The following is a 72,089-nucleotide window of genomic DNA, read 5'->3' on the forward strand; positions in this document are numbered from 1 at the left end:
TGTGGTATCGTCAGTATTCCAGATCCAGACCTGAGTTCCTGATTTTATTCAGTGAATCTAAATTTCAACAAAATGCTGATCCTCCAGTTGCTGGAGTGTCTGCAAGTATAAATGATAAGCAAAACTGTGTGAATCTCTTGATCTCCTCTGCTGCAGTATCAGACTCTGCACTCTACTACTGTGCCCTGCAGCCCACAGTGACAGGAAACCCAGCTACATGGTACAAAAATGTATTGGCAGTTAGAAGTGAGTACCACTACCTTAGATTTCTGCCTTATTTAACCCTCTGGGGTCCATGAACTTGCCTGCACATCAAAATCATTGTTTTTATATACACTGCTCAAAAAAATAAAGGGAACACTCAAATGACACATCCTAGATCCGAATGAATGAAATATTCTCATTGAATACTTTGTTCTGTACAAAGTTGAACGTGCTGACAACAAAATCACACAAAAATCATCAATGGAAATAAAATTTATTAACCATTGGAGGCCTGGATTTGGAGTCACACACAAAATTAAAGTGGAAAAACACACTACAGGCTGATCCGACTTTGATGTGATGTCCTTAAAACAAGTCAAAATGAGGCTCAGTATTGTGTGTGGCCTCCATGTGCCTGTATGACCTCCCTACAACGCCTGGGCATGCTCCTGATGAGGTGACAGATGGTCTCTTGAGGGATCTCCTCCCAGACCTGGACTAAAGCATCCGCCAACTCCTGGATAGTTTGTGGTGCAACGTGGCGTTGGTGGATGGAGTGAGACATGATGGTCCAGATGTGCTCAATCGGATTCAGGTCTGGGGAACGGGCGGGCCAGTCCATAGCTTCAATGCCTTCATCTTGCAGAAACTGCTGACACACTCCAGCCACATGAGGTCCAGCATTGTCCTGCATTAGGAGGAACCCAGGGCCAAACGCACCAGCATATGGTCTCACAAGGGGTCTGAGGAGCTCACCTCGGTACCTAATGGCAGTCAGGCTACCTCTGGCGAGCACATGGAGTGCGGCCCTCCAAAGAAATGCCACCCCACACCATTACTGACCCACTGCCAAACCGGTCATGCTGAAGGCAGCAGATCGCTCTTCACAGCGTCTCCAGACTCTGTCACGTCTGTCACATGTGCTCAGTGTGAACCTGCTTTCATCTGTGCCAATCCTGGTGTTCTCTGGCAAATGCCAAGCATCCTGCACGGTGTTGGGCTGTGAGCACAACCCCCATCTGTGGACATCAAGTCTGTCTCATGCTACCATGAGTGTGAAAGCACCACCAACATTCAAAAGTGACCAAAACATCAGCCAGAAAGCAGAAAGGTACTGAGAAGTGGTCTGTGGTCCCCACCTGCAGAACCACTCCTTTATTGAGTGTGTCTTGCTAATTGCCAATGATTTCCACCTGTTGTCTATTCCATTTGCACAACAGCTGTGAAATTGATTGTCAATCAGTGTCAAATCTTCCTAAGTGGACAGTCTGATTTCACAGAAGTTTGATTTACTTGGAGTTATATTGTGTTGTTTAAGTGTTCCCTTTATTTTTTTGAGCAGTGTAGTTCCTTGATTTTATAGAGATGCTTCTACTATATAGCACAAATGTAAAGCATGTCACAAATAAAATGTATTGTTATTATTATTGTTATTATTTGAAAAGCGCAAGCATAAATGTGCCATGTCTTGACATCTCAGCCTGTTGTCTATTTTCAATGAAATACGGGTTTTAAATGGTTTTCACATCATTGCATTTTGTTTTTACATTTTGCACTGCGTCCCAACTTTTGGAAATGGTGTATTATTATTATTATTATTATTATTAATATTATTATTGTTACTATTACTATTATTATTATTACTTAGCCATTATCTAGCCCTTGTAACCAGTCAGATCCTTTACACGGATGTCTGATTTAAACTGCAGTTTTATGTATTACTGGTTCTGCTTCTATGTTGGACAAATACAGTCTTTTATACAACAAAGATTATTTTGGGCCTGTACATGTGACTTACATTTGACTACACCACTGATTTAGCCCATTTGTTGCTGCACAATTGATCTGGCAAAAATGTGTTGGGTGTTTCGTCTGGTCAGAGGAAAGAAGACAAGGAAAGTTGGTAGTGGAATGAGGAAGTCCAGGAGAGTATTCAGAAGAAGAAGGCAGCTAAGAAAAAGTGGGATAACCAGAGAGATGAAGGAAGTAGGCAGGAATACTGTGAGGCTAGTCACATAGCGAAAAGAACGGTGGCAAAGGCAAAGGCTCAGGCCTATGATGAGCTGTATGAGAGGCTGGACAGTAAAGAAGGAGTAAATTACTTGTATCGTTTGACTAAACAGAGAGATAGAGCTGGAAAGGATGTACAGCAGGTTAGGCTGATAAAGGATAGAGAGGGAAATGTACTAGTGAGTGAAGAGAGAGTGTTGAGTAGATGGAAGGAGTACTTTGAAGAACTAATGAATGAGGAAAACGAGAGAGAGGGGAGGACAACGGGGGGAGAGATAGTGGATCAGGAAGTGCAGAGAATTGGTAAGGTGGAAGTGAGGGCAGCTTTAAAACGGATGAAGAATGGAAAGGCAGTTGGTCCAGATCCTGGAGAGTGAGAGGATGCCTGATGAGTGGAGAAGCAGTGTACTGGTCCCCATTTTTAAGAACAAGGGTGATGTGCAGAGCTGCAGTAACTACAGAGGTATAAAAATAAAAAAATATACAGAATTCTGTTTGAAAATAAGTATTTGGGGACTATATTGACTTAAACTTCATTTTAACTAAAATGTGCTTCAGTGTATCACTTACATTATAACTAGCCTACATTTGAACCTAGGCTACTTGATACCATGTATGATCAGAGCCTGAGGGATACGATTTTTATTAAATTATTTAAGTCACACTTTAAGTTGGCTTTGAATAGTCACCAGTGAAGAATATGACACAAACAATTTCAATCACATCCTAACAGTGTACCATGGATGTATTATGGAGGAACTCACTGGATGACCTCTTGGGCGACCTCTGGGATGTGGTGCTGGGTGATCCATATGGCAGTGGTGAAACTCTACCATCAATCCCAAGTCCAGAATGTCCCTGGCAGGAACCCAGATCCTCTCCTCAGGTCCATAGCCCTCTGAGTTGACCAGGTACTCTGAGAACACCTCCTCTTCTCCATGAATCCAGCAGTCTGCACACAGTGTGGACCGGGGAGCCCTTGATCTCAACTGGAGGGAGCAACTGAACATCGGACAAAGCCTCATCAAGCGGACCAGGGATCACTGGCTTCAGAAGGGATACATGGAATGAATTACAAACTTGACATGGTAACTCAAGCTGATAGGTAACATTAATTTGTTTAATAATGCATTTAGGAAACAAATATTTTCTTTCCTCTGAGAACCTGAAATCCATGGTTTGAAAGCCAAACTTGATCTCCTGTAGAGTAGATGGGAGTGTCCCCACAGTGACAATCTACCTGGTGTTCCTGACGATGTAGCATTCTCTCGATCCACTGATGTGTCTGTTCCCAAACCTGTTCACTATGTCACATCCAATTGTCAACCGCAGACACATCAGAGGGGAGAGCTGACCAAGGTGACAAGGGAGGCTGATAACCATAAATGTACTGAAAATAAGTGAAACCTGTAGAAGAACTGATGAGAGAATTGTGTGCAATTTCAGCCCAAAGGAAATAACAAGTAACAAGCCCAGTCTGATTGGTTACCATGGCTATACAGTCCTAAAACGTCTCACACTGTCTTTTGGACTAACCAGATGTCAGACTGACCGTCACACCCAAACTACGCATGCAAACTGGGGTCCACGGTCTAACAATATCTTCAGGGATGCTGAAAAAACAAAAAACATGTTGAAACAAAGCCTCAGCTGTTTGAAAAACATTAGGTATACCAAGAAATGGAATAAAGCTCCTCTGGAAAAACGGTCAAAATCTATTAGGAACTTTGCACTGAGACATGACGAAATGAACCCAGGAATACTGCTTAGTATATATAGTAGCTCTTACCAGTACCAGTTAGATATGAGTTGTTGTGTTTTCTAGTATGATAGACATTAGATTCTCCTCTTGAAAAGCCCTGGATAAAGTGTCTGCCTTGGTATTACGAGTACCAGGCCTATATGTGAGTGAATTTGAATCGAGTGAAAAATAGGGACCAACGTGCTTGATGGGGATTGAGTCTTTTAGCTGACTGAAGATATTCTAAGTTCTTGTGGAATCACACTGCATCGGCTCAGCCTGAACTGGATGCTAGCTGGAGACACTGGAAGGTGAGGCATGCATGGTGGAACTCCTGTAGTGTGCGTGATGTAATTATTGAGGCTTTAAGCTGATCTAAACGAATAGCCAAAGTTATTAGTCCTTCTAATGAAAGATCATCGTCTTTGTAGGCCATTTCTGATAAAATATCTGAGTTAAGTCCATTATGAAATGTGATAATAAGCACTGATTCATTCCATCAACTGCCAGCGGCTAACGTATGAAATTCTAATCCATAATCAGCTACAGAGCAGTGATGTTCACCCAGTTTCACTAGTAATTCCACCTGAGAGCATCATTCATGAGGCTGGTCAAAAACGGATTTGAATTTCTTAACAAATTGTTCGTACGTGTCTGAATGAACTTGTGGCCAAATTGCAGTGTCCCATTCTAATACTCAACCAGTAACAGGTGAAATGAAAGAATGAGAATGTGAGCAATGTCTAAACTAGAAGCCGAGTAAAAAAAAAAAAAAAACAAACAAACACTGAAGCAAAAATCTGTGACACTGGTCTGGTGAACTGTCAAACGTATCAGGCTTACTAACAAGGAAAACACTAGGCAGGGCAACAACTGGGCTAGGGTTAGTTTCACTAGATTCACTAGCACTCATGTTCTGCAGCTGAGAGGTGACCTCCTTTAAGCTATTCACTATCCAATCTAACTGCCACTGTTGCTCACTCTGTTGTTGTGTGAGGGAGCCAACGGAGTGAGTAATAGACTCAGATAGCTGAGTGTGTTGATTTAAAATAGCACCCTGGTTACTTACACCCGAGATGATCTCCTTAATATCTGTAATTCTGTAATGCTGGGTTTATGATTCAGACACATGAGGATAAAAAAATAAACCATCAGGTTTATTCAAAGGGAGATGAGCAGGGTTAACACCAGACCAGGTGAATAACCAGAATAACCAAACGCAGTACATTCTATACATTTTTCTATATGTGAATTGAGTGATTTCATCACCCCAGCTGTGTAGTGCGTGAAGTTCTGTTCCTCTGGACAACCACTTTGTTAAAGTCATTACTGTAGGTACAGTACCTATCTTTGTCCTGCCTCTTCCCTGGAGTCAGTACAGTATATCTGTAAGGAATAAAAAATGTTTCTAAATTTAAAGTATATTATTTTTAATCTTTCTTCTTCCTGGTTTGTTTAGTGCACAGGCTTACCTGGATTTAATGTGATCATCTTTTCTCAACATATTTATTCTTACTCACATAATTATTTAGAAGATTACTTTTACTTCTTTTCGAGTGAGGCAGGTCAGGATTACCCAGAGTTTCCTCTTCATACACAGAGTCATCATTACAGAAATCTTTCACTAGAGGGCAGATTTCTCCTAGAAATGGATTAAGAACTGACATGTCGTGTCACTGGGCTGTTCTAAAGTAAAGTTTCAGACACTATACAGTAAAAGTGGAACTACAAGAGAGGCGGTTTAGTCATGGCATGTCTTGGTGGTTTGTGTCTTCTTTTCCTCATTTTAGGTAAGATATGATATGTACAATTAAAGCAAATTAAAATATATATATTTTTCATGACCTGAACATGGCATAACGGAATGATTCAGTTTGGTAAACAAAGTCTTAAACTTTTTACATTTTTAACAATTTTACTTGTAACTTTACTTGTAAAACTAATTTTCAGCAGGTGACACGTCTGGTGAGGGAATAGAACCAAGCTCTTCCACTGTTAATGTCCTACAGGAAGATTCTGTCACTCTGTCCTGCAAATACAATAGATCTGCTGGAAGTGATTCTCTGCTGTGGTATCGTCAGTATTCCAGATCCAGACCTGAGTTCCTGATCTTGGTCAGTGAAGCTAACTTTACACAGAATGCTGATCCTCCAGTTGCTGGAGTGTCTGCAAAAGTAAATAAACAGAAAGACTGTGTGGATCTGTTGATCTCCTCTGCTGAAGTATCAGACTCTGCACTCTACTACTGCGCTCTGAGGCCCACAGTGACAGGAAACCCAGCTACACTGTACAAAAACACCTTGTTATACCACTTACAACACACAACTTTAAACATTAGGTTCTGCACAAATTCTGTGAATTTGAAGAAAAGTTCTTTTTCTCAGGATGTATCTACAGAATGAAGATTTGTAACTTTATAACTGAAAGTTGTAAAATTATAACTGAATTTAATTTTACACGACGTGTCATACTGAAGAAATCTTACATGCAAACTGATGATATTACATTTCTCTGGAGTACTGATAATGAATACAACCCCATTTCCAAAAAAGTTGGGACACTGTGCAAAATGTAAATAATAACAAAATGCAATGATCAGTTAAACCTTATAGTTTGTTGGAAATACTTCAAAGACAACATGTCAAATGCTCAAACTGCAAAATTTTATTATTATTATTATTATTATTATTATTATTATTATTATTATTATTACTGTTCTTATTTTAAATATATGCCCATTTTGATTTTGATGTCAACAACATGTTCCAAAAAGTTGGGATAGGGGCAACAAAAGCCCGGTAAAGTTGATGGTTAAAAGCCTTTTAAACCACCTGGCAGTTAATTGGCAACAGGTCCGTCTCACTGGGCTGCTCATTTTATACCCAACCAAGTTCACCACTCTGTCAAAGACTGCATGATCAAATAGTGCAACAATTCAAGAATAACTTTTCCCAGCCTAAAATGGCAAAAAACGTTTGTTTTTCATCATAATAATGACATTAAAAGATTCAGAGAATATGGGGAAATCTCTGTAGGAAGGGACAAAGCCAATAACCAGCATTTGCTGGCCATGATCTTTGGACCCTCAGGCATCACTGGATTAAAAACAGACATGATCCTATAGAAGAAATAATTCTGAAAAACACTGGATATGAAAATAGTTGCATCCACAAATGCAAGTTAAAACTATATTAAAATATTAAACACAAAGAAGAAACCATATTTAAACAGGATCAAGGAATGCTGCCACCTTCTCTGGGCCTGAGCTCATTTAAATTGGACTGAGAGGAAGTGGAAAAGTGTTCTGTGGTCCGACGAAACATTTGAATTTCTTTTTATAAGTCATGGACTTCCAACACTAAAGACCACCCAGCTTCTTATCAGTGCACAGTTCAAAAGCCGGTATACATGATTGTATAGGTGTGCATTAGGTTCACATCTGTGAAGGCACCATTAATGCTGAACAACATGTGCTGCATGTATTGCAACAGCATTGCTCTGTATTAAGAGTCCAGGTGCTAAACTGACCTACATGCAGTCCAGACGTGTCATCATTGACACCATTTGGCACATTATAAAATAAAAAATACATAGGAGACCCCAAACTGTTGAGCAGCTGAAATCTTATATTAAGCAAAAAATGGGAAAACATTTCATTTTCAAAACTACAGCAGTGCCTCTTCAGTTCCCAAACACTTACAAGATGTTGTTAAACCAAGAGGTGATGAAACAGAGATACACAGGCCCCTGTCCCAACTGTTTTGTCCCAACTTTTTTAGAATGTGTTGTTGGCATCAAATTCAAAATGGGCATATATTTTTCAAAAAACAATAAAATTTCTTAGTTTCAACATTTGATTTGTTGTCTTTGTACTTTTTCAATTACATACATGGTTTAAATGATTTGCACATCACTGAAATTATGTACATTTTGCACAGCATGATGCACAATGTGTGAGTCCTGAGAGCCATTTTAACATCAACACATTCAACTATCATATATAAACATGTAGTTTAAAAAAATGTATTCAACTCCAAACACAAAGAACTAGCCAAGAATTAACTGACATATTCTTGTTTTAATACTTTAATAAATTCTCTTTTGTGATGATAAAGCTCATGTACCATTTAATGCCACTGTTAAATATTCAACTTTTTCACAATAGATTTCATGTTTCAATCAGAAAAATTCTGTTTTAGTCGTCTTTGTTAAAGTGAATATTGTGTTGACTATAGTGGGTCAAAGTTCCAGTGACTGGATGTAAAAACACCAGGAAATACTAATGTGAAATTCCTCAAACCAGAAGAGTATTTTGTCAAAGTATTTTTTCTTGGCTACAAATCGCTGTTCTATGTTCATCACCTGTTATTTAGTAGTGAAACATTTGAGACTTTCATAGCAGTTTATTTTAATTGTCCTGCATTTGTTCTTCTACAAAGACAGAAAGCTCAGTGGAGCAGCTCCTCAGAGCAGGACTTTCCTGTTGTAGCTTCTCATAACTGCACTCACTTCAGAGAGACTCACACTAACACACAGATCAGCATTAGAGCACTGAGAGCTTAAACACACTACTGACTCCATCTGATCATATTCACAATGAAGAGAAACCTCCTCATCATCCTCATCATCGCATCAGGTACTTACTGTGAAGATGAGCTTAGAAATATTAAAAATATCTGAATTTCATTAGAGTTATTCATATTTTTTTCAATGTTATGTTTTATTCAGGTGTGTTCGGTGCTGATCAAGTTGGACCAAATGATCAAGGGACTGATGTTTTTGGAAAAGAGGGAGAATCTGTTACACTGAAATGCTCTTATGACTCAAGCAGTGATTTTGTTTGGCTCTATTGGTACAGACAGTATCCTAACAGAGCTCTCCAATATTTACTGTATAGAGGGGCCCGATCAAAGAGTGGTTATGATGACACCGCAGACAGTAGATTTGAGTCTACTGCATTGAGATTATCCACTGAGCTCAGTCTGAAAGAAGTAAGACTGGCAGATACAGCTCTCTACTACTGTGTTCTCAGTGTTGAAGTTCAGAAGCCCAGTGATACAAAGTCTCTGAGATGCTTTACAAAAACTCTCACACCTTCTGTTTCCTTTGAACACCAGGAGATTAAAGTAACATCCAAACCATAACATATTATCTCATATTATGCTGTCTCTGAAATGCCTTTTGTGGTAACACACATACACAAAAAAAAAAAGAAGGAAGGAAAAAAATGTTGAAAATCAAGCTGCTCTTTCAGTGAAACAAAGGCCTGAATAAGTTTCCTCTTGTTAGCAGTTGAAATAAGGTTAGAAATCTTGGTAGTGGTGTGCACAGACTTTTGCGAGAGCACGGGCTGAGTTGTTTTAGAAGGGAATTATAAAGGGTATAAAGGGTATAATAAGTAGCATTGCAGAGAAAATACTCTGCTATTCTGAAATTCTGTACGGAGATATGATTTTAATTATACAAACAATCTATACTCAAGTACAAACAGATGTAGTCCAATAAATGCCCTATTAAATAAACACAGTTCCAAGGTAATATTTAAACACAATATTCAGCCAAATCGTATTTACATCATCACTCAACTATTACTATTAGAAAGTTATGCACTCTGCCTTCATCTTTTCTTTTTTGCAACAGGCTTGTAAAAGGTGCCTGGCAGAAAGACTGTAAACCTCAACTTTCGCAATAATCCTACTATCCAAAGTCACACACACCTACACACACACACACACACACACACACACACACACACTAGCAACACCCTTGTAATTTACACATATAACAATGTCTTAGCAACACCTTAGCAAACCTAGAATTACTACAAAGCCAGAAGTTAGAAGAGTATATGAAATGCAAATAAAAAATAAATAAATAAATACAAACTAATTTAATTAGATTTTGAAAGCAATAGATAGCTGTCTAACTTATCTAACTTTCAAACATTTTTGCTTTATTTATAAATACCCTCCCCTCACCCTTAGAAGTACAGTGCTGTACCTTCTTCTATTTTTTGCATATTTGTCACACTTGAATGTTTCAGATTTTCAAACTCTTCCAATGCACTTACTTTTTGTTAATGTCAAGGGATTCCTTTTCTATTTTCCACTTCTGGCTTCAAACTTTTTTTCACCAGCTCCAAAACTTTGTTATACCTCATGTTGGAATCTTCAGGTGTTGTCACTGAAATATACATTAACATACCCAACACACACAAAATGTACAGTCCTGAAATACAGGAAATACAGTACAATTTTCTGAAAAAAAAAAGTTTCAGAATGCATGCTAGTTATGCATGCTCTCCCAGAAAATAGTTCAGTGCCTCATTTGCATTGTAAATTTTATAGCCAGAGGTGTGTAATGGAAATCTTGTGGAAGTTTTTTTCATTTTGTTTTTTGTTTTTTAAATGTTTATCTTTTTCTTAAATAGTTGATTTCATTACTGATTTCTACCTGCTGGGCTACTTAGCAAATCTGTCATGATTGGCAACAGGGTGAGAGGTGCTGGGTGGGTGTGGGGATACTCACAAGTCCCTGGTTGCCGTGCAGTTTGAGTTTGTCAAAGTGGACAAGAGGGTGGCCTCAGTCTAAATTAAAAATGGCAGAGATAAAAATTTTGACTGTTGTGTGTGCTTAAGGAACAGAACAGCAGTTCGGAGTATTCAGCCTTCTTGGAGCGAGTGGGCAGGGTTCTGGAAATCTATAAATCCCATAGTCTTGCTGGGAGACTTGCCTCACATTGTCAATGACTGAGAGACCTGGAACTCGCACCTGGAACTCACGCTCAAAACCTGAATGATGAACTGTTTTTGGACTTCTGTGCTGTTCATGGATTGTCCATAGTGAATACAAAGTTAAAATACATAGACATTCACAAGTGTACATGGTAACAGAGCTCCTTGGGTCAAAGGTCAATCATTGACTTTGTTGTCATTTATTCTACCTTGAGACCATGTGATCTGGACACTTGGGTGAAGAGAGGTGCTGAGCTGTCGAACCGGTCACCATCTGGTGTTGAGTTAGATCAGATGGCAAGGAAGACTGGTGGTCAGACCCAGTCGGCCCAGGCGAATAGTGAGGGTGTGCTGGGAATGACTGGGAAAGACCCCTGTTCGGAATGATTTTAAGTCCTGGAGAGCTTTCCTTGTGTTCCAGAGGTAGGGGACATTAAGTTGGAATGGACCCTGTTCAAAACCGCCATCATGGAACCCGCCAGGCATAACTGTGGCCAAAAGCTGGTTGGTGCCTTTCAGAGTGGTAACACAAGAATCCCCTCTTGGACAGGGGGAGGCTGTCAAGCTGAAGAAGGAGTGCTGTAGGGACTGGATGGCCCACAGGACTCCTCACTCAGTGCATTCAAAAGGCCTGTTTCTAACTGGATGGAGCTCTTATTCATGGAGTTCTAATAACTGTAGAAAGAGTCTTTTATCTCACAAATAAAATGTTTTTACAGTACTGTAAAATACAAAGATGGATTATATAGGGATTTATTATGTCAGCACTATGTCAATAGATTTGCTGTTGCTGTTGAAGACATGAAAGTGAAAATGACTAGTCAAGTGTTATATGCATCAGTTGTGCCTCGACTAATCTAAGATTTTAAAGACAGGGCATAAATTACAAAATTACTCATCTTGTGTTTCACTATTCATAAAGCTCTTGACTCAACAACAAGTTACTAATGTTATTGCAAAATGAGTACAAAATCTAAAAACAAACCTTTCTGAGGGCCAAGGAAAAGTTTCTTCACAAATATAACATTTTTACTGCAGTTATCACCTCATGTTACATCTACAGCCCTACTACTACATTCTCATGTTTCTCATAGAGTTATTTTACAATAACTAAATAAGATTATTTTGAGTGCCATCCAAATAATTCAATTTATTTTGCACTCAGAACAGCCTGAAATAATCAGGACTCAATAAGGTGTTGAAGAGTCTCAGTATATCTTCACTGTTTGTGTTTAGATCAGTTAGATTTAGATCTGTTGACTGGCAATATCAGTGCATTAAGCTGAATTCACTCATGTGGACACCTCAAATACACTAATTACACACAGTGAGAGGCAGATGATGTGTTTCTCAACCTCTCTTCATAGCCTCATAACCCTGGCTGTGAGTCATGTATAATCTTGTGATAAGATGGAATGGAAAGGGCGACTCCACAGATTTAGAAAAAGTTTGAAGCATATTTCTATATTGTCTCATTGCTAAGATAGCGAAACATATAAATAAACATTGACTTTGATGTGCAGCCAAGTTTGTGGACCCCAGAGGGTCAATTTACTACACTGTGAGGGTATTTACTTCATTGTGCCCACATGCACACCCTTTCAGAGTTACAGACAGAAATGAATTAAAAATCTAAAAGATAATATTATGTGTCTCCATAATCAAAGAGTTACACACACATAAGTGTTGAACCTTTTAACATTTCATTTTTTCCAAACTGTCTATTAATTGGCCTACACTGGTCAGTGAATGTTCTCTAATTCTGTGCAACAAAAAAGGTCCCTCCTTAAGAATGGACTGCAGAAAAAAAAAATTGACTTCAGCTGGTGAAACCCAATAAGCACTGTAGCTCCTTTACCATTGTTGAAATGAGCCAAACAGGACTGTCAGCTCTTCATTCTCCTCCATCTGATTTACTTTCAGACTCAGGCTGTAGCTTAGAAAGGAGACGGAATTTAACAAGCAATCTCTGCTCCAATAATCTTGCCAATACTGCCACCAAGAGGATGAGGCATTCCTCTAGTCTGAATAAAGACCCTCGGATGTCATAGATGGTCATCAGTGTTCTAAGCTCTAGCCCTGGGCTTCTACTGTCCTGCACGGTGTCCTTACCCTTACACAGCACAGCTCATCAGATAATTATGAAGCTCTTCATCAGCTGGGTCATGTTGGAGCAGGAAATTATGCAGGACAGTGGGTCCTCAGATCTGGAGCAGAGAACCACTCATGTACACAAACACAATCTGCCTGGGACAAGCAAGTGGTGTTGGCCAGCCTTTGATACAATATATTCAAATGCACATTTAAAACACTTTAAACCAATTCCAAAAGGTTCACATATACTTTATTAAACTCAGTCAGCCCAGTGCATATAAACCTCAATGAAAATACATTGTGCTCCTATTTGGTAAGTGGAGATGATAAAGTGAGCAATGATACAAGGAAGGGGTATTAATGAAGTAGGCAATTGGTGTATGTGCATCATATTGTGGTTAAAATCTCACCACTAATGTTGAGTAGATGACAAGAGTTTATAAACACACAGGTGATTAAACTGTACTTCAATCTGTCAATCTCCTCTGCAGCAGTGTCAGACTCTGATCTACAGGGAAGGAATCTGATTGGTCTCTTGAGGCAGCCATTTAAATCAGAGAGAAAAAGCATTTTAACTGTTCTATGGCCTTACCAAAGCCTAAACTCCCACCGACCATTTGTTTCAATTCATTATACCTCAATGAGTGGCCTGGATTATTATTTATGCTGTTAACACGAGTTTATCGTATTCTGCACTTTCTAGTATTTCTCATAAACATCCAAAAGTAGTAGGATGTAATATTTCTTAAATAACCAAAAAAAGGTGCTGAGAGTACAGGGGGAGATACATCAACATATATCACAGGTGTAACCTGTTCCATCTTTCAAGAGCGAAAACATTGGAGATGTAGCAGCAGAGTTCAGAGAGATTTCACTCCAAACTCAATTCCAGCACAAGAAGAGCTCCACTGATGATCCAGAAGCTGAGTGTGAGTGACTCTGCTGTGTATTACTGCGCTCTGCAGCCCACAGTGACTACATAACACTCACAACTCCAACAAAAACATAATCAGCTCAGCTCACACTGATGACAAGAAATGCATGTAGCACTTACAGGCAGTGTGTGTGCCTGTAAGTTTGCTATTATTTTCAAAATTTTAATGAAAATCAGTCCTTGAAGGGTCAGTCAGAGCTGAGGGTCAGGACATATGTTTCTGGAGTTTTAGACCTTTCATCAGTTAGTTCTAATCTTTACAGTCTGCTTTAATTTTTTTTTCCTGCATATTGTCTTTTCATGACACATTCCAAAATCAGCTCTACAAAATTCACACATAGTGTGATATACACTATATCATTTAACCTTTTAAAAAAAATAATAAAATAAATAAGTAAAATGAAAACAAATTCTCTTGTTCGATGTTCATATGTGTAGTGCCCTGGAGGGTGTAGGCAGAAGGAGTACAGAGGAGGCGGGGTCAGCAGCTGGAGATCTTTTATTCTTTCTCTGAAAAAGTTAACAAATACCAAAGAACACTAGGCTGACAAAATAAGAAACCCCAGCAGCAGAAAGCAAGAAAAAAAGGGAAAAAACATCAATGTGACTTCAATAATGTCATTTTTAAAGTCCTCTGTACATTTCCTTAAATTACTTTTACAGAAATATTAAAACAGCCTGTTTACCTTTTAGGGTAATATGATTTTTGCCTTAAAATGGAGCAGATTTGCCATTTTACAGAGATTTCAGGCACTCACACATGTATTTTTTTGTTTTTTGCAAACAATAAAGTTTATCCGTTTGAATATTAAATATCTTGTCTTTGTAGTGTATTCACTTGAATATAGGTTGAAAAGAATTTACAAATCATCCTATTCTGTTTTTATTTATATTTTACATAATGTCCCAACTTCATTGGGATTGGGGTTGTATCACGCTGCATGCAAGTGCTTGCTCACTCGCTCTTACACACCCGTCGCATGTCACTATTTGCATGAACCAAGACTTAAAACATAGGCTAATATTAAGCAAGGCTGATTTTATCACAGCCTCCTGACCGTTACTTTAAGAGATCGAACTGACATGACTCTAGCAACTCTAGTAAGACACTCATGATGTTACTCCAACTTCAGAAATGTGTGTGCTACAGTTAAATCACTTGAAAATTTGTTTGGTGTAAAGTCAGCATAAAAATGCATGTACATTTGAGTGCATCTTGTAATTAATGAGAAAAAAGGGAGAAACTGATGTATTTAATGTCATTCCTACATTCTGTAGACTCAGCAAAAATCATTTCACTGAAATACACTGATTAATGTGCTGTACACATTTAAAAAGTGTTTCAAACATGTGTTTTACTGCCTTTGCTGAGCTGGTTATGGCTTTGTTATCTCATTACAAACTGCCACAGCGCCAGAGTGAGCTTGAAATTGATACCAAACTGGTGGCAGCGCGAATGTGACATCATCGGAATACTATCTGAAGGAAACTGCAGGAATTAGAATTGTTGAGGTTTGCTGCAGAATGATTGGGTAGGACAAAGTTTTATATGGAATGACATCATAATGGCTGTTTGTGACATCATTTGGGAAAACCTATATATTCGCCCACAGAGCATCAATTCTTCACTACTGACCTTCACACAGCAGTGAAAGGTCAGCGCCTATCGCCCAGTTACAGTAAATTTTGCATGCTTTATTTGGGAATTTCTTAGAACTAACTCTGTGATCTTTTCACTGCAGCGTCCTGACTAGAAGCATGAACATAAAAATGGAAGATGGCTATATGGAGAACATAAGAACCATTATAGAATTCTTGGATAGCAAGATCTCCCGTCTTGATGAAGACAGAATCAGCATCCAATTATCAGCTTTTTATCATGACACAGTACAAAAGCCAGCTTCTGTGATGGTATGGGGTGAATTAGTGCACATTGCATTGGTGACCTACACATCTGTGAAGGTACCATTAAAGCTGAACACTATATTTTGGAACAAAATTTGCTGCCAATGCCAAACCACATTCTGCACATATTACAACTGTAAAAGAGTTGGGTTCTGCAGTAAAAGAGTTCAGGTGCTAAACTGGTCAGCCTGCAGTGCAGACCTGTTAGTCATTGAAAACATTTAGTTAACATTACGAATGTATCAAGCAAGAATGCAATCATTTCAATTTCAAGACTACAGCACTGAAGCCTCATTTGTGTTTTCTAACCATGAACGTCTTGTTGGCACATTACAGAGCTGTTAGAAGAACGAAGCACAGTGGTAAACATGCTCCTGTCCCAACTTTTTAAAAATGCTTTGGGCATATATGAATGGGCACATTTTTTTCAGAAAAAAACAATACACTGAAGTTTTAATATTTAATATATTGTCTTTGTATGACAGCTGTTATTGCCACACATTCAGTCAAATATTATTGAGCAGTTTCTTTTGGCTTTTACTTGTGGTTTTGCATGTATTTTTTCTTTAACCACCCACAAAGACAGTGGAGCACAGTGGAGCAGCTCCCCAAAGCAGGAGTTTCCTGTTGTAGTTTTTCAAAACTCCACTCACTTCAGAGAGACTCACACTAACACACAGATCAGCATTAGAGCACTGAGAGCTTAAACACACTACTGACTCCATCTGATCATATTCACAATGAAGAGAAACCTCCTCATCATCCTCATCATCACATCAGGTACTCACTGTGAAGATGTGCTTAACAAGCAATGAGAACATACCATGTGTTACAAATGTAGATTTTCTTTCTTCTACTTCTTTTTCAGGTGTGTTTGGTGCTGATCAAATTGGGCCAAATGATCAGAAGCCTGTTTATTTAAAAAGAACGAGAATCTGTTACACTGGAATGTTCTTTGAAAAAAAAAATAGAGCATTTGAGTGATACAGACAGTATCGTAACAGAGCTCGACAGTATTTACAATACTAGGCTGAGTTCACTATTAGAGAACTAAAACTGGCAGATGCAGCTCTCTACTATAACCATAGAGTATTCAACCAAACTACAGTATACATACTATTTTATTATTAAAAATGTATAAAAGGAGATCTGAAGGAGCCAATTTGAATAAGACTGATGAAGTAATGAAATTAATAATAGTATTATTAATCATTTATCAGGTGCTATGCATCAGTCAGTAGAGGAGTAAATATGGATTGATTGATAAATATTGTTTGTAATGTAATGTAATGTAATTATAGACCAACAGATGGAGAAAAATTGATGTGGGAACACTGGGGTGTCAGGTGTGACTGTGTGGGAATTGCTGTCTGGTCAAGTGAAAGGACCTCTTTGCAGAATTTTGCTTAGGGATCCAGGAAGGTCTGACCACACTGGAAAGCTGACCACACTGAACTTTCAACAGACAGAGCGCTGCTTTTGATTCCTATTATAACATCGGGGACTATCAAGTCAAATAAAGGGAAAACACTATAATCTGATAATCTGAGACAGCAGTATCAGCTAGCCCACCAGTTAGATTTATTTTCTTTTGCCATTGTTAGAATTAGACTGGCTACTGTCTTCTTCACTGATTTACAAGGACTAATTTAATATAATTTAATATAAGAACATTTTAAGTATCTACTTTAGAACATTATTAATTTAACATTCAGCCAAAACAGTCAAAAAGGTACTGTATCTAATGAAACTATAGACAAAATCTGTTTATAGAGCCGAGTTGTTTTTATAATAGTGGTTTTACAGAATATACTGCACCCAGGTAGAGAAGCACCATCGCAACCTGCAGCAGACGGGACAAAGTACTGATACACACTCTCAGAAATAAAGGTATGAAACCGTTACTGTTTCAGTACCCCTCTTGTCACTGGGGTGGTTCCCTCAGGGGTACATCTTAGTACCTTTAGTCAGGGACCATAACTGTACCACAATCCATTGAAATTATATTGTCTAAGTTGTATTGTCTCCACACACCCCGCCTCGTCTCCAGGGTTAGGGTTAGGGTTAGATACTTTTCACCTGGGAAATCTTATTTAAAGTACACAGTTGAACCTTAAAACCACTGTTGTACCTTTAAGGGAACATTTACTTTGTTTGTACCTTAATGAATGAAAAATGTAGCTGCACAGAACCTTTATTTCTAACAGTGTATATAGAGTTCTGTGCAAAAGATTCAACACCTTCAGTCTTTCACTTGGAAGGTCAACAAAGTATGTCATTTAACTGGGGCTCACAAATTTTGCATATGACAGTAAAAAGTGGAGTGAGCTTAATTTCAAACTCATCTGAAGCTACTTTTTTATCTTACATTCTACTTTTAATAGAATAAATTCATTTTTAAATTATTAAATTTAATTTAATTTAATAGTTTAATTTAATAGGTTTAATAGAATAAAAAATGTGAACATTAGGTAATGAATTTATTACATTTGGTATTAGCTAACTATCTCTTCATAAACTCAAACTAAAAGGCTACAAGGTGAAAAAAGTTGCTTTAGCCCCTGTGCATGCGCCCATAAAACCTATGGGATGAACCAGGCCTGACTCAAACACATGTAAAAACAAAAGACATCAGTCTATGATCTGAAAATAGAATATCATTTTTCATATCTAACAAATACATTGTAAAATATAATATTATGAATTTAAATCATGTTTTAATTCACCTCACGTGTACTCAGCAGCTTATCATCGCCCTTTTTGAGCTCAGACTAAAAACTGAAGAAGTATATGAAGTACCAACAGGGGGAGATATTGTAACATCTATCTTACTTCTAGCCTTGAAAATGCTGCTCTATCTTTCAAATAAGAGAAAATAATGTGCCTCAGTAAAGAATAAACATAACAGCAGACAGACAGAGAAGCTTGGATGGTTTGCTGTTGATGGGTTTTGCATGATGAACTGCTTTACCAGGACACATTTTCTGAGGACTCTGTTAATACTTCTTGCATGTTGTTTAGGTAATGTATGATCTCCATTAATAAAGTACTGTTTTACTGTTCATGTCAGATTCTGCAGTTTTAGAAACACTGACATATTTCTATATTTTCACAGAATGTCGAGGAAAGGACACAGTTCTTCAGCCAAGAAGACAGCAGTGGGCATCTGAAAGAGAAACAGTGACTTTAGATTGTGAATACAACACCACAAGCACAGATCCAACTCTGCTGTGGTACCAACAGAAAGATCAACACCCTCCAAAATATATTTCGCTAAAATCTAAATTTGGAGCTGGAGATACAGCAGCAGAGTTCAAAGAGAGATTTCACTCCAATCTCAATTCCAGCACAAGAAGAGCTCCACTGATGATCCAGAAGCTGAGTGTGAGGGACTCTGCTGTGTATTACTGCGCTCTGCAGCCCACAGTGACTACATAACACTCACAACTCCAACAAAAACCTACTCAGCTCACTCTGATGGCAAGTGATGTATTTACAGCAGAAGTGTGTGTGGGACTCTCCAACAGAGAGTATATTATTATTCATGTTGATGGCATCAGACAATAATCTGAATATTCAAATTTTATGTGTGATTATATTATTAATCATTATTCCATCACAAAAATTCACTGCCGTTTATGTATTATGTACAGGAATTAAACACTATAAGTACTAAAGAATGAGTAACTGTGAACAGTTGTCATATGAGTTCACCAACAATACTGAGTTGTAGTCATTACTGTTATATTGCACTTCCTGAATCTATTAACCTGAATTTAGCTGGATTTACTCACATTTCAGGGTTGGGCAGCACATACGGAAACCCAAAATTGAATATTGGGGTGGGTTGGAACCCTTCATATGAAATAAAGCAAGAATTTCTTGACTCCTCCCTTTGGATAAACTGTAAATTAATAACATAACAGCGCAGTGTAGTGCACCAAGCCATACTGGTCTGGTTTAAAACTGAAGCTTAAAGCTCAAGTACATGTCAAACTGCTAAATTGTAGATATCTTTGACTATAAGTCAGTAGCAGCCATGAAAGTGTTGTTAGCCATGAAACAGTTGTTATTAATTACTGTAAAACACAATTCAGTGTCATCTGTTCCTATGATTTTTGATTTATAAGTCTGGCTTGGTTTTAAATTTTGCTCTTTTTTAATTTCATGTAGTGTATATTCAAATATAATCTCTCCACTAGAAACTTTTTTCACTCTCCTGCAGCTACAGACACAGTAATGTGCTCCTTGACCACCTGGCTTCTCTGCTAAGGTTCAGAACAAAAGAGTGGGTCTGTTCATCTCTTCTGCTGCAGCATCAGACTCTGCACTCTACTACTGTGCACGGTATTGTAGAGTACAGCACAGTATGGTAAACTATATCCGTCTTCAAACCTCATTGGTATCACAGTGATAAAACGCCAGTCTACCAACACACAGACTAGCAGTTGTCACCACACACAAAACACCCTTATCTGTAAAAATCCCTGTCTGGAAAATATACATATGTACACACCAATCAGGCTTAACATTTTGACCACATGGATTGCGAGAAATTCTGATGAGTCTTTTACATTACGGAGGTATTTGGGCCCAACAATTGCAGAACTGTTTTTCAAACATGACCTGCCTGTTTAAAGTCTTGAGATGTGACTCAAGTCAGGACTTTGAGGTGGCCACTCCAAAACCTAAATTTTGTTTCTTTTGAGCCACTCAGAGGTGGACTTGCTTGTGTGCTTTGGGTCAGAGTCCTGCTGCATAACCCAAATGTGCTTGTCTTGCTGGCACATGACAGTCAGTACCTCATTGAGGCCCCCGAGTCCACCTGCGTTGAGGTGGCCCGAGTGCGGCCGGGTGAGTGACCAACGTTCAACTGAGCAGGAACAGCGTTTAGAGCCGCTTCTGGAAACTTCGTAAGGCTTCAAAACGCGTTTGGTGAAGATCAGCTAGATTGGTGGACTGTATCCGCATAACCTGCAACTCTCCAGAGTTCAGAACATTCCAGTGTGTGATATTTTATAATAACTAATAAAGCTCATAAATAATAAACCCATGCATAAAAAGCAAGCTCAGCTCAGTTTCTCATTTGAATTTTCCGTTCCACCTTAAATGTTGCTGCAGTTACACTGAGGTGAACGAATTTAAAAGTTGGCGAATACGAAGCCACAGCAGCTCAATAAATACATCAGTTTACCTCAATAAATAATCCTTGATCAACAAATGACCTCAGACTTTTGCTCGGAGACGTTTACTGAGCAGTTAATGTGCAGCACAGCGAAGCTACAATCAGCCGTTGGAGCTGCTGATCGCATCTCACTGGCTGATCTAACGCTGCGTCCCAAACCACACACTGCTGTACTTCACCTACTACACTAATGAGTGCACTTCTGATGGTTTATGCGCTTTAGGGTGCTAGTGTGCGGTTTGGAACACGAAAATAATATCCCAGCGGGAAATGTCAGCCGTTGATATTACAGCTTTCGTTTATAATAAATAAAAGCGCAAATTGAAAGAAAGCAAGTCAGTAGACTCAAATACACTGATTAATGTGCTTTACACATTTAAGTGTTTCAAAAAAATGCGTTTTACTCACTTTGCTCGATCGGTTATGGCTTTGTTTTCTCATTACAAACCGCCACAGCATCGCTGAGTGAACTTGAAATTGACAATCAGACTGGTGGCAGCGCGATTGAAACGCCATCGGAAAACTATCGATAGGAAACTGCAGGCATTAGAATGTTGGGGTTTGCTGTAGAATGATTGGACAGGACAAACTTGTACATAGAATTACATCACAATGGCTGTTTGTTACATCATTTGCACAGTAAAAAGTGTATTTGAGCAGTAGTTGAAGTAATGTAATTTTTTGAGTTAGTCTTATTCAGCTTCGTGCTTTAGTGATGGTAGTCTACTTTCGTGAATTGTATCAACTTAAAAATGACACCATGTTACCCCAACCTGCGATTCTTATTTCAGTAAAAGCTTGTCAATTAAGTTTCTTTTGTGCGTCTGACATCATGATGTTAATGTCATGACGTCTACGTCATTTCCAGAACGCCCCCCCACCGCACTGTTTTTTTTTCAGGCGCTATTTTTGTACCGCGACTTGGAAAGAAGGTAAGTTTAATGCAAGACAAAAATGATATTTTTTTATTAATAATATGTAAGATTACATGTAAAATGATACACCCGATTTTTTTTACATTGTATTGTTTACGTTTTTGAAAACTTGCTCAATCAAACCAGCTATCGTTAAGTAACGCTAGCGTTATCCAGGTTTAAATTAGCGTGGCTAGCTAGCGAGTCTATTTCGACCCATTTTTCTGGTTTTGTGGAATCTCATATCTTATCTTCTGTCTTCTGATGTATGACCCTTGTAGTAACAGTAGTAGCCAAGTATTTTTTTTTTATCTGGCAAGTAGATTTTAAATCGCTGTAGTGTCCTGCGGCAATGCTAACGTAGCTAGTTTTTTTTTCTAGGAAGATTGGCCCATGAAGAGCTAGCTAGCGAGTTATATCACGACCAGTTGGTAGTTTAGCTCACTAATGGTATGTTGGTAATAAGCGGGTACGTTTATTGCCGTAAATGAAAGTTGTGTTGGTGTTTTGTAGTAGTGTAACTGATTATTAGCACATTGACAGCATTACTGAGCTGGTTAAGTCTAACGTTAGCTTGCCACCAGGGCCGTTATGTGGCCGCGCGCGCGGGTCTGTTCGTCCCGCTTCGGGTGGGTGTGTGCGCGCGTGCATGGAGTGTAAGTTCACACGTTTGTCGGTCCGTGCGGCCACAACTTGTCTTCTACACCCAGAACACCGCAGCCATAGTTTAGTTACAAAATCAGCCGGCAACACCGGGGAAAGAGGAGGCATGTCGCTGTAGTGAATGAGCGAAGGAGAGTCCGAATACCAAAGCACACCAAACGCCGAGTCGCACGGCGGTTATTGCTCAGCTAAGCGTTACCCAGCCCAGTGATGCTGCGCCAGTGTGGTCTGTGTCAACTTAGTTAGTAGTAGAGACTCTGTCTAACTTAAGAGGTTACCATGTGGGGTAATTAGCTGTGATAGCCATGAATAATATTGCTTAACCGCACACATGTAAAGCTCAATACTGAAGACATTTCCCATTCCTTTGATATTAATTTTAATGTAATTTAATTTTCTTAATTAAAAAAAATCCTCTTGTGATTTTTTTTTTTCCCAGACTGATCGTGGTTACTTCAGGCAGTGATTCAGTCCTCATTGTTTTACCTAAGGTAAGCTAGCTAGGTTGTACTCCTATAATAGAGTACTACATGACAGGATTTACAATGGACTTTTACTGTCCTCTTTTGTAAATACAGGATATGTATATGAAGGAGGAGCCAACAGTGTTAGAGGTTCACAATGTATATCTTCAACTATGCCAATGTAAATAATGTAAATGGAGTTTTCCACTGTATGGCACCTTTAACATGGACATACCTATAGTGACTGTGTTTCTATATGTAGAGCATGGTTTCAGACAACTTAAAACTTACACCATTGAGCTCCTTTTATTGAGCTCTCATACTCCTTTTTTAGTGAAACTCTAGCACCATAATGTCCGCCTTTTTTCTTTTCTTTTCTTTTTTTTTTTAAACAATTTAGCTGTTATATTAATGATGTATGTCTTCAGTGGGTTTGGCAAAACAAAATTAATCAAGATTATGTTGTCCTTGACCGAAGACATTCGTGTGGTTAAATTTTCATACTCTTTAATCTCTAGTGCACAGTTACTACATAATCGCACAAAGTGATGTCAGTGATGTTTTGTGTTTGTGTCATGTACCCTTCTGTAGGACGATTATGCTCAGAGGGACCTAGAGCAGCTAACCATGGCAGTGTGTGCCATTCGCAGGGAGGGGGAAGGGCTGCGGGAGCCACCTGAAGACATTGGCATTGTCATTGAGGGCGTGGAAGTGTTGCATGAACTGACCTCATTCGCCTCAGCTTGTGCCTTGCTTCTAGGTTTGATATATGTACTCAACCTAGCTTATCCCAAACCTCTTCGTTTCACTTTTGAAGTGCTTCAGAAAATCATCATGCAGCTTGACCAGCATAAGATGTCCCCCAAAGTTCAAAATCTGTATGGCAGACTTCAAAGCTTGCAGTAACAACACAATGAGACACAGTTTTTGTTTGAAGCATGTAGAAATTCAGCTGCTTTCAGATATTGGTCATTTGTATTCTTCAAGATACTTGAGTATAAACATGCTATATTCCTCAAACCACAATTTGCAGTGATACACTGATTTGCAACAGTGTTTTTTGTAAGAGCAGCCATTTTTCCTTTGATGTGTTCCTAAAATCAGTTAGTGGTGGCAGAGTAGCATGGAAGATTAGGTAGCTTGATTTTCTACTGATCTTGATTACTCATTTAGTATGAAATATCAAATCATGATGAAACTTTTCCATTCACATTTGAGAAGCTAAAATCATTTGGTTACAAATGGGTGGGGGTGGGTGTGGTTACATCAATATAAAATATTTTAAAGTAAAATTTGCTACTATTTGAGGATTAAACAGCTAACATCACTTTGCTTTGTTGACATGTTGGGTTAAAACCATGTTGGTTTCATTGCTTTGACTTTTCAGCATTACAGATATTATGTTCTTAAACTTGAATGGTAGTTAAGATCAGTCATATCCTAATGTTTATTGATATACTTAGAGGGAGGGGAAGGGAGGAATGTTTCAAAGTTGAGATCAGATCAATTTTCTGACATTAACATATTTTTAATTAATGGTTGTTTCAGCAATCCCAAGGCCTAGATCATCTTCATGACTTGATGTCTACTGTAAAATCTATGACTTTCAGAAAGGACAGAAGGAGAAGGAGCCAAAGAAATTTGTTTGGGTTGCATATGCAAAAATCTGTTACTTTTAAAAAAGAGTACATTTAAAACACATCACATCCACACAGGACAGGACATAATTAACAGATCTGTTTATATTTGTTTGTACACATATAAGCATATTTTATGTATCTTGTATTTTTACTATGTACATATTTACTGCACTGGATTCATAAAATAAAACTATAATGAAATCAAACATGAATAGCATGGCAGGCAATTTGTCTCTGCCCTTTTCTCCTTGTTGTCTTTGCATATATTCCCCAGCATGGTTTGCTCTGCTGCATGGAGATGCTTCAATCGATTGGAGAAAGAAATAAAAATGTTTGGTTTCTTTACTGACACAGAGAGAGGAAAGAGGGAAGATTGCTGGCTCAAGTCAGCAGGAGCCATTACTAAATTACTTACCACCACAAAAGATAACAACAACAGTGTGGCACTCCATTTGCACGCTTCACAAACAAAGGCCACACCACTGGGAAGCTTAATGTTTTGTTTATTAAAAATAATGAGCAGGCAAAGAATTGCAAGATGTGTCTGTGTGCTTCTGTCTTAAACCAGGGCTTCATGTCTGTAGCCTTCTTTAGACACAGGCGGTCTGTCATAGCGATCTAATTAACACAGGCATCCAGCGCTTAACGCTACTGTGCAAACAAGGTTAGCTATACTTAACCTGATACTAGCTACCATTACATGTCAAGGTATTTGACAGCCTGGTCAAATATAGTGCTTTCATGGCTGAACCTGATGTCTCCAAATGTAATGTTTCCATTCAGCTTGAGTTCTACCTGCTGATTTTAAACGACAGTTGTGGGTGGGAGGAAGGCGACTGGTGCCTGTATCAAAGAGAACAACAGGGTAGAAGTCGCTCGTAGAAATAATCGTCATTATTTCATTCTCAAAATAGCAGCTAAGAAGAAATGGGCTCTGCAGTGGAATTATCTATGCATTGTTTGGCTTCACAATACCAGCAGTACAAAATGGGACTATTTACGGCCTAGCGCTGTTGGGGTTTTGCTATTTGGTAAGGCATTTTCTCCTAGCGAGCGAGCTCAGAGTGTGAATGAGGACAGAGGTTGAATCAATTAGTTTGGTAGCCAATACATTAGTGAGCTAAATGGCTAAACATTAGTGAGTGTGTCCCAATTCAGGGGCTGGATCCTTTGAAGGATGCGGTCTATGAAGGCGTGTCCTTTGAAGGCTGCTTATATCCTCTAAAGCTGATCCAAAATGAGATGGTCTGCCCTACAGCGTATTTTCTGTTTGCATCACAGCACCTCTGTTCCCGCCCTTACCGTTACGCCCCCAAGCAACTCTCTTGTCAACCTCTTTTAATGTTCTGTAAAGATGGAACCAGAAACTTTGGTTTTCTTTTTCTTCTTAGAACGGACAGCTTAATAGCACAAGAGCACAATTATTAAAGTAATAAAAGCTACTGAGAGCAGTCCATGCAACCTACACTAATCAGAGGTGGACGAAGTACACAAATCATGTACTTGAGTTAAAGTAAAGATACCCAAGGTAAAATATTACTCCAGTAAAAGTAGAAGTCCATCAGGGAGAACCGAGTGGCTCTGAAATCACTTTTACACACAAGCAAAGTTTCAGTTTAAGGTTACTTTGTAAATTAGTTACAAGCTGAAAGAAAAACTTGCTTTAAACTCAGGATCACAAATAAGTTTTCCTTTACTTTATTGATCTGTAGGTCTCTGTTCATAAACATAAACTAACCCAAACTAATTTACTATAAAATGAAAGTGTTTGTATGAATTCAGAAAAAAAGAAACATGCCAGTCACGACTGCATATGTGTACATATTTCTATATTGTGGTCTATTTACACAAAGTTAGGTTAGTTCCATCATGTAGGTCGACGTATGTGCTCGCAAATTTTTTACGCTCCGGCACTGATGTTGAACCGTGTACTGCACTGGCTTGGTGTGACCAACAGGTCAAAACAAGCTCAGAACAAAGTGACCGCTGTGCCCTGATTGGTGTTCTTGCTTTGCACTTTTTGTTTTGACATGTTACATTTTTATACACACAAAAACCAAAAGGAACGACAGATTTCTCAAAATGTAGTGGAGTAAAAAGTCAGATATTTGACTTTGAAATGTAGTGGAGTGAAAGTAGAAAGTCACCCAAAATGGAAATACTTAAGTAAAGTACAGATACACGAAAAAACTACTTAAGTACAGTAACTAATTACATTTACTTAGTTACTGTCCACCACTGACACTAATATATGTCTAATGATATAACAAAATAAATTTGATGAAAATAGATTGAGCAATAAGGAAGTCATGGCTGATTTAACCCTGAGACTCATCTCTCAATACATGTGAATTTGTTTACAAGAGGATCTTGACTGCTCTAAAATTGCAGATGTGCAGACGTATCACACCAGATAAAGAACAACAGGCAATGTGGCATCTAGATATGTATTTATAGTGTAGATGAGGATGGTGGTGTTTCAAATGTGGTTCTTTAGTTATTTCTTTAGGTACACAGTACATTTACGACATGCTGGAGTTGTGACAATGATTATTTGTCTAATTTCAAATGGACAAATGGTGAGAAACATATTTACTGATTAAAGCAAGTGCAAGTCGGGGAGCTTTCAGCATCCCAAAGTGATGTGGGATACTTGTTTAAATTAAATTGTTAATTTTTCATACCAAAATACTTTATCTTCGTGTAACATAACATAATTATACTATAACACAATTTTAGTTTAACTTATCCTAATTCTGTAATTAATAAATTATCATCATCATCATCATCGTAGTCATCATTAACTGCTCAGTCCAGATAGGGTCGCAGTAGCAGTTAAGAGAGCAGAGAATCCCAGACTACCCTGTCCCCTGCAACTTCCTCTAGGAGAGGAAAGGAGAGAACACTGTGTGATAGACTGGTTCTCCTGTCAGGCAGAGGAGATGAGGAGGAGTCTGTTACTGAATAAAAAGCCTTAGTATGTAATAAGTCTGGGATTTTAAGGGATTAAAGATGGAAGGAGAGAAGGTGGCTCTTTAGATGTGAACACACCCATCTTCTTATTCTGTGCTCTGTTTTTCCTCTCAGCTACATCCAGTAAGTTAAATCACGGTTTCTCAGACATCATTAGTGTGTGTGATATGTAGTTCTAGTTACAGGGTCTCAAACACGTTGGAGGTGCAGCTTTCTCACAGCTGTGATAGATGTCAGATGACCTCAGAAGAGAGTCAGAAGGTGGAGCTGTGAGCTTAAGTCATGAAGAAAGTGTTACAGAAGACAACTTGCTGTCATTTAAGATGAAGATATCCAACATGTTCTTCTGTGCTTTCCTGATTCTCTCAGTATTAACAGGTAAGAGATGCTTTTAAGTCATGTTTGAATTAATTTCATCATCAGAAATTCTTGACATTCGTGTTTCCACTTTCTTTTCTAACAGGTGACTCTTTTGAAAATGTGATAACATCTCATGGGTCTGTTAAACAAACCAGAGATGGTGAGACTGTTACTCTCTCCTGTAACTACAGTGTTTCTCCACTCAACCTATTTTGGTATCGTCAATATTCCAGATCCAAACCAGAATTCCTCCTCTCCACCACTGAATCTGGAGGAACTGTTAAAGCTGATCCAACTGCACCGTTTTCTGCTGCAGTTGATAAAAGTCAGAGCAACAAAATTCTGAGCCTGGAGATCTCCTCTGCTGCAGTATCAGACTCTGCACTCTACTACTGTGCCCTGACGCCCACAGTGACAGGAAACCCAGCTACACTGTACAAAAACCTGTGTAGATGTAGCAGTTCAGCTCAGATTAGATGTAGTCTACAGACTACAATTAAAAAAAAGCTTGAATGCTTTAAAACAGAAGAAGAAGATACTAAGGACATATTATTATTTATTAAACAGTTTATCCCCAGTGATTAAAAAGTATCATGAAAGTCTATAGATGTGCACATAAGCCAGCCACCACAAGGTGGCAGCACTAAAATGTTTCTTCATCTCAATTCCTCTCCAGATCGCAGAACTTTAACATTCCTGCAGTGTCAGAATAAAAACAATGAAGAGGGAAGACGATTTTGGTTCTTTCTTATGCTGGAAACAATTTCAAATGAAACAACTCTTGGTAAGTTTCTTGGTAAGAACTGATCATTCTAATCATCCAGCAATGATGCTTTTAAGCTCACCCTGAACAGACTCCATGTTGGTGAAGGACACATTAAATCTGGCTCTAGCAGGAACAGATTTAAAGCACATTATGGTTCTTCAAAAAGCTTATCATCACTGATGATCCACAAGCTGCCTGTCTCTGTAGTGCAATACTGTATGTAAACTCTACTGTGAATGCTATTCACAAACCTCAAACTCTGAAACTCTCATGTCTACAGGTGAAGTAACTGATATTACTGAGAAAAAGAGTTTTAGTATCATTTAATCACATTTACTAAAGATCTTGGAATAAACAAATGAATTGGAACTACTTATTTTAAATTAAATACATTATTCTGTTTAATATTAGTCTCCATCACATTCTCATCATTATAGTGATTAAAACAATCAGATATGAATGTGACTTCCTAATTCTTAAGATTACAATAAACCAAAATGACCTTTTAGGTCTTATAATAATAATAATAATAATAATAATAATAATAATAATAATAATAATACACACACATTTTCTAAATCACTGCCACTGAAGTAGACGCAGCAGTTTTGAACTGCAAGTACAGCACTGTTGATCAGTCACCATATCTCTTCTGGTACAAACAACAGAGTAAAGCATCTCCTCAGTTTGTTCTGATGAATTTAACCTTTGGACAAGGACACACTGGACTGGAGTTTAAAGGCAGATTTAGTGCATATTTAGATTCAAATTGAAGTTTAGTTCCACTGACAATCCAGAACCTGCACATTTCTGACTCTGCTGTGTATCACTGTGCTTTGATGTCCACTGTGACAATAACACGTTCACCTCTCATACAATAATATCATACGAATGTCAGACAGCCTGTTGGTTGCAGAAGTTTTTTCTTGTTTGAAAGAACAATTTTCTTTATTATATTTTTCAGTTTCAGAACAACACATTATACTACAGCTATTTGAACAATACTGTCTCACAGTTTTTTATTACAGTATACTTTATGTAAAAACAAACCATAAAACCATATAGTAATAATGTATAGTTGTCTTTTTAAGAACACAGTCTATATGCACTAAAAGCTGCGTTCATGGAGATGCATCATTCTGTCATGTTAATACGGCAGGTTCCTGAAAAAATCTGGAATTCTTCTCTATTGTGCCACTGGTTCAGTTTATAGACACAGATGCTGCTGAGTGAAGATCTGTGCTGTTATACTGCAACACAAGCACTTCCTGACTTACTTCCTCCACTGAGTTCAGCACATAAATCACCACTATTACACAGACAGACCTCACACAGCTCTGTTCCAAAATGCCTCAACTACACAACTTACTGCACATGAGGAGATTCATACCACTGATTATCACTGTAGCATCAGGTAAACAACTGTGTTAATTACATTTGTTTATGTTTGCTACACATAAATTTACACAGCCACACACAGAAGCAACAGCGCACCTCAGATTCTATGCAGAATGCAACACTTAATTTAAAACTGTCCAACAATTTATAAAAACCCACTTTTGTCTCTGTATGACGGACACAGAGTTCATACGATCTGATGTTTGAACCAGTTACACACTGCAGTGCCCAGTCGAAAACATATTTAACATTTCTGTTTTTCTGATGAAGTCTGGGTTTGATTTTATTCAGAGATCTCGTTAGAGCAAAATGTATGAATAACCAAACACAACACACAAGACCAGTACTGCACACTGACAGTGTTGGGCAACTTTTAAAAGGTAGTGATGGCAGATACTTTCCAAAACATGAATTCAGTAATATATTCCATTACAATATACATAAAAAGCTAAGATATTCAGAATATTTGAATGCATTTAGAATCATATTGATATAGTGCACGGGAAAAACTTTGTACATTTTTTTACCAGTTCACACTGTTCCTTGCTGTGACTTGTTAGCAGTTTCCTTCCTGTAATCCTCATTAAAAAAATATAATTTAAATGAAAATTACAAATTCTATTTTTTTTTTCTTACTACCTGTTTCAGTATACTACTCCCATAATCCACTGCGAAGAAGTCTGATGCTAAGCTTATCACTTGCAAACCTTTCCACATTCCCAGCTGTATGTCAGTGGAACTGACCATGGACTCTGGGTCAGCTGTGTCCATCCTTACAAATCACACATGTAAAGAGTACTTTTAGAACTTTTCCACCCATTTGGATCCCAGTCTTGGAATGTTTTTCTGAATGATTCCTTAAGACTGACATGTTGGTCTCTAAGGGTCTCTGTGGTTATCACTGTGGTCCAGGCTGAAACTTCAGCTGCAAATTAAGGGCTGGTTAGGTCTGTAGAGTACTGCATGCACAGTCTATGAGTCTTTCTGCTTTCCAGAAAATGTTGTCAGTTGTCATTTTATGACATCACTCATTGGAGTTACTTGTTGTAAATGAACAGTCAAGAGCTCAAAGACTACAAGAAAATATTGTAAGAGAATGTGGGAGCCTAAGAAATGAAAGCTGTAGAAAAACTCTTTCAACAGGACAACGATTCCAAGCTCAAGGCCAAAGCTTCTGCCAAACTGCTTCATATTTTAGCCTTAAAAGTAGTTAAATTTTTCAAATATTTCTTGCAAAATATGTGTGACTAGCATTTATGAAGAGCAGCATTTTACAAGGCACTGCAGTTCTCTATTTCATGATTTTGATGTCTTCACTATTATTCCAGGATTAAACTCCATCTGTGGATGTCTCCATACTTTAGAACTAGTATTATGTATAAACAGTTGTTCTGTATTGAACTGATGGCTCAGTTAATAGGTACAGACTCTCAGAGCAGCCTGTCACATGATGTAATACTTCAGCACCAGCACTTCCTGGGTGGGTTTCCAAGAGTCTGATTTTCTCATGTAAAGAGCAAAGCACAGAGACCACTTTCATACTCAGAGACCACTATGTCCCAGAATGGCTATAATCTTCATGCACATGGAGCAATACATAACACTTTATCTCATTGCAGCATCAGGTAAACTAATAATTAATTTAAATGTAGCTAGACATGTTACAATATGTAGTTTCAGTTTGTCATTAAATATGATTTTTTTTTGCAGGTGTTTTAGCTGATATGATTGGTCCAATGGAGGAAGATGCCAACCGTTTCAGTAAAGAAACAGACACTGTTCCTCTGAAATGCTCTTATGATTCAACCAGGAGTGATATCAGGCTTTACTGGTTCAGAGGGCGTGTTAATGAAGCTCCAGAGTATTTACTGTATAAAGGAGCAAAATGGTTCAGTAGTCAGAAGAGCACCCCCACTGACACTCGACTCGAAGCTAAAACAACTGATACATCTACTGAACTTATTATCAGTGAACTAAAGCTCACAGACTCGGCGCTCTACTACTGTGCTCTTAAAGTAGACCCAGTGATACAAAGTCCCTGAGAGGCTGTACAAAAAGTTATTTCCTTATTACACCATGATATCAGTGAACCACAAACCCAGATAAAGACACCACTAACACCTGCTGCTGGAACAAAAAAGAAAAGGAAACATAAATGTGTTTCAAAACATGACAACTATACTTAAACCTCAAAACTGAAGTACAATTAACATCTGAAGTTATTCCTTTTATAGTTTACTTAAAAAAACTGTATAAAACTGTATAAGTCTGTATGAGTCTGTATAAAACTAAGCACAGACACCACTAAATGTATGAAGGCATACATAGACTGTATTTCCAAAAGTATTCAGTCATCTGCCTTCACACACATATGAAATGAAGTGAGCTTTTGCTGACAATGTCTTTTTGAGGGAAGGCCTTGTTTATTTCAGTTGGACACTACCAACACATTATGCATTATTACGACAGTATGACTCTGCCAGTGGTAAACTGGCCAGACCTGTTACTCACTGAAAACATTTGGTGTATTATGAATGAAAAGAATACAGCAAAGGAGACCACAAACTATTGGGAAGCTGAAATCCTATATCAAGCAAGAACGGGAAAACATTTCACTTTCAAAACTACAGCAGTGTCTCTTCAGTTCACAAATGCTTACAGAGTGTTGTTAAAAGAAGAGATGATGCAGCACAGTGGTAAACATCACCTTTTTAAAAATGTGTTACTGGCATCAAATTCAAGATTAGGCATATATTTAAATAAATACATACATACATACATGCATACATGCATGAATACCTTAAATTTCTCAGTATGACAGCTGTTAATGCCACACATTCAAATATTCTTGAACAGTTTCTTGGTTTATACTCGTGGTTTTACATGTATTTATTCTTTAACCTTCTACAAAGACAGAAAGCTCAGTGGAGCTCCTCCCCAGAGCAGGAGTTTCCTGTTGTAGTTTCTCATAACTGCACTCACTTCAGAGAGACTCACACTAACACACAGATCAGCATTAGAGCACTGAGAGCTTAAACACACTACTGACTCCATCTGATCATATTCACAATGAAGAGAAACCTCCTCATCATCCTCATCATCACATCAGGTACTCACTGTGAAGATGTGCTTAAATATATTTGAAAAATTGCACAAATGTTAATTATTCTGTCTCTTCCACTTTTCTTTCAGGTGTGTTTGGTGCTGATCAAATTGGACCATCAGAAGATCAGGAGACTGATGTTTTTAGAAAAAAGGGAGAATCTGTTACACTGAAATGCTCTTATGAAATAAGTAGTGAATTTGTCTTTCTCTACTGGTACAGACAGTATCCTAACAGAGCTCTACAGTATTTACTGTATAGAGGTGCTCGACAAAACAGTTATAGCCATACCTCAGACAGCAGATATTCATCAAGTACATCCAGATCATCAACTGAGCTCAGAGTTACAGAACTAAGACTGTCAGATACAGCTCTCTACTACTGTGCTCTACAAGTTGGAGCCCAGTGATACAAAGTCTCTGAGACGCTTTACAAAAACTCTCACACCTTCTGTTTGCTTTGAACACAGAGAGATCAAAGTAACATCCAAACCACAATCTATTATCTGCTGTTGCGCTCTCTCTGAACACAATAAACATGGATGCACATGTGGCAGAATCAAAATACATTAAATCATGGTTGCAAGACATTGCAGTTTTCTTCAAATTAAAATGTATATAGTTTCCATCCCAATCTAATCAATAATAAATCATGCAATAATAATGCAAACTCTGACTAACCTGACTAGAGTTACATAAAATTAAAGCAATATTTAATTACAAGAATACAAACATATCTGGACACGGATGCTACATTTGAAAACAGCCTGACATATCTGGACTAAATCATGATCTGATATCCACAACTGGTTCACGGTGTTAATGCCAAGTGTAAACAGGTGCAGATGTGAGTAGCTGCATGCTATATTTACACCATTATATTTACTCAGGTCACCTTCTGAATGAACTGTAAATGGACAAGTCATTTTAGTTTATACTTTATACTCTTTCTTGAGTTTGTGGTAATTTTCTATTTGGCTTACTCGGCTAAGTTGTATTCGTCATATTAAAGCTGTAGGCGTTCAACTGTTTTTGCTCGTAAGACTTCTGGATGTTATTGTAAAAAGTGAGTCTGAAAATGTGAATAAATACAAAAACTGGACACTTTTTAGAAACTGACTTTCAAGAAACTGTACATCATCAACTGTACATTTTAGTTACAGATTTAATATTACTCTATTGCAAACCTTAATTCAGTTTCAGTTCAGAATTCAGATTTTTGCGTTCAGATTCAAATTTCTAATGACATGAAGCTCAACTCCATTCATTAGCTGTGGAAAATACCCAGCACTGAATCATACGTTTACTCTAAGCGGTACTCCACGCATGCGCGACTGAGACTGAGGTGTTTATTCTCACTCTGCTCAACAATCTGATGAAAATCTTCGTTTACATGTCACTACAAGTAATCCGATGCAGAATGACGCGCATGCGTGGAGCAGCGCTGAGAGTAAACGTTACCATGACAGCGAACATCACGTGAGGTCCAGTCGGCGTCAGATGAGTTTCCAGCTGGCGCGCTTGAGTTTTTAATGGCTTTAAACTGACGTCAGACTCAGAAAAACGTCCTTCACATGCACTTATAAAGGAAGACGTCGTGCTCTGAGACACATAAGCTGGACGTCCGTCCCGCCGCCGTCTTTTGAAGCTCAGAGTATGAACCTCGTCTCCTCTGCAGACCGGTTTCTGCTCCGCCATGTTGGAAGGTATAAACCTTTCGCTATGACACGCCGCGCATGCGCAGAACGTTCTTACACCTTCCGATTGGAGTGTAATCGGATTCAGGCGTTTACACGGATATTATTCTTCTATTTACCGGGTTATTTAGAGGTTTACCCACCTCGTACAATCCGATAGAAATTGTATTCCGAATGGCCTCAATCGGATTAGTCTATTCCGGTTGAGGTGTTTACATGGACGTATTCTATTCCGATTGAGCTATTAGTCGGATTATTAACGGATTATCAGGCTGCATGTAAACGTGTCTAATGTCAGTTATAATTTAACGTTCTGAACATTCCGCCATTCATTCTCATGGGAGGTTTTCAATTTTTAAAATTAATTTTATTAAAAACTACCAATCGACTCCAAAAACACATAGCACAAGTCACAGCGCCGAGGCCTTTCGGTGGAGTTTAGGAACGACTGACTGGCTTTTATTTCTTGTCTTTGTTTTATTCTGTTTTTTGTGGAGTTGGGGAGTTAGGGAAGACTGACTTGCTTTTATTTCTTGTCTTTGTTTTCTTCTGTTTTTGCTGGAGTTGGGGAGTTAGGGAAGACTGGCTGTCTTTTGGTTCTTGTCTTTGTTTTCTCCAGTTTTTGCTAGAGTTGGGGAGTTAGGGAAGACTGGCTGTCTTTTGGTTCTTGTCTTTGTTTTCTCCAGTTTTTGCTAGAGTTGGGGAGTTAGGGAAGACTGACTGGCTTTTAGTTCTTGTCTTTGTTTTCTCCTGTTTTTGGTGGAGTTGAGGAGTTAGGGAAGACTGACTGTCTTTTGGTTCTTGTCTTTGTTTTCTCCTGTTTTTGCTGCAGTTGGGGAGTTAGGGAAGACTGACTGGCTTTTATTTCTTGTCTTTGCTTTCTCCTGTTTTTGCTGGAGTTGGGGAGTTAGGGAAGACTGACTGGCTTTTGGGTCTTGTCTTTGTTTTCTCCTATTTTTTGTGGAGTTGGGGAGTTAGGGAAGACTGACTGTCTTTTGGTTCTTGTCTTTGTTTTCTCCTGTTTTTGCTGCAGTTGGGGAGTTAGGGAAGACTGACTGGCTTTTATTTCTTGTCTTTTGTTTTCTCCTGTTTTTGCTGGAGTTGGGGAGTTAGGGAAGACTGACTGGCTTTTGGTTCTTGTCTTTGTTTTCTCCTGTTTTTGGTGGAGTTGGGGAGTTAGGGAAGACTGACTGGCTTTTGGGTTTTGTCTTTGTTTTCTCCTGTTTTTGCTGGAGTTGGGAAGTTAGGGAAGACTGACTGTCTTTTGGTTCTTGTCTTTGTTTTCTCCCCTTTTTGGTGGAGTTGGGGAGTTAGGGAAGACTGACTGGCTTTTGGTTCTTGTCTTTGTTTTCTCCTGTTTTTGGTGGAGTTGGGGAGTTAGGGAAGACTGACTGGCTTTTGGGTTTTGTCTTTGTTTTCTCCTGTTTTTGCTGGAGTTGGGAAGTTAGGGAAGACTGACTGTCTTTTGGTTCTTGTCTTTGTTTTCTCCTCTTTTTGGTGGAGTTGGGGAGTTAGGGAAAACTGACTGGCTTTTGGTTCTTGTCTTTGTTTTCTCCTGTTTTTGGTGGAGTTGGGGAGTTAGGGAAGACTGACTGTCTTTTGGTTCTTGTCTTTGTTTTCTCCTGTTTTTGCTGCAGTTGGGGAGTTAGGGAAGACTGGCTGTCTTTTGGTTCTTGTCTTTGTTTTCTCCTCTTTTTGCTGGAGTTGGGGAGTTAGGGAAGACTGGCTGTCTTTTGGTTCTTGTCTTTGTTTTCTCCTCCTTTTGCTGGAGTTGGGGAGTTAGGGAAGACTGACTGGCTTTTGGTTCTTGTCTTTGTTTTCTCCTGTTTTTGGTGGAGTTGGGGAGTTAGGGAAGACTGACTGGCTTTTGGTTCTTGTCTTTGTTTTCTCCTGTTTTTGCTGCAGTTGGGGAGTTAGGGAAGACTGACTGTCTTTTGGTTCTTGTCTTTGTTTTCTCCTATTTTTGGTGGAGTTGGGGAGTTAGGGAAGACTGACTGGCTTTTGGGTCTTGTCTTTGTTTTCTCCTATTTTTTGTGGAGTTGGGGAGTTAGGGAAGACTGGCTGTCTTTTGGTTCTTGTCTTTGTTTTCTCCTATTTTTGGTGGAGTTGGGGAGTTAGGGAAGACTGACTGTCTTTTGGTTCTTGTCTTTGTTTTCTCCTCTTTTTGCTGGAGTTGGGGAGTTAGGGAAGACTGACTGTCTTTTGGTTCTTGTCTTTGTTTTCTCCTCCTTTTGGTGGAGTTGGGGAGTTAGGGAAGACTGGCTGTCTTTTGGGTCTTGTCTTTGTTTTCTCCTGTTTTTGGTGGAGTTGGGGAGTTAGGGAAGACTGACTGGCTTTTGGTTCTTGTCTTTGTTTTCTCCTGTTTTTGGTGGAGTTGGGGAGTTAGGGAAGACTGACTGGCTTTTGGTTCTTGTCTTTGTTTTCTCCTGTTTTTGCTGCAGTTGGGGAGTTAGGGAAGACTGGCTGTCTTTTGGTTCTTGTCTTTGTTTTCTCCTATTTTTGGTGGAGTTGGGGAGTTAGGGAAGACTGACTGGCTTTTATTTCTTGTCTTTGTTTTCTCCTGTTTTTGCTGGAGTTGTGGAGTTAGGGAAGACTTACTGTCTTTTGGTTCTTGTCTTTGTTTTCTCCTCTTTTTGCTGGAGTTGGGGAGTTAGGGAAGACTGACTGGCTTTTGGTTCTTGTCTTTGTTTTCTCCTCCTTTTGGTGGAGTTGGGGAGTTAGGGAAGACTGACTGGCTTTTGGTTCTTGTCTTTGTTTTCTCCTGTTTTTGCTGGAGTTGGGGAGTTAGGGAAGACTGAGTGGCTTTTGGTTCTTGTCTTTGTTTTCTCCTATTTTTGGTGGAGTTGGGGAGTTAGGGAAGACTGACTGGCTTTTATTTCTTGTCTTTGTTTTCTCCTGTTTTTGCTGGAGTTGTGGAGTTAGGGAAGACTTACTGTCTTTTGGTTCTTGTCTTTGTTTTCTCCTCTTTTTGCTGGAGTTGGGGAGTTAGGGAAGACTGACTGGCTTTTGGTTCTTGTCTTTGTTTTCTCCTCCTTTTGGTGGAGTTGGGGAGTTAGGGAAGACTGACTGGCTTTTGGTTCTTGTCTTTGTTTTCTCCTGTTTTTGCTGGAGTTGGGGAGTTAGGGAAGACTGAGTGGCTTTTGGGTCTTGTCTTTGTTTTCTCCTGTTTTTGCTGCAGTTGGGGAGTTAGGGAAGACTGACTGGCTTTTGGTTCTTGTCTTTGTTTTCTCCTGTTTTTGGTGGAGTTGGGGAGTTAGGGAAGACTGACTGGCTTTTGGGTTTTGTCTTTGTTTTCTCCTGTTTTTGCTGGAGTTGGGAAGTTAGGGAAGACTGACTGTCTTTTGGTTCTTGTCTTTGTTTTCTCCTCTTTTTGGTGGAGTTGGGGAGTTAGGGAAAACTGACTGGCTTTTGGTTCTTGTCTTTGTTTTCTCCTGTTTTTGGTGGAGTTGGGGAGTTAGGGAAGACTGACTGGCTTTTGGGTCTTGTCTTTGTTTTCTCCTGTTTTTGCTGCAGTTGGGGAGTTAGGGAAGACTGACTGGCTTTTTGGTCTTGTCTTTGTTTTACATAGGTAAGTTAATTTTCTGAACCCCTGCTAGGCTGGTATTTGTTTTTTTTTTGGTTTGTTTGTTTGTTTATTTTGTATTTGTTTGCTGTTTTGGCGCATGCCCTCTATGAGGTTGTACTGTATCATATATACAAAAGAGCAGCCAGAACAAAATAACAGACTTGATCTGTTTCAATGTCATCTGGCTCTCTTGTCCTTTTTTTATGATCACAAATCCCTAGACAGGTCTTTTACACTAGTTACAGTCACTAATGTTGAAAGCACAAACTCACAGGGTGAGACAGTTGAACCCAATAATAAACAGTAAAAAATTAAGAAGTAAAGAAAGTGTAAGATTTTTGTCTGTTATTCTGTCCTAACAGACAGACTGATGGCTGTAGGCGGAACCTTTACATGATTAAAAAACAGTCACATGTCTGCTCATGATCTGTACCCTGGCATCATTTTGGTCCTTGGGTAAATAATCAGAAAAAGTTCATGAATTGTATCTGTTTTTCTTGGAAAAGATCATTGAGACCACGGTCAGTTTATAATTTACACTTTAGCTCGTGTGATTATAGGCATAAATATAGATGTTATTAAGACACTCCTGAAGAGAAGCACTTTCTACCGAGATGTCTTGGTCTCAGAAATGCTAACATCTTCTTTACATGAAGTGTTTCACTAGGAATACTCTTCTGAATAAAATTGAAATAGTTTCCTTACCAGGGATCAGAGCAAAACATCTGAGTTACAAGTAAAGCCATTCAATTTAAATATATTCACAATCCACACTTCCACAACTGTGCTGTATAAAGAAAGCTTATCTGGCTAATCTCATTACAGTACAAAAGCAAAGATCCTATATCAAGGTGCAAAAAATAGATCTGAAAATGATGAAATCAATGAAAACATCATTTGCAAGAAGACATCGCAACAACAATCAAATACTCAGGTAACCAAAATCCATACCTGCATGAATGTCTATGTAAACTAATAATATCAGCCACATATAACAAACTAGGTCAAATGTCTCGACTTACGTAAAACCTTAAGAAGTAACAGCAGGCTTCAACTCTTTCTACGCGTCTTTCTATAGAACCTCTTTTCAGATTTATGCAACACATTTTATGTCTACCAGGAGGTGGAGCACTAGTGTTCTTTTTAACTGAAAGGAGCAGCTAAGCCTCTATCAGATCAACGCATTGTCCTGCTTGACATTTACCCTGAAAACGTGTAGATACATCTCACATATCACTAACAAATTAGATTTGAACACAAAGGTATAGTCTCTCTGCCTTTCTAGATGTGTTTCATTCTGCAAAATAGAATATAACCACTCTCCTTTGAAAAGCCTGTAGTAGAGGGAGCAGATATCACTCTCAGCTACAGTACAAGGCTTTCAGTGGCATCACAATCATGGATCAACAACAAAACTGCTTATATTAAGTTAAAGAGCAAGAGTGACTTTGCTCTTCTTTTGATACCAGAGGTTCACAAACAAGGTCACATACAAGTTGATGTGTAAAGCTTTATGTGGACTAGGACTAGAACAAAAAATTACAAAAAGCAAGAACTCCTCAGAGCCTCCTCAAAACCTGCAGTGACAACGGCAGTAGCAGTAAATGAATCAGATTTTAGGATTAATCTATGTGGAAGACTGTACTAAAGCTTTAGGGATAAAACTAGTAATATATGGACTCATACTGGCTGTAAGGTGAGCTAAACGTTCTGATTTACTGTTCTTGCTAAACATAACTTTAATATGGTATCCAATGATAAATCACTCTGCTGAAAAATGTTGAGATCAGTTAACTACTTTATCTGAGCTGCTGTCAGTTAGCTTGATAAATCAGTTGGATTAAACAGGACTATAAAGTGCTCACACTTGTGACAGAAACATTGTGTGTTCAGACAAAGATTAATGCACTCGCCATTCATATCGTTTCATTAAAGTCTTCTAAGAAGGTCTTTTCAGCATCTAACTTGGCTCCTAATTAATAATCTTATCCAAAGGTTGGTGGATGTGAAATCGTAAATAACCAATGCAGAATTGATACAATTGAAGTTTTTAACAGAATTTTACTCTCCAATGATCTGGGCTGCACTGGTCAGCAAATGTTCTCTAACTGACCCCATGAAGTTATCCTGTCTTAAGAAAGAGAAATATGTTATTATTATATCATTATAAAGGTCATACAACAGCAAAGTTTGCTGCTTCTTGTTCTTATTCCATGTTAAATGGTGCATTTGTATTTTACAGGTGTCAGAATGTAGCTGGTTCACTAAAGCGTAATGGACAATGTCAATAAGAAGCTCATTACGAAGTTGCAAACGAAGAGAAAAGAGTAGAAATATTTTTATCTGTTGTAAGCTCTGGGTTTTATGTGTTTTGGGTCACTAACAAGCCGGTGTCTCCTCCTGCAGGTTTTTATTTTAAACGATGCTTAGTAAATATCTCAGTTTTGTTGCTGTAGCCTATATTCACTGTTCACAGGAGAAAAATTCAAGGTCGAACATTTGGCAACCTCGTTCAAAACAACACACTGGCACTATAGGACATGTAGCAGAGGAACAGATTCAGGTAAAGGTTATCAAAATACTACTACTACTACTACTATTACTACTACTACTAATAATAATAATAATAACAACAACAATTGTAATAATAATAATAATTATAATACACAGAAATAAGCAACATGAATGATGCAGCCACATAAAACATGCACTGTGCAGTACACTGTGACTGAGTGTATGAGCTGCATTATGGGTGGAGCTGTGTATCTCAGCAGAGAGCTACACTGATCCCATTCAGCTCTGATTCTGCTCTCAGTCACTTCACATCTCTATCAACATGCTGCTCTCTATCCTTTCTCTCCTAGCACTGCTTTCAGGTAAGAGAACTTTAACTCTCAAGAACATTATGATCATTTAAAACAACACATTGTATCTTTAACTAGATACAACTGTGCATCTAGTTAAAGAGAACACATTTCAAAATGTTTTAAAACAGATAATGTATCACAAAATGTGTTACAACATATAACTTGCAAGGTGTGATGACATTTAACACAGTCCTTTATTGTAGAAATAAATGTGGGTCAATTAAAAAGTTTAATTAGTTAAAATATTTTCTTCAATGATGTTCTGTTTCTAGGAGACACATCAGCACAGACAGTTGTGCCACATGCAGGAGAAATTCATGTTTCAGAGGGTGATAATGTTACTCTCTCCTGCAACTACAATACCAGTGATTCTAATTATGTTCTTCAGTGGTATCATCAGTTTCCCAGATCCAGACCAGAGTTTCTCCTGTACATTTACCCTCAAGGAATTAAGAGTCATCCTCTTCCTCCTCGTATGTCTGCTGAAGTGGATAAAGACAACAAGCGTGTGGATCTGTTGATCTCCTCTGCTGCAGTATCAGACTCAGCACTCTACTACTGTGCCCTGAAGCCCACAGTGACAGGAAACCCAGCTACACTGTACAAAAACCTGTGTAAATGTGACAGTTCAACTCAGGTTACACTTAGTATACAGACTGTGTTCCTACTTTAATTTAACCCTTGAATGTATTACAAAAGAAGAAGAATCTGTAAACAACCTCGTTCATAAAACAATTTATCACCAATACAATGTGACATTGTGTACCAGCTTCTGCATCCCTACAGTGCCAGAATAGAGCAGCCATGAAGAGAATACAAGACTGCAGCTTACAGACCTGATCTTCACTGGACTGAAATGAGATGAAATTAGTACTTTTCATGTCTCTGTAGTGCAATACTGAGCCGTGAACTCCAATATGACAGATGTGATTCAAATAGGATGTGAAGGAGCTCTGTCACTCTGTTACTTACTGAGATAAAGCTAGACTTATAGTTTTAATTCATCTCTCATCTCCTAAAGAAGCCATCATCAGTTTGACTCTCAGTCCAGAAGCTCTGTATGCGTGTGTGTGTGTGTGTGTGTGTGTGTGTGTGTGTGTGTGTGTGTGTGTGTGTGTTTGTGCACGCATGAGTGACTGTTCTTTGTACTAATATGTCCTGAGAGCCACTGTGACATCATCACATTTATCCATCACACACAAACATGCAGTTCTAAAAACTAATAAATAGTAAATGCCTCCGTTAGTTACAGTTAACTCATCTTACAAACCAAACTATGATGATGTCAGAGGAGCCTATACTACAGACAGGTCCAAAGTTTTATTACACAGATCTATAAACTTAGAACAGCTTGACCAGTTTGCTTTGAAGTCCCTGAGGTTACTGAATAATAAGCCATAGCATGTAATAAGCTTGGGATGTTTAGGTGGTTGACATCTCTCGAAAATGAAAACATACAAACACTCATGAACACTGTAGGTGTTAATTCAACACTGGTGATTTTACTGTGTGGTTACATCTGTTACAGAATATTCAATTAAATCAGGATTCATTTCTGCATGCATTCAAATACATTTTAATAAATTTTATTATCATAGATTTAACAATTCTTTTTGTTATTTTTTGGCTTTTGCTTGTGGTTCTGCTTTTATTTCTGCTTTGATCTTCCACAAAGACAGAAAGCACAGTGGAGCAGCTCCCCAGAGCAGGAGTTTCCTGTAAAAACGGTTGTAGCTTCTCATAACTGCACTCACTTCAGAGAGATTCACACTAACACACAGATCAGCATTAGAGCACTTAGAGCTTAAACACACTACTGACTCCATCTGATCATATTCACAATGAAGAGAAACCTCCTCATCATCCTCATCATCACATCAGGTACTCACTGTGAAGATTCCTTCTCTGCTGTTTGACTCTACTGGTACAGACAGTATCCTAACAGCTGTACAGTATTTACTGTGGAAAGGTGCTTGAATTTATAGTGGTAGTGATACTTCAAACTATAGATTTTCATCACGTACATCAGAGTCATCCACTGAGCTCAGAGTTAGAGAACTAAGACTGGCAGATACAGCTCTCTACTACTGTGCTCTTAGAGTTGGAATCCAGTGATACAAAGTTTGTGAGAAGCTTTATAAAAACTCTCACACCTACTGTTCACGTGGAACACAGAGAGATCAAAGTAACATCCAGACCATGTATTATCTGTTACTAATCTGTCTCTGAAATGACTGAATGAAGTAATAAAAGAAAAGAAGTGCATGCACATGTTGCAGCCAGGGCTAAGTGCACACTGTGAGAATTCTGAGGGAATGTTTAGGTGCCACATCAATGTCAAAACCAGAGGGCAACTCACAGGTTTTAACATTTGGGTAAATATCCCACTCATAAGTGCAGAAAGAATAAATGAGTGCACATTTATCATAGTTTTGCTGTCAAACTGACTTTTTTTCATTCTCAAATGTTTTTCCCTACTTGTTTTGATGGTCTTATTACAGCCCCCTGGCCTCCACAGTGAAGTATTTTTTCTTTTTATTTTCAGAGCACTCAATTTATTGATTGCCATCAGGTAGAAAAGCGGATTTCAAGAAATATATCAAATGTTTCTAAAATAAGTCTCTTATTTTTGTCTCCTTTTAATGGTTTACTACTCAGAGATGTAAGTAAGTACAATGTAAGGAGTGGTTTGTTAACACTTAAAATTACATAGATTTAGACCACTCACAGTCATTCATTCACCATGCTCCCCAAATAGCTCTTTCTGTTAGATGAATGAGGAACGATGGACCTTTGTACTGAGATTTTTGAAAAATGCCTTAACAGGAGCACTTCTATGATGGGAAAAAGGCACAGGATATTTAGCAAGGCACCTCACGACCATATCCAGAAACACATTTCAACAGCCGGTCAAGCACAAGAACCAAACCGCGAAGCACTAGGCCAGGACCTAGCGCATGACCCACAGCGAACTACAGATGTTTTAAAAGCATTACCACGTTTTTAGATGTTAATGGACTAGTGAATATTTCCCTTTTCATAACCCAGAGATGGAGAGAGACATTAATTTGGGACAAACATACTCCCAGTGAAGTGCGTGTTCTTGTGCTGAATGGTCTAACTGGAAGATCTATTACACTGAAGCATGGAGAAGCAAATACAACTGCATGGTTAAGAACCTGATGTAGCACTTTAAGTGTTAGTGTGAACAATCTGTTTTTCAGACATGCTGCAGCATCAATGACCATCTGTGAGGAAGAGAGGGTAAACAACCATAAAAGCCGCTACACGTTCAGCTTGTCTTATGATGAGTTCCTGGTCCAGCTCTACTCTTTTGTGCAGACAACAGTCAGTAGCATCGATGTGAACATTTTCATACCTAGCAAGTAATTGAAAGTGATGAGAAAAATGTAATCTGAGCAGACAGTCTTACAATTTACAAGCCGCTTGACATGGAGGTGGAGATGAGAGCCTATATAAAATTACAGAAGATTTTGCAGTGGTTTATAGTATAAATTAAAATGTCATAAATTATAAACCATCAACATCAACATAGAAACTGGAAGTAAGTAAAAACTGGAAGTTTGCCTCTGCATTTGATTTAATGATGTAGTTGATGTAATTAAATAATAAAATAGGATTTGTTTATACGAAAGGCTTAATATAAAAGTACTATTAATAATTCTTTTCTTATTTTGATCAGAATAAAATATAAGGCAGCATATTCATTTTAGCGTAGGCATTTTAAGTATTTTACAGCTTCTTGTTTGTATCTATTGGCAGATTAACATCCTATTAGAAGCATTTTGCAAAAATACCTGTGGGAAAAGTTTATATTGCACAAAACAGTGATACTACCAAATGGAATTTTTTAAATTAAAGTAAAATCCACATCTGATAAGTATAAGATTCTGCACTGCATTACACTGAAGGAATCTGACTGACTCACTTCAGAGGATAGGCTAAACATTTTGTATGAACAAACCTTCTCGGCCTCCTGTGTTGTCATTTATACTGATGAAAAACCATAAACAACAGCACAAAAACACAAACCTGATTAAACGTACGTTTAAACTTCTCAAGTTCTGAACTCAATCTCTTACAGACTGTATTCAGTGGTGTTTCTGGTTGTATCAAACTCTACTACTGTCTGCCTTATTAGTCTTTGCAAGTTGAGCAGTAAACACAGGACTGACAATAAAGTTAAGTTTATAGGGAAAAAAATATGCAGATGGTTGTAACAGACTCTGGAAAGCAGAGTAAGAGTGTAAGATGAGTTGTTCAGTCAGGGGGAGGAGCTGAGTGAGTGTAGAGAGTGGAGATGATCAGCACACTGACATGCTGAGGAGCTTAAACTCAGCGTGTGTTCTTCTCCCAGTCAGTGCAGATCACCATGATCATTTTGACTGTTCTGCTGCTCTCAGCTGTTAAAGGTAAACGTACTGCAGCTTACTAACACTAACATATGGTATAGTAACATTTTAACGTTATTCACGTGTTAGATTTTTGTATTCTGTGTAATTGGTTGATCATTAACACAGTTACTTTAAAAAATGTAGGTAACAGAGCTGAAGACGTCATCACTCCAGACAGAGATGTTGTTTGTGCTGTTGAAGGTCGAAATGTTACACTTTCCTGTAACTACAGTAGAGCTGCTGACAGTCTTCACTGGTATCGACAGTATTCGGGTTCACCTCCACAGTTCCTTATACTGGACTATTCTGGGGTCATTACTGAAGCTCAACCTCCAGTTCCTGGAATATCAATCAATCATGTAAACAAATTAAAGCAAGTGGATCTGGTGATCTCCTCTGCTATAGTCTCAGACTCTGCACTCTACTACTGCGCCCTGCAGCCCACAGTGACAGAAAACCCAGCTACACTGTACAAAAACCCTCTTACTGTAGAAAGAGCTAAAGCTGATAATGTCTCATTATTGTGATGAACCTCAGAACCTGAGCTGTGATCACAGTAATAATGTGAGCTGATGATATTTCATAATGTGGATATCTAGTAGAATCTTAAATGATGTATCAGTGTATCAGTATACACCACATATCAAATTGGATCTTACATCCATTTCTACTTGACAGTTTGAAAATAAGTTGTGTTTTTATTTCTCGATTCTTGTTAATCTACATATATACCTTCAGGACCATCTTTAAGAACATAATGACTAACCTAATTCAGTGCCTATGTCTGTTTTGTCTCAGGTTAAAATATCGTTTTATTAACTTGCAGAGATGTAATGAGGGAAATTATCCACAGGAGGGTGAACTTCATCTAGATTTAACTGAACACTGAAACACTTTAGTTCAGTCTTAAGGAGAAGTTGAAGTAAAGAGAAGAACTGTTTCAAACATGCTGAAGACCCTGTAGCAGACTTTGAATCAAATAATACTTCACTTAAGTCACTGCACTGTCTGGTGTTCTGTGGCTTCAGTTTATCCTTTTAGGTAACACACACAGTAAATCTTCATGTATTTATGAAAAGTTATGTTGCGACTCTTTACCAGGAGGTGGAGCTCTAGAAAAGGAGTAACTGAGCCTCCGTCAGATCAACACTCTGATGAATGAACCCAGTACTGACTCTTCCAGTCATTTTCTCTGTCTGAAGATCAGTCATGATGTTGCTCTCTGTCTTAGTGATCCTTACTCAGCTTAAAGGCGAGTCATGTAGCAGTGCATTTATGCTCCAATGGAATTGAATGAATTTAACCAAAAATCTTGTAGATTGTAGATTCACCTCACACACAGCTATGACATGTCAATTTAAAATCCTCAATTTTCTTTCTTACTAATGTCCATTCTTTCTTTCTTTGTTTCCTTCTTTCTTTATATCTTTCTTCATTAATAGGCAACACTGCTGCAGATGGAATATACTCACTCTCCTCTGAAAAGCATGTATTGGAGGGAGCAGATGTCACTCTCTCCTGTAACTACAGTGCAGCTACAGGAAACAGGTTCCAGTGGTATCACCAGTATCCTGGATCCAGACCAGAATTCCTCCTTTACCTGACGGAGTTTAATAACGCATCTGATTCCGCTCTTCGTCTGACAGCAGAGGTTAAGAAACAGTTTGAGCATGTGGATCTAAAGATCTCTCATACTGTAATGTCAGACTCTGCACTGTACTACTGTGCTCTGCAGCCCACAGTTACAGGAAACTCAGCTACACTGTACAAAAACTGACTTCACTCACACAACATAACATTTTCTACAACAATAGACTAGTAAGTGTAAACAGAGCATTCTGGAAGACGGCCTCATCACACTTTCTTACAACTGAACAAAAGGCTTTCAGAAATGACCCTTGAGGCCTCATTGCCAAGACTTTTACAGTAGAGACAGTGACACTTTACCTAAGAGGATTCATGAGAATTGGATCCACTGAGTCATTCTGATGTCTGATGTGACTGGATCTGTTGAAAAGAGAACAAAAAAAAAAATCTAATAAATTACTGTTGGTGAAATGCAATGCAAAAAGTGAAATGCAAAAAGTAAATGATTATTTAGTGTCATGTGCATCTGTTTCTTTAGATATTGCACCCCTTACTAGTAAAAGGTATCTTAACTGGACTGAAAATCTGTAGATTCTGACTCCTCTGTTTGACATATAACTACGTACGTTTATATTTTTACGTTTATATTTGACTGCGCTAGCGTTTATGTTGCTAGCTGCTATTTTGCTCTAATTTGAAATCACAGACAGATCAGAATCTGTATAACTAACTCAGTTACTCCTCTGTAAACATATAGAAGAGTTTCAGGTTTATTGGGCTGAATTCACAGTCAGGTGGATGACATTGGACATCTGGCACTGAGCGCCTGATTGGAAAATACCATCATATGATCACTACCAGAAAAATTGCAGCTGGGACATTAGGCTATTTAAGCAGCTACACTTCCCTCTGTGATTTTTCAATGCCAGCTCTTTCCATTGAAAGATAAGTGTTGAAATATATTAAAATGGCACATAACATTTAAACAAAGACAAGTAGCCATTTTTGGCAAACGTTTTGACTGCAAACAGAGAGAGCACAGTAGCTAAAGTAATTAGCTGAGTCCAATAGGTTGTGAACAGCTGTGAATCTGTATGAATTTAGTATGAAGCCTTAAAATAACTCACTGAGTGTTCAGTGCTGAAAGAGATCCAGGTTAACCTACTAAACATGTTTAATGTCCGTGACCTTCGATCCCTCAGGTGGCACTGCATTAAAAACCGACATCATTCTGTAATGGATATTCCCACATGGGCTCAGGAACACTTCAGAAAACCATTGTCAGTGAACACAGTTCGTCACTCCATCTACAAGTGCAAGTTAAAACTCTGCCATGCAAAGCGAAAGCCACATAACAACACCCAGAAACACTGCCGGCTTCTCTGGGCCCAAGCTCATCTGAGATGGACTGAGGCAAAGTGGAAAAGAGTCCTGTGGTCTGACGAGTCCACATTTCAAATTGTTTTTGGAAATCATGGATGTCGTGTCCTCCGGGCCAAAAAAGAAAAGGACTGTCCAGATTGTTATCACCACAAAGTTCAAAAGCCAGCATCTCTGATGGTGTGGGGGTGTGTTAGTGCCCATGGCATGGGTAACTTGCACATCTGTGAAGGGACCATTAATGCTGAAAGGTACATACAGGTTTTGGAGCAACATATGCTGCCATCCAAGCAATGTCTTTTTCAGGGACATCCCTGCTTATTTCAGCAAGACAATGCCAAGCCTCATTCTGCTCGTGTTACAACAGCGTGGCTTCATAGTAAAAGAATGCGGGTACTAGACTGGCCTGCCTGCAATCCAGACCTCTCTCCCATTGAAAATGGCGCAAAATATGACAACGGAGACCCCAGACTGTTGAGCAATTGAAGTTGTACATCAAGCAAAATGGGAAAAAATTCCACCTACAAAGCTTCAACAATTAGTGTCCTCAGTTCCCAAACGCTTATTGAGTGTTGTTAAAAGGAAAGGTGATGTAACACAGTGGTAAACATGCCCCTGTCCCAACTTCTTTGGAATGTATCCCAGGCATCAAATTCAAAATGAGTGAATATTTGCAAAAAACAACAAAGTTTATCCGTTTGAGCATTAAATATCTTGTCTTTGTAGTGTATTCAATTGAACATATGTTGAAAAGGATTTGCAAATCATCATATTTAATTTTCATGTTTTACACAATGTCCCAACTTCATTGGAATTGGGGTTGTATTTTATGTGTGTGTGTGTGTGTGTGTGTGTGTGTGTGTGTGTGTGTGACTCTACTGTGTGAGCCACTATGACATCACAATCAACCATCATACACAAACATGCAGTTCTAAACAATAAGCCCACAAATCAACCTGTCAGCTTCATGTTACAATCAACTTACAAACCAGATATTCAGTATTCAACCCTAAACACAAACAAATGATTAAGACATCACAATATAAAAACACCAATGCAACATATTTCCTGTGTAATTTCAAGACCACCCTTAAACTGTTTTTAATATTGTTGTTTAAAAAACAGTAACATAAGCCGGTGCAGGACTTTATGGCCTCAATTGCCACTCCTGAAAAAAATTTCAATTCTCAATCTGGACTGACATTTGGAATGGATTGTTGTGGAGTTTGAGACCTCCCACAAATCATAAGCCTTTCATTCAGGCATTCAGAATCTTTCAAAACTTATATAAATCTTCCTTGGGTAAGATAACTACCACAAGCCATAAACACCATGAGTACACAGAGGTTCAAACCTTGACTATTTTTGAAGCGTTTTATGAGATTCTGTGTGGAAACAACATCAAGACCATTTAGAGCAAGTTTTAAAAAAGTATATATGTACCAAGTCCAGTTGTGAAATTTTCTCGCTACTTAATATTACCTAAGTACTTATTATAACAACATGGAAGCGACTGGGAATGACAGTAACTCAGCCACGAAGTGATAGGCCACATAAAATGACAGAGCCGGGTTGGCAGATGCTGAGGCGCATAGTGCGCAGAGGTTACCAACTTTCTGCAGAGTCAATCACTACAGCCCTCCAAACTTCATGTGATCTTCTGACTGCACTGACAGCTTAAACACTACTAACTCCATCTGATCATATTCACAATGAAGAAAAACCTCCTCATCATCCTCATCATCACATCAGGTGCTCACTGTGAAGATGTGCTTAAAAATATTTGAAAGTTTCTCTTTTATTCTACATTTGACATTTCTTTCTACTTTTCTTTCAGGTGTGTTTGGGGCTGATCAAATTGGACCAAATGATCAGGAGACTGATGTTTTTAGAAAAGAAGTAGAATCTGTTATACTGAAATGCTCTTATGAAACATGTAGTGAGAATGCTGTGCTGTACTCGTCCAGAGAGTCTCCTAACAGTCCAATTGAAGACTCTGGGTTTGGCGGTTGCCAGAAGAACGGTACTTGTCTGACTGCATTGTGCTAAATGTGAAGTTTGGTGGAGGGGGGATTATGGTGTGGGGTCGTTTTTCAGGAGTTGGGCTTGGCCCTTTAGTTCCACTGAAAGCAACTCTTATTGCTTCAGCAGACCGAGAGATTTTGGACAATTTCATGCTCCCAACTTTGTGCTAACAGTTTGGGGACGGCTCCTTCCTGTTCCAACATGACTGCGCACCAGTGCACAAAGCTAGATCCATAAAGACATGAGTGAGTTTGGTGTGGAGAAACTTGACTGGCATTCACAGAGTCCTGACCTCAACCCGATAGAACATCTTTGGAATGAATTAGAGCGGAGACGGTGAGCCAGGCCTTCTCGTCCAACATCAGTGTCTGACCTCACAAATGTGCTTCTGGAAGAATGGTCAAAAATTCAAATAAACACATTCTTAACTCTTCCTTTGACATATATATATATATATATATATATATATATATATATATATATATATATATATATATATATATATATATATAATGAACTTTGATGTATATATTGAATGAACATTGATATACATGGAGCGAACAAATGAATAACATAATTCATAAAATGTTTTGATCAGACACAGAGGGACTTTTGGGGTTGTGTGTGTTCTAGCCTTGGACCTCCCCCACCCGGTAAACAGACTGTTTATGTTGTTATGTTGTTGTTCTTCAGTTACAGTGTGTGTGTGTGTGTGTGTGTGTGTGTTTACTGAGTCCAGCTCGGGGTTAGTTAAGAGTGTGTTTGTGTTTGCTGACCATCAGAAGAAAGAGTAGGGCTAGGAGTGACCTACCTCAATTTCAGTTGCTTTTCAAGTGGCATTGTTTTCCCTTGCTCTCAATAAAAGAGCATTTTTCAAACAGAAATGATGGCTTCATCTGACTCTTCTTCTGCACCATGTCAAATTATGTACATATTGAAGCTCCACCCATCTGTAGCTTCACATCATATATCAGCCACTATCAGATCACTCTAGATAATCTCAGGATCACTGTGTATATACACTGGTCACTTTATCAGAATTCCCTTCCTTTAAGCTCCACCTGCAGTTTGTTAATGGCCATTTATTGATGCACAGTTTTTGTTGTCCATCCTCAACCCTTCAATAGCGACTTTCATTCAATATATATCAAAGTTCATTCCATAAATATCAGTTCATTCAACATATATGTGTAGCAATTGAATTTCATTCATGAAATGCATTCACATACTTATAGACTAAGTACTTGGTTAATAGTTATTGGAAATAAATGGAACTTTAATTTGCCACTAGGCACTGCTTTGGTCAACATAGCTGAGTCCTCTGCTAAAAGGCGCAAATTTGCTTATCAGTCATGGCAGAAAGAGCTTGGGAGTTGGTGGCATCGCTTCTCAACGACAGGAGGTTTATAGACACTATTGCAAATGCGTGTAGTAGTAGTGCTCCTAACGCACAGGCGTCATTTGTTCATGTAGAAGATGAAGTTCGTTTGCTTTTCAATGCCTGGTCCAAATGCATGTAGCGTTATTCACACCACCAGTGATTTCAACCTACACCTGAGTGGCATGTCCTGCCCACCGCCACCGCCTGCCCAGTCGTATAATTTAAGGCGTCTGCCGAGGGTTAAGGTCGGAAAACAAACAAGGTAAGCTATCTGTGTTACAAGACACGACACTGACACTTGTTTTATGCCCCTATTAAAGGAAAAAAGGTCCTATTCTGCCAAAGTTATGCTAGCTAGGTTAGCACACTTGCTATTCAGCTTGCTTCATGTCAACAAACTGTCAAAGAAATTGTAATTGTAGAAATAGCAATCGACATGTCAACATAACTATTTTGGTCTGAACGTTGTGGTCATATAGTGCTTGATAACTGTAACCTGCCCTGCCCTCAAAGCGTTTATAGCCTTATAATGCATTGGTAAGCGTTTTATAGCATCAGGGGTTTGTGAACTGACCGTGTCGAAAGCATTTTTAAGGAATAACTTACTGTAAATCACTGAGGCGAAGTGAGAAGAGTAAGAGTAAATTATTCAGGATTAACTAATGCATCTGCCAGCATAAGAATGTAATAACGAAGGCCTTTTCAGCTAACGTTCATGTTTTACTATGCATGATAAAAGTTAATAAGTGTAGGGCTACTAAAGCTGATCCACTGATTTATGTTCACGCAGTTCATACAGTTACTTATGTAGCCTGTATGCTAATGCCAATGTAAGTTGTTTATTTGTGAGAAAATGGGGGTATATCACAAAGCAGAATTCCACAGTTTACTAGCTAAGGTCGCTTAGATAACTTAAGACCAAATATTAGGTTTGTCCAAGAGGAATGTTCCTCAGCTCTTTTCCTGATGGACAGGCTTGATGTTGGGCTTAAATTGTCTGTGTAAACTGAGAAAGCCTACTTTGTGAAATACACCCTATTACTCTAATACAATCAACATTGTTCAGACATGTACCACTATTCTTTCTCACCAGTAGGTGGCAGAATTCACAACAGCATATATCAAATAGCCACAGAGTCTCCCATGATTCTATTAATGTGAATATCTGTGAAACTACGCCAGAAATATTATTGTAAAGGTATTTTTTTACAACCTAAAATCATTTTCATACTTTTTTCAGCTGAGCTGCTAAATTAACACACAAATATATTAAAATAGTTTTGTACTATTTGAATTGCAAAAATAGTGTTTATGCCTTTTATCTGGTTATTTGGGGTAAATGTAAAGTTTTTTCATGTATTAATTTTGTAGATATTGTTATGTCAGTTTGGTGTGTACTTATAGAATTATTGTTTGAAGAGTAGTACATACACAAGTAAACTTTGTAAGGACCATTGTGTGATTCTGGTAATGTGAATATGTCTGTGACAAAGCATCTGTGTATTTACAGGCACATTACTTTTCAGGAGAACAAACACAAATTTATGATAAAGAGTCAGCATTTAATCAGTAACAATCTGAACAGGTAACCATTCACTTTGGTAGGGCACAGACATTATAAATGATTCTAGGGCTGTCACGATTACATTATTTAAAAACTATGACCTTGATGAATCAGCTTAATTATTCATTTACAGCTTGAATACTGAATACTGGGACATCAATTGGTCTTAATAAATTAAGTTGTTCCTGCTTATTGACTCATTACTTTCCATAAGATCAATAATTGTTGGTTAAAGTACCTTCACTAGAAAGTGTAAACAGCAAAACATTTCCATAAGACCCATTTTGTCTCTTGGTGAGCAATTTTTGCCTCTCCTTTTGTGAATTGTATTTGCTTAATCCAAGTTCATAAGCTAATTGACCTTTTTTTCCAATGTCAGTCTAATTCGATTACTGTATGCTGATGTTACAATAAAGTAAAATGCTATGAAACGGTGAGGGTTGAACCTTGTAATCAGTTTGCTTTCTCATGCAATACATCAAGCGGTTTTCTGTGCCATTGTAATGCAGTGCTGCATTGTGCTAACAGGTCATTTTTTCCTCTGAATTTTTATTTATTTATTTTTTTACTGCTTTTTTGAAAAATAGATGTGTTCAAGGTTCTTCTCAGCTCAAGACTTTTACAAAGGAGGTTGTGCTTCTTCCAGACAACACCACTATCCCTTGTGCCACGACAATCAATTAAAGCCTGGTTGTTTGATAATGGCCATGTGAAATCTGCAGTAGAATTTAACATTCAGTGGAGTGAGTCAGAGGTGATGTCTACAATTCGGAGGGCTTTTTAGCCACATGTTGATGGCTGTAGGTGAGTGTGTAAAATGTTAACTTACTTAAACCATGAATAAAATCTCACTGCTTGCTGTATATTTGTCACTAACTTTAATATCTGGTTGTGTTATTGCAAACTTTCTCATTAATCTGAGTGTGTAGTTTGCAGTTACTAAAGTGTTGCCACAGCAAACTTGTGAAACCATCTCTAGCACCCCATCAAGAAATGAGTGGGCATATGTTAAAGTAGGTTTTCAACCAACGCTCAGTATATGTGCAGCCTGACAAAGTACTGCTTGTATCTGTGAGTTGGCCATTATTTCAGTATGTTTATTTATCAATGCTGCCTTGTATAGTTAATTAAATTATCCATTTATTAATTTCATTCAGACATTTAATTTCATTCATGTCAGATTTAGACAAAGAGACAACTAGATCAAATCAAATCAAATCATATTTATTTGTATAGCGCTTTTTACAACGGATGTTGTCACAAAGCAGCTTTACAGAATTTCGGAAAAGACAAAGTTTTAACAGGACTGTAAGAATGTACAACATTTTCTCCTTTCATCAGGCGAAGTTCCATCAACTTTCAAGACTGCAAGAAAACTTCCCATCTTGAAGAAACCCATGCTTGACAGCTCTGATGTCAACAACTACAGACTGGTATCACTTCTTTCTTTCCTTTCAAAAATTCTTGAATGTGCAGTCTATAATCAACTTTCTCTCTTTCTCACACAGAACCAGCTCCACGACTCCAACCAGTCTGGCTTCAAATCAGCACACTCAACAGAAACTGCCCTCTTAGCAGTGACTGAGAAACTATGCCAAACTATCATCTGTCCTGATCCTTCTTGATCTCTCAGCAGCTTTTGACACAGGCAACCATATGATCCTTCTGGACATCCTCACCAACCTTGGAATCACTGGCTATGCGTGGAAGTGGTTCAAGTCCTATCTGGAGGATCGCTCTGATCAGGTAACATGGAGACTTTCACATCCTCTCCATGCAGGCTCTCTACTGGTGTCCCACAAGGCTCGGTGCTCAGTCCTCTTCTCTTTTCTCTTTACACTAGGACTCTTGGGGATGTAATATTCTCATGGCTTCTCTTATCATTGTTATGCTGATGACACTCAACTAATGTTTTCTTTCTCACCCTCTGACACACAGGTTTCCAGTCGCATCTCAGCATGTCTGTCTGACATCTCTTCATGGGTGGCAGCTCATCCCTGAAGCTCAATCCTAGCAAGGCTGAGCTGATATCATGATCCTCATCCGATCCTTCCTCACCCAAGAGGCTGCCCAGGTGCTAGTGCAGTCTCTTGTCATGTCATGGCTTGACTACTGCAACTCGCTCTTGGCTGGTCTTCCCATGCAGTCCATCAAGCCTCTGCAACTCATTCAGAATGCGGCAGCACAGCTCGTCTTCAATCTGCCCAAGTTCAGCCACGTCACCCCACTGCTGCGCTCCCTTCACTGGCTTCCTGTAGCTGCACGCATCAGATTTAAAAATCTAATGCTTGCCTACAAAGCCACAAATGGACCAGCCCCTACCTACTTGATTTCAATGGTGAAATCTCGAACTGTACCACGAGCCCTTTGAGCTTCGAGTACAGCTTGGCTTGACCCGCCATCCTTCAAGGCACGTGGAAGACAAGCGTCGAGCGTTCTCTGTACTGGCCCCCAAGTGGTGGAATGAACTCCCCCTGGCTGTCCGAACAGCAGAGTTTCTTGCTGTCTTCAAACGCAGACTGAAGACTCATCTCTCTACACAGCACTTAAATGAGCATTGAATTAAGTATTGTTTGCAATATATTGTGCTCCACTTGTATATCATATTTTATTGTATTGCACTGTTTTGTAGTTTACTTTATTGTTGAATGCACTGTGTATTGTAGTTTATTGTATTGCATTGCATGGTGCTGCATGGCACAGAGTTCTGTGCTCAACTGTATTCCTTTTTCTGGGTATCTACACTGACTTTTGTATCTAGCAGTACCTGAGCTCAGGACTGTCTTTTTCTGTAACCTATTGGTAACTAGCAAAGATACTTTCTCTAGATAGACAAAGCACATTTCGTCACCATGGTGACGGGTGCAGCGATGTAAACAGACCAGCAGCGTCAGGTTGTTTACTGTAAATTAATGATTTCCCGGACACGATCAGCCGCTGGATCCGCGCTGGGTCGACGGTAAACGGCCCACATCAACTCCAGCGAACAACAACGATACTGATTCTTCATGTATTCGGGGCTGCGGCCTTCGAAAGTCCCACTTTCCTGAGAAATGTTCTTTCAGAGGAGCTCTGAGGAGCCTCCTCAGACGCGAGCTGCCAGGTGCCTGTGCTGCCTCGTTATATCAAACTAATACAGGCCTCTGTAAGACTAAAAGCCATTAAAGCTGTTAAAGCACTTCTGGGTCCTTCTACAGAAACGCCCAGCACTCAGAGACACATTACCCTTTTACAACACAGTAGGGTTAGGGTTATTTATTTATTTATTTATTTATTAAATTAAGTTATATTTTAAAATAAAGCAATAAGTTAACAGTTACACCTTCTTGAGCCGTTAATTTAACAATATTGGTTTTTAAATCGATTATCTAGAACTCCAAGCACCACAGAAGAGCTTGTCCCCACAGTCATGTGTAAGGGGTGACGCCGTATTTTGAAGATTAAAAAACACATTTTTCTGCATTTATAACGGCAATAATCTAAACCTGACTGTGGAATGTAGAAATTAAATGACATTGAAGAAAACATGATGAATAAACACGATAAAATATGCAATGAAAGACGTTTCTCAATGTGCAATTGCAAAGAATTTAGGGATTTCATCATACAGTCCATAATATCATCAAAAGATTCAGAGAATCTGGAGAAATCTCTGCAAGTAAGCGGCAAGGCAGAAAACCAACATTGAATGCCCGTGACCTTCCATCCCTCAGGCGGCACTGCATTAAAAACCGACATCATTCTGTAACGGATATTACCACATGGGCTCAGGAACACTTCAGAAAACCACTGTCAGTGAACACAGTTCGTCGCTCCATCTACAAGTGCAAGTTAAAACTCTGCCATGCAAAGTGAAAGCCATATATCAACCATACCCAGAAACGCCGCAGGCTTCTCTGGGCCCAAGCTCATCTGAGATGGACTGACGCAAAGTGGAAGAGTGTCCTGTGGTCTGACGAGTCCACATTTCAAATGTTTTTTGGAAATCACGGACGTCATGTCCTCTGGGCCAAATAAGAAAAGACTGTCCAGATTGTTATCAGCGCAAAGTTCAAAAGCCAGCCTCTCTGATGGTATGGGGGTATGTAAGTGCCCATGGTATGGGTAACTTGCACATCTGTGAAGGCACCATTAATGCTGAAAGGTACATACAGGTTTTGGAGCAACATATGCTGCCATCCAAGCAACGTCTTTTTTAGGGATGTCCCTGCTTATTTCAGCAAGACAATGCCAAGCCACATTCTGCATGTGTTACAACAGGGTGGCTTCGTAGTTAAAGAGTGCGGGTACTAGACTGGCCTGCCTGCAGTCCAGACCTGTCTCCCATTTAAAATGTGTGGCGCATTATGAAGTGCAAAATACGACAACGGAGACCCCGGACAGTTGAGCTACTGAAGTTGTACATCAAGCGAGAATGGGAAAGAATTCCACCTCCAAAGATTCAACAATTAGTGTCCTCAGTTCCCAAATGCTTATTGAGTGTTATGTAAACACGGTAAACATGCTCCTGTCTCAATTTCTTTAGAACGTGTTGCAGTCATCAAATTCAAAATGAGTGAAAATTTACAAAAAACTATGAAGTTTATCCGTTTGAACATTAAATATCTTGTCTTTGTAGTGTGTTCAATTGAATATAGATTGAAAAGGATTTGCAAATCATCGTATTCTGTTTTTATTTCTGTTTTACACAACATCCCAACTTCATTGGAATTGGGGTTGTAACTGTCCTGCATTTTGATCTTCCACAAAGACAGAAAGCTCAGTGGAGCAGCTCCCCAGAGCAGGAGTTTCCTGTTGTAGCTTCTCATAACTGCACTCACTTCAGAGAGACTCACACTAACACACAGATCAGCATTAGAGCACTGAGAGCTTAAACACACTACTGACTCCATCTGATCATATTCACAATGAAGAGGAACCTCCTCATCATCCTCATCATCACATCAGGTACTGACTGTGAAGATGTGCTTAGAAATATTTAAACAATGACATTTTATTATAATTTCAAGTAATCTCTGTTCTACTTTTCTTTCAGGTGTGTTTGGTGCTGATCAAATTGAACTATCAAAAGATCAAAAGACTGATGTTTTTAAAAAAGAGGGAGAATCAGTTACACTGAAATGCTCTTATGACTCAAGTAGTGAAGTTGTCTATCTCTACTGGTACAGACAGTATCCTAACAGAGCTCTACAGTATTTACTGTATAGAGGGGCTCGATCACGGAGTGGTAATAGTAACACTGCAGACAGAAGATTTGAGTCTACTGCAACCAGAATATCCACTGAACTCAGAACAACAGAACTAAGACTGTCAGATACAGCTCTCTACTACTGTGCTCTTAGAGTTGGAGCCCAGTGATACAAAGTCTCAGAGACGCTTTACAAAAACTCACACACCATCTGTTTGCTTTGAACACAAGTAGATCAAAGTAACATTCAAACCACAATGTATTATCTGTTATTACACTCTCTCTGAAATGGCTGTGGTAAGAAAAACAAAAAAAATTAGCTGCTTTTTTGGTGGGACAAGGTTTCCCATTGTCAGCAGCTAAAAGAACAATACATATCTTGGCCGTGGAGTTCACAGACCTTTACAAGGCCAGGGGCTGTGTTGTTTGAAAAGAATAATAATAATATTCTAACAACAACAACAACAACAATAATAATAATTAGTATTATTATTAGTAGTAGTAGTAGTAGTAGTATTTTCTGTAACAGGGAGCGAGGAGGCAGATGCATGTGCTGAGATAAGCAAGATTTTTTAAGAGTAAATCCAAAATCAGGGTCGAGACAGTCCAGGGTCATAGAGCCAACATGGATAGATCGGGGGGCAGACATGACATAAACCAGAATACAACAGAGCAAACAGAACATCCAACACAGCATATAACAACTAACAAAGACCAACACAAAGACCAGCGAAAACAAAGGGCAAACACAGGGCTTAAATATGACACCGGGAAGACGAGGGACAGGTGAAAACAATCAGGGGCGGGGTTACAAAACAAGGGGCAGGACTACGGATACCAAAACAATGAAGCACGTGGACTATACCAAAACACAAACACGTACAGGACTGGGAGGGGCCAATCATGACATTTTCAGTATTTGAAAATTAGAATATATTAAAATTATACTCAAAGTTACTCTGTTCTTCTAAGCAGATCTGTTATTCTGTAAGCAGATCAAATTCTAAATTGAATGTGAATGTTCGAGTAATTTTTCTTTTTGCAGGAATCAAGAAAAGACCTAATCCTAAAAATACCCTTTTAAATAAACAGTTAAAATGTAATATTAAAATTCCCAGGCTAATTACACACTAAGGCTTATTAATCAGCCTTCAACTACAACTACAGGGACTCCAATGCAAACTTGAAATATTTGTAAGGGGGAGCGAGGAGGCGGACGCACACGCTGAGATAAGCGAGATTTATTAGGGGCAAATCCAGGGTCGTGGTCAAAACAGTCCAGGGTCAATGAGCCGACACGTACAGATTTAGGGTATGACATGACACGGACCAGAACCAACACAAACAAAGACCAGGTACACAGATACAAAGACTGGCAAACGCAAGGGGCCAACACAGGGCTTAAATTACATGGAACAACGAGGGACAGGTGAAAACAATCAGGGGCGGAGTTACACAACCAAAACAGAGCACATGGACAGGACTGGGAGGGGCCAACCGTGACAATATTCTTATGTTATAAAAGTTTGTAATAAAACTGGCCTTTAAAGGGGTCAATTAGATTATAGCTTGCTTGTCATTCAACTATTATTATTAGAAAGTGATAAACACTGCCTTCATCTTTTCCGACTAGTTTTTGCAACCGTTTTGGAAAAGGTACTGGAAAAAAAGGCAGTAAATATCAAAACTTTCTTGATTCACCTATAGACTTGATAGTCATTATCCAAAGTCGAATCAAAGGTATGTGTTAAAGCTATAAAACTTATCTTTAAAAAACACAACACATGCACACACACATGCACACACCCTAGCAAACCCCTAGCACTCTCTAGATACAACCTAGCAATGGTGTAGAAACATTTTAGCAATTACTTGCGTGACATGACTCTGTGTTGTACTTGAAGTGAGAGGTTGTACAGGTTGAAATTTTATTTCCACTTTAAAAATGACTTAGGTCAGCATTAGACCAATATTGTGTCTCACTTAAATTTAGAAACAAGTCCTTAAACAGACTGTCTGAGTTATTTAGTTCTCCCCTTAGAGAACTGTATTATATAACCTAAAGAGAATCATAAGCATTAGAGCCTGTTTAGTTCAGTGAGATTTGCCCAGTAATCATTGTACGCCTGGAACAACGTGTCCCCTTAAATAACATATTGAAGTCATCAATTTTGAATATCACCCTGTGTTTCTAATATAGTCAGTCATAAGAAATGTATCACCCATATCACTGAGCCTAATTTCAAAGTCTGAATTGTGGACAAATGAGATGCCTGTTTATTAGCCAAATTACCTTGCGTGCTCATGTGTCTGAACAGCGTTTAAGTTTATAGATAAGTCTAAGACCTGAATATCACAGTTTAATAAATGTTCGCTAACGACACAAATACCAAACTCTACTAACAACCCACAGAAGACTCACACGTTATCAGTTGTATTTCAGAACCCACCACCCCATCATGTAGAGTGACAGATGGTCATCGTACCCACCCAGAGAGAGAGAGGCCAGTTGTGATCTCTTTCACTCCTGGTCACAGACAGCTGTAGTAATGCTACTTCTTTCAGTTTTAATAAAACAAGCTTTAATAATGCAAACTCTAACATCACTAGAGTGACATACAATGAAAGCTTTATTTAAACACAAGAATACGAACGTATCTGGATATTGATGCTACATTTGAAAAGGGTTAGTGTAAACCTGCCATATCTGCACTAAATCATGATCCAATATCCACAATAAGTAGCTGCATGCTGTATTTACACCATTACATTTACTTAGGTAACTCTCTGAATGAACTGTACTTAGAAAAGTCATTTTAGAAGATAATTTATATTCTTCAGTTTATGGCAGTTTCCTATTTGGGTTACTCTACTAAGTTGTATGTGTCATATTAAAGCTATATGGGTTTTTGCTTGTACGACTTCTGGATGTTATTGTAAAAAGCGAATCTGAAAATTTGAATCAATACAAAAACAACACTTTTTAGAAATTGAATTTTGAGAGACTGTAGATCATCATCTGTACATTTTAGTTACAGATTTAATATTACTTTATTGCAAACCCTAATTCAGTTTCAGTTAGAATTCAGATTTTTTATTTCAAATTCAAATTTCTAATGACATGAATCTCAACTCCATCTCATTAGCTGTGGAAAATACCCAGCACTGAATCATATGCTGTTTTGATGTGAACGTTCTTTTCATTCACAGAGGCATAATTACAGGAATCTTCCAGCAGAGGGCAGATTTATTTAAGAAATTCTTTAAGAACTGACAGATGTTGTCATGTGTTCCTGTTTTAGGGGAAACTGAAGTAACATGAAGCACACACAGCAAAACTGAGCTATAATCAACTGCTGTTCAGACATGGCATGCCTTGGTGGATGGTGGCTTCTTTTTCTCATGTTAGGTAAGATACATACAACTAATGCAGCACTTTTTATGCAAAAAAGTTACATCTCCAAACATACAGTGGAAAAAGGGTTTAATTTTCTAAATGAATCCTTAAACCTAATTTTTAAAAATCTTATTGATGATATATGATTTATCTCTTCAGCAGGCAACACGTCTGGTGAGGGAATAAAACCAAGTTCTTCCACTGTTAATGTCCTAGAGGGAGATTCTATAACTTTGTCCTGCAAATACAATGGATCTACTGCAACTGATGAACTGCTGTGGTATCGTCAGTATTCCAGATACAGACCTGAGTTCCTGATCTTGGTCAATGAAGCTAACTTTACACAAAAAGCTGTTCCTCCAGTTGCAGGAGTGTCTGCGAAAGTAAATGAACAGAAAAACCACGTGGATCTGTTGATCTCCTCTGCTGCAGTATCAGATTCTGCACTCTACTACTGTGCTCTGAGGCCCACCATGACAGGAAACCATGAAACACTGTACAAAAACTCTTTGGCACTCAGAACTCAGAAGCATTTAAGAAGGTTTCTGTCTTGTTTAATCCCATGCCACATGTGTGCTCAATCCTGGTCCTGAAGATCTACCACCCTCACTCAAGCTTGCATGTACCATGTCACGTCCCACCTCAGTACACTATGGATCATATACAGCTCATCTTTAACCAAAATGTAGTGTAACTGACGTGTGACGTCTGGTGTCAAATTTAGCTCTTCAGATCAGATTTTCTTCATCTCTCAATGTAGCGTCATGATTTGTTTTCTTTTTTAACACACAATGTGATTTGGACAGTGTCATTTTGGTTAGTTATTTAGAAAGTAAGCCAACTTGCTTAATTTAGTAAACAATTAAGCTGCTCAGGGACTGAAATAGCCAGATCTTATTAAGTTCAGTCATTTGATCTGACTCACTGAGAAGAACTACAACAACCACATAGTCAGTATTTCCAGAATTTCCACTGATTTTCATAAACTCATAATTACACTCATAATGACGCGCATGCGTGGAGCAGCGTTTAGAGTAACCGTTACCATGACAGCGAACATCCCGTGAGGTCCAGTCGTGTTGAACGGAATAAACCTTTCGCTATGACGCGACGCGCATGCGCAGAACGTACTCACACGTTCCGTTTGGAGTGTAATCGGATTCAGGCGTTTACACGACTAATATTCTTCTATTTAACGGGTTATTTTGAGGTTTACCCACCTCGTTCAATCAGACAGAAATTGTATTCCGAATGGCCTCAATCGGACTAGACCATTCCGATTAAGGTGTTTACATGGACGTATTCTATTCCGATTGAGCTATTATTCGGATTATTAACGCATTATTAGGCTGCATGTAAACGTGGCTAATGAGTAGCCACGTTTACATGCTGTTTACAATGCTGTAGCACTGTGGTATGACACTACATGTTTTTAATGAAGTCCAACTTTGTGTAATTTATTTTTGTTTGCGCAGGACTGTGAAGTCCTATAGGCTGTGACTGAATACAACTTCAGCACAATTGAAGTTTTATGTAGTTTTTATTTTCCTTTGTTACACATATCTGAGCTGAGACACATTAGTATGAGAGTACATGTCTTATATGTGAGACTACAGCTCCCCAGTCTATTACAAATCCAATTTTGTGTTTTGTAGGTTCAGTATTACTGCCTAGTATGTGAGTGAATAAAACTCCCTTACAGTTTTCTCTTGTCCCAGCAGTTTTTAATGTAAGTACATTTAGCATAAAATGAGTTCACCATTTCAATTGTAACATTTCACTTAAAAATCCTTATTTTCTACAACATTTACACAGATTTAAAAAAAAATGTGATTAATTGTGATTAACTATATGAAATTCTGAGATTAATCCAATTAAAATTTTTAATCATTTGACAGCCCTAATATATATATATATATATATGGAAAGAAACTTGAGAATATGGAATGAAATCTGACATCATCGAGGCACTTGCTGCACCGTCTTGTGTTTTCGATGTGTGAGATTCTTTACGGATGCAGCCAGAAAGTTGCTTTGAGTGAGTCAGCAGGAAATCTAGTAGCAGCAATCCTAAATAGTGAGGAGTTAATACCCTGGTGAATGCATGCGCAAGCCAAAATAGTACTGGTAACCATATTTAATACTGTTCTACTGATTAAGTTCAGTCACTGTTTTACTCTGAAAGGCTGAATGCAGTGAACTTTACAGGCCAGACAGTTAACATTAATCAGGCAAATGTTAACGCAGACAGAAAAAGCAAACATTCTTCATTTTCAAGGCGGGTTAATGTAAAGAAATTTTAAGATCATAAAATTTTCACACACTGTGCACCATGAAAAAGTATTCACACCCGATTTCCTTTATTTTTGCTGGTTTGTCACATCAGATAAAGATAAAGACAACATGATTAAACACAAGAAGCAGCTTTTAAATGATTAATCTATTCATTGAAGATAAAGATTTCAAAACCTGTATCACCCATATGAAAAAGTAATGGTTGTGGAACCATTGTCGGAAACACACACACACACACACACACACACATATTTTCTAAGCCGCTTCTCCCTCAGAGTTGCAGGGGGGTGCTGGAACCTATCCCAGCGGTCATCAGGCGGAAGGCAGGATAGACCCTGGACAGGTGCACTGAAGACATTGCACCAAAAATCAATGTCAGATCATTTCCCAACCAGAAACCCTGGATCAATGCTGAGGTTCAAGGCAAACTAAGAGCTCGGGCTGCCACCTACAACTCTGGTGATCCGGCTAGCTACAAGAAGGCCAGATATGACCTTCAAAGAACCATCAAGCAGGTCAAAAGGAGCTACAGGGACAGAGTGTCCAGCTATCTTGGCTCTGATCTCAGACGTATGTGGAGTGGCCTGCTGCACCTATCACTGACTACAAAGAAGGTGTGATCTGTGATAGGGGCTCTTCCTCCTCACTTGCAGATGAACTCAATGCTCATTATGCTCATTTTGAGGCAACTAACACCTCACCTGCTGAAGAACTCCCAGTAGATGAGGAGAGCTGTGCTCTAGCCATTCCCCTATCTGAGGTGGTAAGATCCTTCAGGACAGTTAACCCATGCAAGGCACCCGGTCCTGACGGCATCCACAGCCGGGTGCTTAAAGCATGTGCCAACCAGCTGGCTGAGGTTTTCACTGACATCTTTAACCTCTCCTTAAGACTGTCAGTGATTCCCAAGTGCTTTAAGGAAACCACAACTGTTCCTGTCCCCAAGAAATCGTCTGTCACCTGCCTGAATTACTGCCACCCTGTTGCACTGACATCTACAGTCAAGAAATGCTTTGAGCGTCTGGTCAAAGCTCACATCTGCTCAACGCCCTCCTGTACTCCCTGTATACACATGACTGTGTAGCCAAACACACTTCTAACATCATCTTCAAATTTGCTGATGACACCACCATCCTAGGCCTCATCACTGATGGAGATGAAACAGCCTACAGAGACAAGGTCAGCGCTCTGTCAGAGTGGTGCCATGACAACAATCTCTGGCTCAACATCAGCAAAACAAAGGAGATGATCGTGGACTACAGGAAGCTGCAGAGGGGTGGTCACTCTCCCCTATCCATTAATGGAGCCGAAGTGGAGAGAGTCAGCAGTGTGAAGTTTCTCGGCGTACAGCTCACTGATGACCTCACTTGGACCCACCACACAAAGACTATTGTGAGATCTGCCCGTCAGCGTCTCTTCTTCCTGCGTAGGCTTAGGAAGTTTGGTCTGCATCCTCAGATCCTCACTAACTTCTACAGGTGCACCATAGAGAGCATCCTCATGGGCTGCATTACTGTCTGGTATAGCAGCTGCACTGCCTGTGACCACAAGGCCCTTAGAGAAGTGGTGAGGATGGCAGAAGCCATCATAGGCAACAGACTACCAGCCTTACCGCACATCTACCAGTCCCGCTGCCTCAGGAAAATCAAAAAGATACCGTCAGACAGCGGTCACCCAGCACACAGCCTGTTCACCATCCTGCCATCAGGCAGGAGATTTCACAGCATCCAGGCTAGTACAACCCGGCTAATGAACAGTGTCTGCCCACAGGCTGTCAGGCTTCCTAATACGCTCAAGTCACAAGTCACTTTTAATGTACAGTATATTGTCTCTGTGTCTTGTGTGTATTGTGTCTATATTTAGTGTATAATTTCTCTAGATATTGTGTAAATTTAATATATTTCTTTTTTTAACATATATTTTACTTTCTGTAGAGTGATTATCTGAGCCTCAACACAAGCATTTCAATGCATGAATGTTCTGACATGTTGTGCAAATAACAAATAAACTTGAAAACATTGCCAGCAGCAACTGCAGTCAAACAATCGCGATAACTTGTAACGAGTCTTTTTTACACCATTGTGGAGGTATTTGGACTCTGTAATTTGGCTACACTGGAGGCTTTTCAAGCACGAACTGGTGTAAGGTCTTAAGATGGGATTCAAGTCAGGACTTTGACGCGTTTGGTGAAGATCAGCTAGATTGGTGGGCTGGATCCGCATAACCTACAACTCTCCAGAGTTCCGAACATTCCAGTGTGTGATATTTTACAATAACTAATAAAAGTGGCTACCAAAGCTCATTAATAATAAACCCATGCATAAAAATCAAGCTCAGCTTAGTTTCTCATTTGAATTTTCCGTTCCACCTTAAATGTTGCTGCAGTTACTCTGAGGTGCCTTAAATGTAGAATGAATTTAAAAGTGACGAATACGAAGCCACATCAGCTAAATAAATACATCAGTTTACCTCAATAAATAATCCTTGATCAACAAATGACCTCAGACTTTTGCTCGGAGACGTTTACTGAGCAGTTAATGTGCAGCACAGCGAAGCTACAATCAGCCGTTGGAGCTGCTGATCTCATCTCACTGGCTGATCTAACGCGTCCCAAACCACACACTGCTGTATTTCACCTACTACACTAAAGAGTGCACTTCTGAAGGTATAGGAGATATATTTGTACACTATTTAGGGTGCTAAGTGTGCGATTTGGAACACGAAAACTATATCCCAGCGTTTAGATTACAGCTTTCGTTTGTCATCAGTACAAACACAAACCGAAAGAAATCAAGTCAGTAGACTCAAATACACTGAATAATATGCTTCACACATTTAAGTGTTTCAAAAATGTTTTTCTGTCTTTGCTGGGTCGGTTATGACTTTGTTATCTCATTACAAACCGCCGCAGCACCGCTGAATGAATTTGAAGGTGACAACCAAATTGGTGGCAGCGCGACTGTGACGTCATCGGAATATTATCTATAAGACACTTCAGGCATTAGAATGTTGGGGGTTGCTGCAGAATGACTGAGTAGGACAAAGTTCTATATGGAACTACGTCATAATGGCTGTTTGTGACGATAGTCGAGCATTTGGGCCAGAATTCGGCTTAGATTCAAACCAAAGTCTTAGCCAATAAGGTTTGAGATCGGCGTGCAGTATTGGGCCGAGATGTGGCCAGAAGGAATTTTAGTATCTGCCAGTTTATAGTTTGAAAGGTAAGACATTGAATTAACAAGCTGGGTCTATTACATTGCTGTTATCTGGATTCAGGTTACAAGAGTAACTATAAATTATCTTCTTATTCTGCAGTTGGCTTAGCAGCCTACTGTTCTTCAGATTTTTCTTCATTAATACTTTACACTCAAAAATCTGTAAACAAAACAATCTGTAAAACAATCTGATGTACAGTGTTCACACAGTGACTGTCCAAACTGTTTTTTTTCTTAAATGAAATGAATGACAGACAGTTCAGAAAATCCAAATCTACCTGACACAATGTCACAATGGACGACCCTCACAATGACCTTCATAGACATTACATGTGTGTGTGTGTGTGTGTGTGTGTGTGTGTGTGTGTGTGTGAGAGAGACTCTGCTGTGACCTGAGTCACTGTGACATCATCACAATCAACCCCACAAGCCCACAAATAAACCCGTTAGCTTCATGTTACAATCAACATACAATCCACATATTCAGTATTCAACCCTGCTTAAAATGTCTTCAATGTTGTTGTTTAAAGAAATGCAGCACAATCCAGGATTTAAGATTCTATTTCTGTGATATGAATTAGTAAATATTTTTGTTTTCTTTTTAGCAACATATGTCTGTCCTCTGTACTTTCTATAGCATTCCTTAGTCTCCCAGCCTCTGAGACTAGTAAGAGTTATAAAAACATGTATAATCAACATAAGCTGGTAGAGCAGTTAAACATTAAACTGAAACTCTATGCTGATCAAACTGCTGGTCTAACAAATGGCCAAATGGTCAACTGTACCTGCTTTTCATGTTTTGATGGGAAAATGTGCATCAGTTTTTACTGGTGATGCCAACACTAATTGATTAACGTAGGAAGCAATCAGTATTGTTTTGTAACAAGAGTCATTGTGTGTGTGTGTGTGTGTGTGTGTGTGTGTGTGTTTGTGTGTGTTCTTGTCATGTCCATTTTAGAAACTTGGGGCCTAAGGGTTTTAGAACAGTCACCTCTATTGATCCTGTGTTAAATAAAAATCTCCAGAATTTTTGTCTACCTGCAAATTTGATGTCACTAAGCTACACAAAACTAAGGTGGGCTGTATCGATGCTCTGACGAGCTGTGGTATCTTATCAAATTGTTCTACTTTAGCGCATTTACAGGTATACTAATAAATAAAACCTCTAGGTGGGATATTTTGTTAGGCTAAAACTCACTATCAAAAATACTTCCCGTGTTAAAAACTACGAGGCTGAATTTAAGCTTTAATAATGAAACCTCCCCATATCACGCCTTTCAACCCTCCATGAAGCTGAAGTCAGCTTCTTTTTCGCCAGGTGCTTGTCATGTTCTGAACTGATGCGCAATTAAAGGTGGAACAGGAAAAGTTGAACAAAAAGCTGGAGAATGTCCTACCAGCATTAAAATAATAATTAGGATATTCTGAGAGCCTAAACCAGTTTATCAGCAGTGAGCAGTGATATTAAACTGGGTCTTACTGGATCAGCCAGAATTAAGGTATGTTTGAAGATCTTTTCAATTCAAACTAAAAGGAGAGATCTATCGTGTTTCATTGAGAATCAGATGAAGAACTGAGAACTGCAGGGAAACCTCCTGATTTTGTTCTGACTTCTGTTCAGCTGCCCTCAGTCTGTACATGGAAATGTGCGCTGCCAAAACCCACTTAAGGTGGCTGCCAGTCAAATGACGTGAATTCAGTGCACAGTAGCTTTAGCTCACATGTAGCAATATTCATATTTTAACTTTAATGACATCGTAATTCAGAGATAATTGAGAGAAGAATGTTCACAAGACAAAACGTATCAGGTTCTGAACGTTTGTATTTAACACAGGGGGCGATAGAGACGATCTTTCAAAACACCCTATGAATTCTGGCCATAGAGAAATGAAGCTTAGACCCAGAGTTCCTAATATGGGCATAAGAACATGGCACCAACTACAAAATGACAACACGACTACAGTGGTCTATTGGGTGCAAGAAAGGCACAACTACCATGAGTGCACAAAGGTCTGTAGCTGTTTGTGGTAGGGCTTCATGAGTTCCTGTGTGGAAAAGGTCCAAGACCATTCAGAGCCAGGTGGAAAAGAATGTATATCTCTAGTTCTTTCTGTACTTCTGAATGTATATCTGAGTTCTTTCTGTACTTCTGAATGTATATCTGAGTTCTTTCTGTACTTCTGAATGTATATCTGAGTTCTTTCTGTACTTCTGAATGTATATCTGAGTTCTTTCTGTACTTCTGAATGTATATCTGAGTTCTTTCTGTACTTTTGAGTGTATATCTGAGTTCTTTCTGTACTCATGCTGTAGTTTCCAGTAGAGAAAGGATTTTACTGAAACTTTTCCAATTGAATCTCCAATTGAACTTTTCCAATTGAATCTCTGCTCCAGTATCCTTGCCAATACTGCCCCCAAGTATAATCTATTGGTGTTCCTCCAGTGTGGATAAAGACACCAGGATGTCAGTGATGTTCATCACTGGTTATAAACTGTCCAGCATAGTTTTCTCTGGAAAACCACACCTGAACCAGGTAATTATCAAGCTATTCATGAGATTCGTTCTTATGCTAGGATTCTTCAAACATGTTAGCGAGTTTCCTGTCTGAGGGTATATTTAGTGATGCACAGGGTCAAACACTGACACTGGTCATCACAAGATTTACATAGACCTGCTATTAACATGACATGAAAGGTAGTTTTAGTCTGTTGCATAATTGCATTTTCTTTTTTTCTTTTTTTTGTCCCACCAGTTTTGGAAATTTGTCACCGCCCTTGTGTTTTTTACTTTGTTTTGTTTTATTTATTTCTTTTAAACGTCCACACTGACTGTGTATACACTGATTCATTGGTATGTTTTAAATTGTACATCTATACTTGATTTATTACTTATTTAAGTAATTTTATAAATCAAAAAGAAACCAGGAATTGTGGTCTACACTCTCAAAATAGACCAATTCCTATGATTCCCACCATCATACAGTCAGCAAAAATCTGGGCTTACTGATTAATATAGATACACGTCTCTCAGTAAATAATGACCATGAAGTATTCAGCCAAGCCACAATATAAATAGTATTTTATATTTGAAAATGTATAAAATTAAGTCTGAGGGAGGCGGTTTGAATGAGCCTGATGCAGTAATAACATTAATAATAGAATTACCTGTAATTCATTAGGTGTACTTAATCTTAGCCCAGCACATTTTGGAGTCTGACAAGTAATTTTCTATGGAATAACACATTTATAATATATTATATAATGAAATATATACTTGTTCTGGTACATATAATAATATATAAGAGCAGAGCTTGGAGATAAAAGTTAGACTTTGATCAAATAAATTAAAAAAACAATGGGACTGTTTAGTTCACTGTAATCTGAGACATCGACATGAGCTAGCCCACCTGTTAAATTTACTTTCTTTTGCCAGTGTTAGCGTGAGACTGGATGCTGTCTTCTTTTGCTGACTTATAAGGACTAATAGCAGCATTTTAAGAATCTACTTTACAACATTGTTAATTTAACATTTAGCCAAAACAGTCTAAAAGGCATCAAATGAAACTACAGCTACAAAAAGGATTTAGTCTATAGTTAGGATTTAGTCTATTTAGTTAATAAAGCTACAAGGTGAAAAAGTTGCAAGCAGGTGGCTTTGGCCCCTGTACACGTGCCCATAAAACCCATGGGATGATCCAGGCCTGACCCAAAAACAAAAGACATCAGTTTTTATGATCTGAAAATAGAATATCAATTTCATATTCAACAAATATATTATAAAATATAATATTATGAAGTTATATTGTGTTTTTTTTTCACCTCACGTGTACTCAGCAGCTTATCATTCCCCTTTTTGATCTCAGACTAAGAACTGAAGAAGTATATGATGTGCCAACAGAGGGAGCTATTTTAACATCTATCATACTTCTAGCCTTGAAAATGCTGCTCTAAAAGAATGTACCTCAGTAAAGAATAAACATAGCGGCAGACAGACAGAGAGCAGCTTGCATGGTTTGCTGTTGATGGGTTTTCATGATGAACTGCTTTACCAGGACACATTTTCTGAGGACTCTGTTAATACTTCTTGCATGTTGTTTAGGTAATGTATGATCTCCATTAATAAAGTACTGCTTTACTGTTCATGTCAGATACTGCAGTTTTAGAAACACTAACATATTTCATCTTCACAGAATGTCGAGGAAAGGACACAGTTCTTCAGCCAAGAAGACAGCAGTGGGCATCTGAAAGAGAAACAGTGACTTTAGATTGTGAATACAACACTACAAGCTTAGATCCAACTCTGCTGTGGTACCAACAGAAAGATCATCACTCTCGAAAATATATTTTACTGACAAATTCATATGGAGCTGGAGATACAGCAGCAGAGTTCAAAGAGAGATTTCACTCCAATTTTAGCACAAGAACA

At 38.7% G+C, this 72,089-nt stretch overlaps 1 protein-coding gene and 1 gene segment (V, D, J or C); both read left to right on the forward strand.

The window, feature by feature from the left end:
• Nucleotides 1–8,551: 8,551 nt before the first annotated feature.
• On the forward strand, nt 8,552–13,766 carry LOC119264964. The gene is made up of 4 exons (XM_037543990.1): nt 8,552–8,591; nt 8,684–9,081; nt 12,741–12,917; nt 13,635–13,766. The coding sequence occupies exons 1-4, from the start codon at nt 8,552–8,554 to the stop codon at nt 13,764–13,766; spliced, it is 747 nt and encodes a 248-aa protein (XP_037399887.1).
• A 27,397-nt stretch (nt 13,767–41,163) lies between these two features.
• LOC119262050 lies at nt 41,164–42,771 on the forward strand. The segment is given in 2 exon segments: nt 41,164–41,225; nt 41,489–42,771. Coding segments are annotated over 2 exon segments (441 nt in total).
• The last annotated feature ends 29,318 nt before the right edge of the window (nt 42,772–72,089 follow it).

This window comes from Pygocentrus nattereri, chromosome 2 (genome assembly GCF_015220715.1).
Source record: "Pygocentrus nattereri isolate fPygNat1 chromosome 2, fPygNat1.pri, whole genome shotgun sequence".
In the NCBI taxonomy this organism is placed as follows: domain Eukaryota; kingdom Metazoa; phylum Chordata; class Actinopteri; order Characiformes; family Serrasalmidae; genus Pygocentrus; species Pygocentrus nattereri.

Coding starts and splice junctions, on each gene's coding strand:
- LOC119264964 (XM_037543990.1), top strand. CDS start 8,552: ATGAAGAGAAACCTCCTCATCATCCTCATCATCGCATCAG. Junction 9,082..12,740: donor TTGAACACCAGGAGATTAAA/GTAACATCCAAA, acceptor CGGATGTCATAG/ATGGTCATCAGTGTTCTAAG. Junction 12,918..13,634: donor TGGAGCAGAGAACCACTCAT/GTACACAAACAC, acceptor TTGGAGATGTAG/CAGCAGAGTTCAGAGAGATT.